This window comes from Lycium ferocissimum, chromosome 12 (assembly GCF_029784015.1).
Source record: "Lycium ferocissimum isolate CSIRO_LF1 chromosome 12, AGI_CSIRO_Lferr_CH_V1, whole genome shotgun sequence".
Classification (NCBI taxonomy): domain Eukaryota; kingdom Viridiplantae; phylum Streptophyta; class Magnoliopsida; order Solanales; family Solanaceae; genus Lycium; species Lycium ferocissimum.
Window position 1 is genome coordinate 33730569 of NC_081353.1, and position 72089 is coordinate 33802657.

The 72089-nt window shown below is 35.0% G+C and overlaps 2 protein-coding genes and 1 pseudogene across 2 annotated transcripts; all 3 read right to left on the reverse strand.

Annotated features, from left to right (window-relative positions):
- Positions 1-11900: 11900 nt before the first annotated feature.
- On the reverse strand, positions 11901-13359 carry LOC132040389 (probable carboxylesterase 120). The gene is made up of 2 exons (XM_059431022.1): positions 12788-13359; positions 11901-12494 (listed from the first exon to the last, which is right to left on the reverse strand). Exons 1-2 carry the CDS (start codon positions 13293-13295, stop codon positions 12037-12039), a joined length of 966 nt encoding a protein of 321 aa, XP_059287005.1. The 5' UTR covers positions 13296-13359; the 3' UTR covers positions 11901-12036.
- Positions 13360-20124: 6765 nt separating this feature from the next.
- Positions 20125-21744, reverse strand: LOC132039227 (short chain aldehyde dehydrogenase 1-like). Its single transcript, XM_059429761.1, has 2 exons — positions 21712-21744; positions 20125-21133 (listed from the first exon to the last, which is right to left on the reverse strand). Exons 1-2 carry the CDS (start codon positions 21742-21744, stop codon positions 20243-20245), a joined length of 924 nt encoding a protein of 307 aa, XP_059285744.1. The 3' UTR covers positions 20125-20242.
- Positions 21745-43162: 21418 nt separating this feature from the next.
- Positions 43163-51262, reverse strand: LOC132040808 (short chain aldehyde dehydrogenase 1-like; annotated as a pseudogene).
- Positions 51263-72089: the final 20827 nt, after the last annotated feature.

The following is a 72089-nucleotide window of genomic DNA, read 5'->3' on the forward strand; positions in this document are numbered from 1 at the left end:
CTTTGCTAATAAGTAGCCTCTCTAAAGTGGTGGCTAGCTTTGATATTAACCTGGTTCATCATCTGTAACATGTCTTCTCTGATCAAGTTTAGTTTAAAGTTGCTAGCCTTCGCTAATTCCTTTTTTCCAGGATGAAGTCCCTGTAGTTCCTCTGTATGCACCAGCTAGTACCAAAATTGGCAGCTTGCGCCTCTGCTTCTGCATTGGGGAGGAGAAAGCCATAACTAATTTCCCCTTGCCAGCTTTTCCAGTCCCAAAAATAAAGCTCCTATCTGTCTTGAGCTTAAAGGTTCATGGCTCCGAGCCTCCAATCCGGATATGTCCAATAGACAATGGTGTTTCTAGGAATAGGCTTCAAGAATTGCTGTACCGAACAAGTCTGCAAGGAATGAAAAATCGGTGAGGTACGGAAGTTTTTGAATGTTGCAGCGTCTCTTGACAGTAGATGACCAGTGAGAAGACTTGAGTTCACTGCCGATGTGATTGTTGACGCATTGAGAGAAAAGAGAGCAGCAACAAACAGATCCGGGAGTTGTGGGATGAGTAGACAAGAGGCACAAGATGCTGCTCGTCTCCACATTGGCGATACAGGGTTGGTTGATTATGTTCTGAAATCAATGAATATAGTGATTGTTGGAGGCTACGTAGTTCGTCGTCCAGTGAACCGAGCCACGAGGGTGTTAGAGTACACGATTCAGGATCAGCCTGAACAAGAAATGCTCCCTGAGCCAGTTCAGGACTATGATGTTAATCCAAAAATTATGCGTACACTGATGTTTTATGCTTGTATAATAATCTGCTTTTGAGCTTTGCGGAATCTGATGTGTTAAACCTGGCTGTGAGGACAATATTGGACAGCAAGCAATTTGTGAGGGAACTCATTAATTAGTTTACTAGAGATATATTTTGCTTCCCCTCCTATTTTACTTATCAAATAATTTGTTGAAAGTACAGGGGGGGGGGGGGGGGTGGAGTGAATTGTAAGCCTGTTAAAAAATCTAGTCGACTACTGTTTGGTGCCAGTCGACTGATAGCGAGACAACCTGCACAAAATTATTACACCTTCGATTTGCACAAGTATAAACCACAATAAATAGTAAGGGTGCAGAATATAATATGCGAGCAATAAAATAAATGACTCCGAATTTTCATACTGGTTCGGAACCAATGTGGTATCCTAATCCGGTCCCGCTTGGGTTGCGGAGGTTATCTCTTTAAGCTCTTTGTAGTTTGAGTTGAGTACAGCCTTTGTGGTTTTCCTCGTTCACCACCAACGTTTACAAGGTTGGTTTTCACTCGCTCACCAACAACGAAACAAGGGTTGGTTTTGACACGCTCACCAACAACGTACAAAGTTGGTTTTTCACTCGCTCACCAACAATGACTCTTTGGTTTTCACTCGCTCACCAAAGAAAAGAACAATGACACAACCTCTCAATACAAAGCCTCACCAACTATACTATATCTCTCCTCTTTTTTTTGTTTATACAGTAAGTCACTCAGAATTACAATGCTTATGAAAAGTAGAGCAAAATACTTGAGAAGGCTGAGACGAAAGTATAAGTGGTTGCGTACTTTTTCTCTACTTCACTTGCTCCTATTTTATACTCGCTCTTTTGTAGTTTCGACCGTTGCAGCAATATCTTTCTGTAGCAGTAAAACAACTCAGCGATTCTCTTTCCATAGTTTGATAGCTTCGAAATATTAATTCTCCAGATCTATATTGGATGGCATATCTTTGGTGATGCTTCTACCGTGCTTAAATGGACTTCTTTATCTCATTAGGAGAGAACCTTTATTAAGGAATGAGTCATCAATGATTATTCTCATTCCTTATATAACTCAATACCATTACTGCATCTCCCTTCATTAATTACCTATATGGACTTGTGGAATATTCTTCTTGGATGATGTGCTTCCTTTTTTGTCCACTTCTCCTTAATTGGTGCCGGCAAGATTTTCTTTTTATTTGCCTCTTCCTTGCACCACAAATCTTGCTACCTTCCTTCAATGCAAATACTTTCCAAAATATTTGATCCTTGCTCTTGGAAAGTATCTCGGTCAAGATTATTTGTAGTTCTTGATTTTGTAGTAATCTTGGAAACGACACCTTCCTTCCAAAGTGTATTCAAATTTCAGATTTAAAATTGAATATCTTTTTCTCCAAGATAATAATAATAATATTCTCCCCAATAATTTCTCTGCACTCTTTTTCTGGCTTGTACAAGTATGAGCTCTTATTTAAGCAACCCAAGAGAATTTCAAGATCCTCTTCATTCACCGTGGATCTTGATTAGAATGTAATCACATTCGTCTTCTTGAATTTGGACTTTAATCACTTTGAATATGGACTCTTTTGTGAACTTGAGACTTTTTGATACTCCATAGATTTTGGATCTTCCTTGAGCAACAAATTGTTCTTGATCTTTTCCTTTTGTAGAATATTTTCCTTCCATAGGATCGTAGTAAATATTCTTTCCATAATTCTTGCACCTTGGTTTGAGTAAGTATTTTTCTTCCACATCTTCTTCCTCAATTCCATCTCGTAATATCTTCTTTTTCATATTTGATTAGATCTTCGCCAAATCCCTCTTCATCAAATAAACCTATACCAAAAATAAATTTACCACAAGTAAATGCTCTTTTATTAATAATTATGTTGGTTTGTTATCATCAAAATTAATAGGTGAAACCTTGGACCTAACAATCTCCCCCTTTTTGATGATGGCAAACCATTGAGTACAAAACTTTCAATTTTAATAAAGGACAGAATCAAAGATGATAAGAAGGATGTGAACTTCCCCGAATTAGTGAGCTCCCCCTGAATGTATGTTCCTTGATTCTTGAAGCACAACTTGAAGGAGTGGCTCCCCCTCACTTTATGCTTTATCGCTCTTCTTGTGCATTTCTTGTCTGAAAATACTAACAAAGCAAACGTTTTGTATAGGAAAACTTCTCCCCCTTTTGGCATCATCAAGAGGGTGGAACATATAGCTGCACCTTAGCAAATATTTAGAGCAAAAAAAAACTCACGGGATACTTAATTTTCCCAAAGTACTTTTGAGCATATACTTACAAATAATTGCAAATTCTCATATCTAGTTTACAATATGAACTGCTAAGCATTAAGAGTCATACAAACATTTAAATCACAATTATCACATGTAGAATCTCAAGTAACCCAAAATTAATTTTGATCAAAATGTCTAAATCATTAATTCAATATCAAAGTCATTGCATAGTTATAATGGGTTGACCAAAGACCAATTCAGAACAAGTGAGATATTTTGGTCTTACAGAAATGTAGCACTATAGGAAATATTTTGAGTCCATTTTTAGAAAATTTGTGATTTACTCAATCTTCAAAAATATTTTCAATGTCTTGCAAACTCACAAATGATAAACATAGAGTAGTTAAGAGAATAATGAACCAATTTGTATCATGAAAGGATATAAATTTGTACTTCATTGCCATATCAATTTCTTTCCTCAAAGTGAGAAAATATCTGCATCTTAATATGCAATGTCTTCAATGCAAGCTTCCATATAATCTTTTATCAGCTAGATAAAGTTGTGAATCCTTGCTCTTGACTCTTCATGATATACATGATCAAAACATGATTTATGCTAGTCAACTTTGTCTCCTGCAAGGTTTGCATCTGAGGGTATCCCGTTTGATCAAAACTGTTAGTTCTTGGATACAAAAATCAAATTTTTGAGTGCCAACCAGAAATCTCAATAATCTTTTTATAAAAGAATAGGGTGGCTTAAACACGAAATCTAATAATTATTGAATTATAATAGAGAGTTAATCATACCTTGGCACTTTTGATTTGTGCACTTACCGTTTTTCTTCTTTGCGAGAGAGATATTGATGAGCTTACTATAGTATTCATGTACAATGAATTTTTCATACAAAATCTCTTGAGTACTCCCTTTCAATTCTTGGCTTCGCTGAAAAACTTCTCATCTAACTTTGCATTATTTGAACCTTGAAGAAGGATGTTAATTCTCCCTCGTAACCATCTCAAGTTCGAATACCTTGTAAAATCTTCTTGTTGTGAAACCTTGGGCTACAAGTTTGCCCTTAGTTCTTACAACCTCACCATTTTCATAAGGTTCATCTAAATATCCATAATAGTAGATCATTTTCCTTGGCTATAAGTTCCCATATGTTATTTCCTCCATTTGCATTCAACTATTCTTGCATTGCTGGAATCTTTCATTTATTTCAATGCTTCATCTCTGGTTAAAGCTTGTACATACATATTCATATCAATCGATTGCTTGTTGTCCAGAGTACGCTCTTCATCTTCATGCTCAATTTCACTTCAACAAACATTAGTCTAAAGAGAACGTGCATAAAGATCTTTATAACTAATTGTTTAAAAGCCATAAGAATTATAAGTAGTAAAGATTACAGAATATACCATGAATTTTACCACTTTGTCCTTACCATGACGATAGACATTTGCAACCAAAAGGATGAGAATAATCAAATGATTTTTCTTCCTTTTCATATCCATATGAAGAGTTCTTTAAGATAGATAAAAAATCATAACTCATGTAACTTGTGAATAATTATCAATCGTAGAAATACATACCTCTTGCTTTCAAGATTTTGAATAAGTCCATATGAAGAGGTTATGAAGGCCTCAAGTTATACAACGTTCTTGGGCTTTGAATGAGGCGTTAGTATTCTTACCAAGAGAGTAAATACATGTGATTCCTTCAAGAATGATCTCAGACCCACATATATATGAATCAAATTTATATTATATCAATAAAGATTGCATGCTTGCTTGTCCTAATAACTTATGACAAATTTAGATTTTAAAATAGTACAAGCCATGCATTCTAGTTATTCAAAATCTCTAGGTCAATGTTATAACCGTTATCAACAAAATAGTAGCATGATGCAATTAATCGACCCAAGTCATCTACAGTTGACTACTACCAGACTAAGCTTAAATCAATAGCTCGATATACATCGCCTAATGCAGTAGAAAAACTTGAATAAACTTCAGTAATACCAATCATTTCAGCTTTACCATCATATGTTCTAGCTCCTTCATTATTGTAGAATACATATGAACTTTGGAGCATATGTTGTCCTTGATCAGCCTCTATGCAAATATGAATTATTCTGTTTATGGCTAGACTCAAGGAATTCCTGCAAAACAAATTAGTTTGCTTTTGGTACCCAAGTGTTTTTGGGTCCTTCATGGTTAGTAAATTGTGTAGTTGGAGATGCATGTAAGTGTTTGGGTCTCCAAACATATTTAGATCTTACATGATTTCTAGCATAATTGCACGTGAATGCTTTATGTCCAGAATTACCACAGTAATGACATGTAATATGAGAATAAGAGTGTTCACCTGCAGTTGCCTTATTAGTCGACTTGAACCTTACCTGAGTTGACTTGGTTGAAGTAGGGCATCTACTAGTGGATCCCTTTTCAGTCAACTGGTAGTTCTTAAGGAGATGAGTCGACTTCCATTGATCAAAGTGGTGACTAGAAGATTTGTGCAAAGTCTTCATTTGCTTGTGTAACTCGAATTTTCTTCTTGAAGTAAGTCATATTTAGTCTGACATTCCTTAAGTCGAATATCCAAGTCTTTCTTTTCTCGTTGAACTTTCTTGAATGCACCAAGAATTCTTCGCAAATCTTTCAAAGCTAGATCTAGAGTTTCCTGCAAATCATCACAATTATTACAAGTCATGATAAGAGTATGGCATACCTCATCGGTTTCTTCCTCGTCACTCGAAGAAGAGGTTCTGTGATTTTTGTCTGTTTCTTTTCCTTCCAGGAAGCACATGAATGCCATTTCTCCGTGATTACTCTATTTATCAGATTCATCCTCGTCGCTCCAAGTTGAAGTTCTGGAATTCTTCTTGTTGTTGTTGTTAGGACACTTTAATTTAATATGTCCAAGTTTACCACATTCGTAGCAGTGTATGTTCTCTCTTTGTTGGACCTCTTGATTCTGGATGGATTGAGCTCTCTGCTTCTTTCTTCTTTTCCTTTTGACGTTGTTGGATGCCTTATCCAAGTTTTCTTGATATACCTTATCTTTTATGGTGCCCTCATGGATAGCTTCCAATTTGTCCCATATTTCTTTAGCAGTTTTACAAGCGGATATTTTCTCATATTCTTCTTCACCAAGAGCACAATGGAGCAGGTACATTGCTCTAGCATTTGTTTGCATAATATCCAAATGTTCTTTTGTGTAGTCAAATATGGATGTCTCTTTTTCGACCTTCTTTCCAGCACTATTATTCGGAATAGGCCTCGGCCCATTCTTAATAACTAGCCAGGCGCTATAATCTGTTGATTGAACATAGATCTTCATTCTATCCTTCCACTGCTTGTAGTATAAACTATTGAAGTAGGGTGGCACCTTGTTGAGAGTCCCTCTTGAAACATGGCTTTAGTAATTTGATGCCCTGCCATGGATCTTTCCTCACTTGCTGTTAAGCAAAAACAAAAATGCGAGACGAGGCTCTGATACCAATTGAAAGTACAAGAGGGGGGGGGGGGGGAGGGGTGAATTGTAAGCCTGTTAAAAAATCTAGTCGACTACTGTTTGGTGCCAGTCGACTGATAACGAGACAGCCTGCACAAAATTATTACACCTTCGATTTGCACAAGTATAAACCACAATAAATAGTAAGGGTGCAGAATATAATATGTGAGCAATAAAATAAATGACACCAGGAATTTTTATACTGGTTCGGAACCAATGTGGTATCCTAATCCAGTCCCCTTGGGTTGCAAGGAGGTTATCTCTTTAAGCTCTTTGTAGTTTGAGTTGAGTACAGCCTTTGTGGTTTTCCTCGTTCACCACCAACGTTTATAAGGTTGGTTTTCACTCGCTCACCAACAACGAAACAAGGGTTGGTTTTGACACGCTCACCAACAACGTACAAAGTTGGTTTTTCACTCGTTCACCAACGACTCTTTGGTTTTCACTCGCTCACCAAAGAAACGAACAATGACACAACCTCTCAATACAAAGCCTCACCAACTATACTATATCTCTCCTCTCTCTTTTGTTTATACAGTAAGTCACTCAGAATTACAATGCTTATAAAAAGTAGAGCAAAGAAGCTGAGAAGGTTGAGACGAAAGTATAAGTGATTGCGTACTTTTTCTCTACTTCACTTGCTCCTATTTTATACTTGCTCTTTTGTAGTTTCGACCGTTGCAGCAATATCTTTCTGTAGTAGTAAAACAACTCAGCGATTCTCTTTCCATAGTTTGATAGCTTCGAAATATTAATTCTCCAGATCTATATTGGATGGCATATCTTTGGTGATGCTTCTACTATGCTTAAATGGACTTCTTTATCTCATTAGGCGAGAAACTTTATTAAGGAATGAGTCATCAATGATTATTCTCATTCCTTATATAACTCAATACCATTACTGCATCTCCCTTCTTTAATTACCTATATGGACTTGTGGAATATTCTTCTTGGATGATGTGCTTCCTTTTTTGTCCACTTCTCCTTAATTGGTGCCAGCAAGATTTTCTTTTTATTTGCCTCTTCCTTGCACCACAAATCTTGCTACCTTCCTTCAATGCAAATACTTTCCAAAATATTTGATCCTTGCTCTTGGAAAGTATCTCGGTCAAGATTATTTGTAGTTCTTGATTTTGTAGTAACTGGAAACGACACCTTCCTTCCAAAGTGTATTCAAATTTCAGATTTAAAATTGAATATCTTTTTCTCCAAGATAATAATAATAATATTCTCCCCAATAATTTCTCTGCACTCTTTTTTACGGCTTGTACAAGTATGAGCTCTTATTTAAGCAACCCAAAAGAATTTCAAGATCCTCTTCATTCACCGTGGATCTTGATTAGAATGTAATCACATTCGTCTTCTTGAATTTGGACTTTAATCACTTTGAATATGGACTCTTTTGTGAACTTGAGACTTTTTGATACTCCATAGATTTTGGATCTTCCTTGAGCAACAAATTGATCTTGATCTTTTCCTTTTGTAGAATATTTTCCTTCCATAGGATCGTAGTAAATATTCTTTCCATAATTCTTGCACCTTGATTTGAGTAAGTATTTTTCTTCCACATCTTCTTCCTCAATTCCATCTCGTAATATCTTCTTTTTCATATTTGATTAGATCTTCGCCAATCCCTCTTCATCAAATAAACTTATACCAAAAATAAATTTACCACAAGTAAATGCTCTTTTATTAATAATTATGTTGGTTTGTTATCATCAAAATTAATAGGTGAAACCTTGGACCTAACATTTGTGAATCCATAACACTTTGTTTTTCAAATTTGCTGCGTTCCGTTAACTAATCTTAGGGTTAACATAAAATCACCATCACGCTGAACTGAACTTAAACCACGTCAATTAATTTTTCGAGCAGGTGATGCAAAATTTCCTAAAAGTATATGTTTAATCATTGCACATATAGTGAAACTGTCAATTTAACTCTAATTACGCTTCACTTTTAAAAATGATTATACAATGTTATCCGAATCAGGGTCCAAATTGAACAACTAGGTCGCACTCCATCAATTAAGCAGATAACCCGTGGTTCTTGTTCAAACAAGGCAGCTAAAGGACATAATTTTATCATTGAGACATCTAGGAAAAAAAGTACACAAATGTAGGCTCTTCAAACAAGCAGGCAGAAATTAACATCATCTTAATCCTAAACAAAGCTTAACACGTAGAAAAAATTGTCCGGAAATTCCGTCTTCGAGTTGATAGCCATTGCGTATAGCTGAAGAACAACAAAATAAAAAAATGAGTCAAAGTTTACTCTTAAGAATTATCACTACTAGAAAGAGAGATTTTTCAATTTGTATTAAAAAACATGATTTTGCCACCTCATTCCCACCGAACCAGCTCACTGGGAAAACACATGATAGGATTATATATGATGGTTGCTACTGTTATAGGTAAAAAATTGTTATAGAGAGGTAAAATATTTTAACATAAAAAAATCTGAGAAAAACTTGGTTGTTATAATGATGCGCTGTCATATAAGGATGTTGTTATAGAGAGGTCGGACTTTGAACCACGTTAGCCAAATGGATGGATAGAGCTGAATTTGGGGAGATAAAAATGGGCTGAGTTAACAAATGTATGGGTTATTAATCGGGAAAAGGACACAAATGGCCATCCGGGTGAAACTATCGACACCCCATGGCCCAAGAATCTTATAAGTCTTTTTTTAGCCTTTTCAAAATAATTCCATTTCCAAGCCATTTTTCAACTAATTCCAAAGACATGTATATAAACTATATCACTACTGTATATGTATAGAAAATGTATCATATGTATAGAAACTGTATAGAATATATATAGAAAAATGTTTCATCCGTATAGAAACTATATCATTATCGTATAGAATATGTATCCCTAAAGTATATGTATAGAAAATATATCATTGTTGTATAATTTGTGTATAATAAATGTGTAATCAACGTATAATTAGAAAATGTATCATTGGTGTATAATTTATGTTTAATAAATGTATACTTACTAATTATACACATATTATACATGTTTTGGGATATTTTTTGAAGGATCAATATGAATTTTTCGTCGATTTTTAGTGGCAACGTTTTGATCGTCGCCACAAATATTCCTTTTTTGGTGGTGAACCTTTTAGTGACGACTTTTTGATCTTTGTGGCGATTCCTTTTTTTTTTTTTTTGGTAGTGAATGGGCTGCTGGGCCAGCACTTAGCAATAGTTTTGGTCGAATGGGCAACTCGGTATTAAGCCCAAACGTGGGCCAAACAAATTTCTGATGGCCACTGTGTGTCCTTTTCGGGTCATTTGCATGATTGCCCTTCAAAGGCACTGGTCTTTAATTTTTGTCCTTCGCCTAATATCCCGAGGTTCTGGGTTCGAACCCTGGCTCAGTAAAAAAAAAAAAAAAAAAAAAAAAAGAATTTCGCAAGGCAGAGGTTTGTAGCAAAATTAGGCCTATTCGGGCAAAAGTTAGGCCTTAAGATAGAGGTTTGCCTTGCTAGCTTTTGCCTTAAGGCAGACTTTTGCCCAAACTTTGCCTTATAAGTTCAAACTGAATCCAAAACTCTTTCTTGAGATTTTTTTTAAAATTTTTGACTGAGCGAGGGTTTGAACTCGAAACCTATGGGTTTTTAGGCGAAGGGCAGACTAACAATTTGAGCGGCAAAAATTAAAGACCAGTGCCTTTGAAGGCATTCCGCGCAAAAAAATGGTTCTTTTCCCTTATTAATGGCCCAAATATTACTTGGGTTGAAATGGCTGGGGCAAAATTGACTATATAATGGGTCATAGCCCAATCTACCCGACTTTCACAAAGTTCTACACTACAATTCCTTTGTTTATTTTCTTATAAGTTGTTAAATTACTTCATAAAGTATTTTTTTTAATTATAACTATTTATAACATATCAATTAAAATAACTATTTAAAAATATTTTGATAAAATTTTTCATAGATTAATTTGGGCTAAATATCAATTCAACTCTTAGATGTGCTAAATTGGATAAACTAAAATAGGCTGAATTAATAAATTGAATCGGATAATAACCCGTCCAAACTTGAACGAATTGGACAGTTTGTACTTGCACGAGCTACTTTTATCGCCCTAAGCTAACGTCAACATTGCACACTACTGTAGGGAAGTCAATTAGGTGGGGACTCTAGCCATATTAGCCGCCACACTTGATAAAGGACGTTCTTTTACTCTTTCCAACAACTTCTAGAAAAAGGCTAAAGGACATGATGTTTCAATTGGATAAGTTGCAACTCCTTAATATAAAAAAAGTAGGTATGACATAGTAGACAGGAAAGGCAGTGCATAGAAGCTTTTCATAATTTTTTAGCTAAAATGGTCGTATATTCTGTGTTATAAATTGTAATGAAGAGGTAAGTTCCAGTTCCCCTGTTTCTGTGCGTTAGTGACGAATACAACACCTTTAAAAAAAAAAAAATTTGGTTAATTTTAGAGGAAAGGAGATGCAACGGAATTCTCATTTATTTTAGCAAAAATTGTGTTATCTTTTTAGCCTTCACAAGTTGTAAATCTATCTCTTAAGGGGATCCATGAGAAACTTTGTTTTAGGAAGGCCAAACTGTTCTTAAAGGGCACTCCTAATTTTAAAATAGTTAAAGACGTTTTTGTTTGTCCTCTTTTAATAGGAAAACCCACCATGACGTGGGCAAAGGTGCAAATATACCCCTCAACTTTGCGATTTAGAGCAGATATATCACTTGTTATAAAAGTGGTGTATATATACCCCTACCGTTACAAAATGGTGCAAATATACCCCTTAGGCTGATGGGATTTAAAAAAAATAAAAATCATTTAGGTTATTTTTTAATTAAAAAAAATGTCACGTGACTTTAAAAAAAAATCTACTCATTTTTTTTTATAGACATACTTTTCTAAAGTCACATAGTAATTTTTTTCTGGTGGATCGGGTCTGGTTAAAAAAATGGGTAGACTTATTTTTTTAAAGTCACAGAGATATTTTTTTAAACGAACCAGACCAGACACACGAGAAAACAAAATTACAATTTGGCTTTAGAAAAATATATCTACTAAAAAAAAAAAGGTAAACTTCTTTTTAAAGTCACGTCATATTTTTTTTTTAAATAATAACTTAAATGATTTTTAAAAAGAATCTTGTCAGCGAAAAGGGTATATCAGGGGTATATTTGCACCATTTTGTAACGGCAGGGGTATATATATACTACTTTTGTAACGAGGGGTATATCTGTTCTAAATCGCAAAGTTGGAGGTATATTTGCACCTTTGACCAAAAATAATTAAGAAGAAAAGACAAATGTTAACAAAGAACAACAAAAGAAAGGGAAGAGTAGCTAGATTGGAGATTGCGGATAAGGAATAGACGTTAGGCTTAACTCAACCCCAGAAACTTATATTTAAGAGAAAAATACAACAATTTAAAGTAATCTCAAACACGAAGGAGAGCATACGCTACTCTCTTATTTGCACTAAGAAGCTCACTCGATATATCAAAACGACACAATTTTCTAATTTTTAGTTGCATTTAGAAAATCCTTGGTGGCATCAAATAAGGTTGCCGCCATTGAGGGATCAAACAACTCAATAGCATGGTAACCGTCTCCAAAGAGCTTGAAAGTTTTTACACCTTTCTCTTCCATAAACTTGGCGAAGTTTCTTGCAGCATCAACTAGAGGATCTTCGGACACACCAGTTACAAGGACCCCCCAACCTCGTGCGACCATATCATCTAAAAGCCCTCCATTAACAAATGGATTGGAGTATTCATGATCGTGATCCAGTGCCTCTTTTGGTAAGGCCAAGTCGAACATCTTGTCAATTGCATGAAGTGGCAAAAGTTGATCATCCTTTAGTTTCTCTTCAGATTCTGTCCTGTTTTTTCCACTGAAATATGGTTGATGCAAAATTAGCCCTTTGATCTTCACTGGCTCTAGTTCTTTATATGCTGAAGCTGCTATGCGTAACCCTGCATGTAGGGGTGATAAAATTAGCTCATCAACGACTTGCTTATCTATTAACTCAGCCCATTTTGATCTGCCCAATTAAACTCATTTAAAATTGACTAATATGTCGTCCAGATTAATCCATGAGAAACTTTGTTTGAATATTTCTAAGAAGACATATAGTTAAGAAGTATAATTAACAGAAGACATGGACTTTAATGGAAGCTGGCTAATCTCCTTGTTAAATGATAATTGTAATGAACATATATAAATATATACTGAACATATCAAATTTAAATCTTGAATTCAAATATACCTAAATGGTAAGCCATGTTTCCACCAGAACTGGATCCGAAAAGATAGACGTTACTCAAATCAGAATAATTTTGGACCCATTCATCTTGAGTTGATTTAATCCAATATAACCCGTCCATAGCATCATCATAAGCTGCGGGAAGGCGGTTTTCAGGGGCCAGACGATATTCGAGGGCTATAACCATTGCACCAACTTTCTCAGCAAGTCCCTGACAAAAAAGATCCCAGCCAAAACCGTTGGCATGGAAGAAAACAAAACCTCCACCATGGTAGTAGAAAATGACAGGCAATTTCTCTCCAATTAATCGTCGTGGGACGTAAATTCGCAGCCAAGTCTTTTTGTTGATGTCAAGGGTCACGTCCTTAGATATAACTAAGGTCGTACCACTGGGATCAGAATTGGCTTGTGTGAGGGGTTCGGGTGTACGTTTAATTGTGTCACCTGGTAATTCTTCAATATTAAGAAAGGGATTGTCAAAAATTGGTCGAACAATTTTTTGGCTAGCCATAATTGATCACACAAATCAGTTGGAAACAAGTGTGTAGGAGGTTAGTTAACTTCTATCTAGCAAAGCTTAATTTGGAGGTTATATATAAGAAAGAAAAAGCTATACTGACAACTGAGAGTTGTTGGAGTGGGGGAGTATTAGTGATAAGTTTAGACATTTGGAAGCTTCTTTTTTCTATTGTTCACCAATGTGCACTGCATATGCCCCGATTATAATTTTTTTTTTTTTTTTTTTTTTTTTAATTTTAAACAATGAGTTAAGAAACTAGTCAGCCGAGTGTCGAGAGGCCTCGTACCATGAAAAGTATTCCTCACCTAAAATGTAGCTTCTTTTTCTTTTCAACGATTAATACCCGACTTTTATTTGCATACCCAACCAAAGTGTATGGAGATAATTCTTTTCCCTCTTCTCCACTTTGATTGCCTCTTCCTTAGCACCTATAGTTTTCGGTATAGACTCATGAGTAGTATGTGGCTAATTTATGTTTCAATAAGGGATAAGACACTATTACCCTTCCGGACTATACCCGAAGTTGCTATGACACACCATACTTTTTCCTGGATCCTATACCCCCCTAAACTTATTTAAAACGAAATAATTACCCCCTAAACGCTGACGTGGCAAAGAGAGTGTGTTTCACTCTCTTTGGGAGAGTGAGAAACATAAAAAACGGGATTTTTTTTCCTTAAAAATCTGTATTTTCTTAAAATATGAAAAACTAAATTGTTTTTTTAAGAAATATGAAAAATTTGTTTTTTTAGAAAATAAATCTGGAAAACTGATTATTTTTTTCTATATATGAAAATAAATCTAGTTTTCCAAATTTAGTTTTAAAAAACGGGTTTTCCACATTTTACAAAAATATATTAATTTTTCCAAAATTTTATAAAAATTCAATTTTTTCACATTTTGACAAGAAAAACCCTTTTCTGGAATTTATTTGAAAAATAAGAGTGTCCTAAGAAAATGAAATCATGAAAATCAAGATTTTTTAAGACATTTTAAAAAAAAAATCAAGTTTTCCAAATTTTTAAAAAATCCATTTTTCCATATTTTAATAAAATTCATGTTTTCAATTTTTTTTTTTTAAAAAAAAGAGTGGGGGCCGGGGGAGGGGGGGGGGGTTACAAAAATCAAATTTCAGATTTTTTTAAATATTTTTAAAAAAAGGGGTTTTAAAAATCATCTTTTTTAAACAAAATTCCGTTTTTTAATTTAAAAAAAATCCATGTTTTCAGTTTTGTTTTTTTTCTTTTAAAAAAAATCAAACGGGTTTTTAAAAAAACAGGTTTTAAAAAACTTTTTTTTTAAAAGAAAATTCAGTTTTTAAAATTTTTTTTTTTTAAAATGGGTTTTAAAAATAATTTTTTTTTAAAGAAAATTCAGTTTTTTATTTTTTTTCAAAAAATTGACACATAAGCTGAAAAAAATAAAAAATAAAAAGAAAACAAATAAATACATATGTAGCAAGGAGAGTGTATGTCACTCTCTCATATGAGGGTGGGCATCAATGTTTAGGGGGTAATTATTCCGTTTTAAATAAGTTTAGGGGGGTAATAGGACCCAGGGAAAGATAAGGTGTGTCGTAGCAACTTCGAATATAGTTCAGGGAGGTAATAGTGTCTTATCCCTTTCAATAAAATACTCTTGCTGTTTCAATTTATGTGGCTTGACAAGGGTCAAACTAACCAACCTTCAGTTTGAATTCGGATATAGAATTTTTAATTTTTTGATTTCTTTTACATATTTAGCAATAATAAAAATAAATATAAGTCATAATAATTAACAATTCAAAATATTTAGAAAGTATCTGAAAAAATTATGATAAAAAGAAATATTGTTTCACTCTCTAAATAATAACTAAGACACAAAAGTTGAAAAAAGGGAAGTAATGTCAAGAAAGGCGACTTGAATGGAACATTCCATGAGTAAACACCAAAAATGAAAATTCAAAGCGTGTTGTAGCTTGGGAAACAATCATATTTTTATTCACCATTCATTGTTGCCTTTCTTGACTTTAATATACTATACTATGGATTCTAAGCCTGAATTTCAGTTTTTTACTTTATAAATAAGATTTCTTGTTCTATAGTTAAGTCCATAATATATGTGTATACATTAAAAATTAATAATAATATTTAAAAAGTAAAAAAATGACAAAAATGATAATTTAGAGGGTAAAATATGTATTGGCCGGTTGAGTGACCTTTTGAGTGCTATAAGCATAGTTAAGTGATTTTCTGTTACAAATTAAAGAAACATGACTTTAAAAGGTAATTTCATATAGTTAAGTAACCATTTGAATATGAACTCATAACTAATATGATACTTGGCGAGTAGAATAAATAATAAGTTCACTTAACGACAAAATATCAAATGAAAAATTAAAGTAAAAGGAATTTGTGTGTGCATTTTACTTGAAATTTTCACGTCAAGATTCGTGCAAGCACTAGAGAAACAGTACCACTCCCATTCTTCAATCATAGTCGTCATTCTTGACTTTGATTTACTTTGCACTTTATTTTATCGATTTTTCCTTTTTAAGAGGTTGTTCATGTAGAGGATTAAGGCCGCACTTTGTTTTCGTAATAATTAAGACGTTTGGATTTGAATATACAACTGAACATTAAAATCTGAATTAAAATTTAAATATTTGAATCGTTGTTGTATTAAAATCTGAATAATAAATAACTTAGATTGCTTGTTTTTTCAAACATCTGAATACTTAAAATTGTTTTACATAAAGATTAATAAATATAAAATCTAATAAACTACTAAATTTATCTAATACATATCAACAAAATACTTTTAGAAGATTATATGGTAGTTGGTGGTAATGAAGCAGCAGTAGTTGTAGGTGTTGGCTAATTATAGTGTTGTGGATATACACTACAGGAAAAAAGTTTTTTCACAGCGGTTGGTTCCTTCATTTTGAGCGGTTTTAACTGCCGCAGTTTAAAAATAGCGACGGTTTAGAGCTGTCGCCTGATATGCTGTCGTAAAACCCTTTTCCGGCGGTTTAGACGAACCGCTGGAACAACCGCTGCAAAATATTATACAGCAGCGATTTATATTAATTTCTCAACGGTTTGTAACTAAACAAAATTCCTTAAGGCCCGGCAGTTTAATTCAATTTAGTGACGCTTTTACTCGCATCTACCAACAATCAGAGAGTTTTCACATACATTTCGGATTTGAAAATCTGCAGAACTTTTTGGTGGAGTGAAATATGGCGAAAAAGACTTTGGAGAAGTAATCTGGAGAGTGAAAATATATTTAGAGGGAAAGACGGAGTGAAATAAGGCGAAAGACCAGCAAAGAGAGAAAGAGGTGAAATATATTTGGAGTGAGATAAGGCGTAAAATAATGTTGCTGTGTAGAAAGTTCTAATCTTTGGTCATATAAAATAATGTTGCTGTGTAGAAAGTTCTAATCTTTGGTCATATATTTGTGGGCTCCACCTATATAATTGATTTAGATAAATTATAGTAGTAATCCGTTAATTAAAAAGGCCAAACCGCCCCAAAGTCCAAATAAACTGCTGTAAAAAATTATAATGTAAAAAATCGTCGGGACATGAAAAGTGAACTGCCGTAAAATTATGTAATTTATGGCTCTTACTAAACCGTCACGCCATCCGCTGGGACATCAATATGTAGCGGCAGTTTGGAGAAATTGCCCCAAATAAAACAGCAGCTAAGATCTTTTTTTTTTTTTTGGTAGGCCTTCCCTGTATATATCATGGTGTAAAAGAAAAGTACATGGAAGAGACATATACCCTTACTTCAAATTAGGATGACAAATGAGCCATTTGGATTGAAGTTGGATAGGTGAAGATGGGTGAATGTCCAATCCTGTCCGAAGCTTGTTTGGACTAAAATGAGCTGGGTCAAGATCGGTTAAATGATGGATCATTCACCCAACTTAACTCACTTTTTGAATATTTTGAGAAACCAAAAATATAAATATTTTTTTCTTGGATTGCAAATATTCTCTCGCTCATGCTTTTCCAAATAAACAGTTTTTTGAAAATCAATCTAAATATTTTGGATATAAAAAAATTTCCTAGTTATGGTTGTCTGACACACAACTAGGAGTGGCAAATGGGTGGGTCGGATCCGATATGCATGGGCGGGTCGAAAAATGGATTAAACAAAAATGGATAAAATATCTGATCCGCTCATATTTAACACAAATTAAAAAATGAATTAATTGTCGTATAATATGGATATGCATATTATCCATGGCTTCAAGGATAGTAGGTGAGAGCACGAGCCAAAAGTCAAAATAAGCTTGGAATAAATAAAATAAAATTTTATAAAGGACAGCCTAGTGCACAAAGCATAATGTGTTAGTAGGGTCCAGGGAAGGGTCACACCCCTAAGGATGTGATGTAAAAAAAAAAAAGTTTAAAAAGAGTTAATCGCGTTTTGTGGTTGTTACACTTCTGAAGGAAAGGCAGTCTATGGTCAGTTTATGCTCATTTGATGGGTCAGATTTGTGCTAATGATTTATCATTTTTTTTTTTTTTGCGGATTCCCCTCAAATTGTTGGTTTTTAATTTTTGTGCTTCATCTAAAAACCCATGGGTTCTGGGTTCAAACCCCAGCTCAGTCAAAAATAAAAATAAAAATTCATAAGGTAGAGTTTTGGATTCAAACTCTACCTTAAAGTAGAATTTGTCTTATGCATGCCTGAAGGCAAACTCTGCCTTAAGGTAGAGTTTTGTAGGCAAATTCTTTCTTGTGAATCCAAACTCTACCTTGCGATTTTTTTTTTTAATTTTTGACTGAGCGGGTATTCGAATCCGGAACCCATGAAATTTTAGGCGATGAGCAAAAATTAGAGACGAGCAATTTGAGGGTCAAAACTTAAAGACCACCCCCAAATAAGGGTACGAAAATTTACTTGGCATAGCTTACATTATTACCTATTTATGGAACATAACTAAACTTTACAATAATTATATTTAGTAGCTAAAATATAACATATTTACTTCATATAGCTATCACTTTTTTTCCACTCATCTGATAACTTCCCACACCCCTAAATTTAAGCAAAAAAAAAAAAAAACCGTCCCTCTCTCCTATCCCCTAAATACACGCCATTATGCCCAATATCCCTTAATTTCCTCCAATTTCAAATCAGTTTTACAATAGTTCATCTTCCTTGTTTATCTCTAATTAACTACTCATTAATTTCACTCATAATTCAAATTTAATTCCCAAAAAAGGTAAGATTCTATTATGATTTTTACATTTCACCGTGTATTTAACTTATATATTTATGTTGTATTTTCAGTATATTTAGTTCGTTTGTATTTTTTAGTTCAGTTTATTACAGATCTGTGACTTAACCAGATCTATATTTTATGTGCATTTTAAGTATATTTTGTATTGTTTATTTTTTTCACATGTTTCTTCAGTTAATTCGTGTTTATTGTTCTTCACCATAACTGTAATTTTTTGTAGTATATTTACCATTTAAATACAGTCGAAATATACAACAAATATAACTTAGATATATTCCATAAGTCCACTTTTAATGTACAATGTGTTACAGAAGTTAAAATTTCATCTAAATACACTCCCAATATATGTAAAATATATATGAAATATAGTTAACAGTAAACAGAATAAGTGGTATCTAACAGATTAGTCAAAATGCAACTAAAATATAGTCAAAATATATGCGAAATACAACTATTACAACATAAATCCAAAACAAAAGGTCAAATCAGTTTATATAGAATAGACTTTTCAAATCTTATTAAACCACCAATATAATATAACATCTTGTTAGCTGTTTGAATAAGATATGAGATCAGATATGGAATGGGAGGATATTTACGTGAATCAGGGAACATGAAAAACTGATTTTAATTTAAATTGGAATAGATTTTGTTTCCATAAATATAGCACTTTCAGTTTTCTCAATGTATGTATTTCCGTTATATTTATCCTCTATTTAAGTCGACGCGTCTACTAGCTAAATATAGGGTCCTCGAGCTACGAATTATAAATGTAGAACATATAGTTATAGGTTGTTAGAAAGAGCTAAAAGGTAGTTGTTTGTGAAAATTTTACATAAGGGTAATAGTGCAAATTGCCCATGATTTATGATGGCTTAACTTGGGCTAAGCTCAAATCACCTCATCTTCAAAATTACTCGAGCTAATTTTATCACCTCTACTTCCAATACTAAGACATAGGGTTACCAAGCTGAATGATATTGAGGACTCCTTTGCAGTTTGTGCTTTCTAATCTTGTCAAAAAAATATAACGAAAAGCTATTATATGTACAACAATTATGTTATATCTAGGAAAAAGGGTCAATTTTCATTTTTACTATCTGAAAAAATTTGATTTTAACCTCCGATAAACTATACTCTTTCAAAAATACCCCTTGTTGTACCTAAATGGTTTAAATATACCTTCCACCTTTAAGACTGTCCACGGTGAACATCCAATCCCACATTTAGGTAGACACCACGTAGCATATGCCATCTCAGTGCCCTAACCCGTTTTACCCTCCGCTCTACTTGTTCTTCCACCACTAGCATTTTCTTTCCCTCCACCACCACTACAACCATTAGCACCTCCACTTGATGAGATAAATAGTGTCAATTAGAAGGTTTGGCATTACCAAGTTTGTCATTAATTCATAACATATCTATGTAAGACACATCTAGCATACATAAGTTTAAGGTACAACATAAGCTAAACTAGTGCACAAAATACTCTTATCAGTTGGGAAAATGAACAAATAAGAGAACAAAAAAAAAAAAAATCAAGCATTCAACTTTATTTCGAACTAGGAGTATAATCAATTGATCAAAGCAGACTAGCTTTTTATTCATTGTTTTTATTGAAATAGATTCATAGTTCGCATATTGGATAGTATTCACTCAAATGATCTAATCAATCATTTGAATGCAATTTAAACAATTACACTGTTTTGTTGGTAGTTGATAAAAATAATTTCCTGTAGGCCTCTGTGAAAGCCACATTTGTGGTACTATAACCACCATCAAGAACTAGATTCAGTCCACTCGCATATTTAGAATCATCACTTGCCAAGTACAATACTGCATTTGCCACATCTTGTACACCTAGTAAATGTCCTTTCAGATTTGCTGCTTCTGCAAACCATTTGTCCGCCATTTGTTTGTTTACTCGAAATCCGTTTAGCATTAAAGGTGTGCTAATTGCAAAAGGAGAAACGCAATTAACTCTTATTCCATACTTTGCTAATTCAACTCCAACATTATTAGAAAGTCCCAAAAGTGCATTCTTTGAAGCCGTATAGACGTGCGTCACAGCACTATAAACCTCTGTCACCACACTTGCAGTGAAGATAATGGAGCCTTTCTTGTTCGGAATCATTACTCTGGCAGCGTGTTTCGCGCAAAAGACACCCCCAACAAAATTTACATCGAATACGTTCTTGATTACGTCGTAATCTATGTATTGGATGCTGGGAAATGGATTACCCAATACACCAGCATTACTGAACATTATGCCGAGCTTACCAAATTTGGCAATTGTTGCATCAACAACATTTTTGACGTCCGATTCGATCGCGACATTGCAATGGACATAGATAATTGTGTCTTTGTTGCCAATTTCTTGTACCAAGGAGGTTCCAAGGTTGTCTTGTATGTCAGCAATTACAACTTTTGCACCATGTTGAACAAAAAGCCTAGCTGTGGCTGCTCCTAGGCCACTAGCACCACCAGTTATAATTGCTACCTTACGTTCTGGCCTACAAAAATAAGTTAAAATAGAGAAATTAGTATTATATTTAAAAAATAAAAGAGAGAGAGAGAGAGATTCAAACTAAATCTTTAGCTGGCCATTTTTCAAACTAAGCTAGAGAGCTCTGTGTTGTTCACATATAGATAGTCTCTATTTACAAGAAAACTAGGTAATTTACCCGCGCTTCGCGCGGTCATGAATAACATCATTAAGCTTAAGGTAATTTTTGGTAAAACTAAAGATATTAAGAACATCTCAACAAAACTTAGATGATTTGGCATTGTTAGATATCTTAAGAACAGTAAATAATGATTAAAAAAGTCTTGATGTTCGATCAATTTTGTCTTTTACATATTTTTCGATGCGTAATATTTGTTTATTGATATAATCGTCTTCTTAATATTGATTGATCTTTCCTGAAATTATTAATCGTCACTTTTTCTACCTTTTTGTACATGAAAAGTACAGAATTGTTAATATTATAGGTACAGTACTCATTTTCAAGAATTTCATGATGTAAAAATTTTCTAAAAACTTATCACCGATTAAGATTAAAGTAAATTTAAATCAGTCAGCCCCGTTAATAAACGATACATACAAAAGAATTTTGACTAAAATTAAGTTAATGATTTTGTTGATCGGAAATTGCTAGGCACAACCTTCTTTCGACAATCTTCACCCTTTAAAGTCATTATTTGATCCGTGACATTAGTTCGATTATTTGGCTAATAACAAAATGCAAAAAGGGAAAAAGATAAGAAAATAAAGTAAAAAACAGAGGCAGGGTACTTAGGAAAAAAAGGCAAACAGATTGCATTATAGTAAACAACCGTGATTTACTCTCCAAAACAAAACTCTATCATTAATTTAGAAAATACAAGTTTCAACATTATTATTATTGCTCTGTTAGAAAAAAGATAGGAGAACTGCGTGGACATGAGTAAAAACTATCATCTTAAGGATTTAGCGTTTAGGAATGGAGTTTATTATTTTGCAAGGGCTAAAATTTAAATACATAAATTTAGAAAAGAACTATTATCTGAGGAATGAATGACATTACTAAAGCTCGCATCTCTAATATAAAGTCTTTCTGAGACATGTATATAGTTAACAAAAAGAACATATGAGTTTGAAATAGAAAATTCCTCGAACTGTTTGAATATTGGAATAATATCAAGGGAAAAGTGAACTTCTAGGCTCAAATTTATCTATAATTATATGGGGACCAACCAATTTTGTCAAATCTTTTCTGTAATCAAAAAACTCCTCAGCAATAAGACAAACAAAGTAAGCATTTGCTCATTTGATTGGATAACTTCATATTTTCTTGGAGTAATTCATATTATTTGCATGCTTTTGATAATGTATATTTTATTATATATTACCAATAAGTATATTTAAGTTTTATTTATTAAGAAATTTCAAGAACTATTAACAATTAAAAAAAAAAATCAAAATTGTTGCTTATTATATAGGAAAACTGTAAAGTATTACCAGTTGTAATCTTATTTAAAGCATGTTTGTATGAAAGCATGTGATTATTACGTTAGATATAATAATAGAAGTTAAGGAAGAAAAAATTAGTAAGTATCCACATAACATTTGAAAATTATAAAATGCAGTTAATAATAAACTTAGATTAAGCACATCAACAAAAAGTAATATCATTAAAATTCTAAAAGTACAAAAAAAATTATTATTGTCTGACAGTTGATCATCATGCTCTTCATTAGTTGTGCAGATAGTAGAACTTTTCAAAATTATAAAAGCATTAGTTAACAAACTAATCTTGCAAGAGAAGGAACAAAAACTAATTAATTTCGTTTAATACCTAAAAGTAAAAATTAATTACCATCTAATCTAACAATTTTATTTTCTTTTTCTCTCAAACTAAGATGAGATTTGTACTCTTCTAAGTTCTGACATTGAATACCTTCTAAAATAATAAATATGAGTTTTCTTCTAAATTCTTTTTTCTTCTAAATTCTTACATTGAATCCATTCTAAAATAATGGATATGAGTTTATAGAGCCCGTTTGGCTTAGCTTATAAGTTCTTTAAAAATAGGCTCGGTTTTTTTGAGTGTTTGGTAAATAGAACATAAAGCCATTTTGTGCTTAAAATAAGCCCATAAAAATAAGTTGGGGTAGGCCAACTTATTTTTTTTAGCTTATAAGCTGAAAACAGCTTATAAGCTACTTTTTTTTAGCTAAGCCAAATGGGCCCATAATCATCTATAAGCACAAATAAAAAATTTAACTACCTAAATTATCAAATAAACTACAACATAGTTGGTGGTTGAGAATGATCTTTATTAACTTACACCTTCTCAAGTTTTTACAGCTTCACACTCATTTTACCTATATGATAGTAAGTTTTTTTTGGTACCCAGACTAAATAATCATCACCAAATTTACCATTTAAAAAGAATTAATAATTAAAATAATTTCTAGTAAATGATTTCCTCATTCTAAACCAGAATAAACCAGAATATTATTAAAGTTAGTGATGTTTTCTGCTTTTTTTAGATCAAATTTAAGTGATATGATTATATAGTGTAAACAAAATTTTCCCTATACATATCATAGGCTATTTTAACATGTTATTTTCTTAGATTATCACATTACATGTCAACTTAGAAACATCTACAAATTGTCACTGCATATATAGATTAATGTCTCGTTAATTACCCTTTAAATGGCTAATTGAATGCTTGTATTTCTTGGCACAACTTTTAAGGTGCATGACTCTAGGCTGTAAAAGCCTCCAGCCACTCCGGTGTCTACAACCTTCACGAAGTACTTTTCTGTTTGCAAGAATAAGTTACTCATTGATAAATTAAATTCTAGATAACATTTTCGATAAAGCCTACAATATGAAAATGAACGTCAAACCATTGAACTAAGACTAAAAGTAGAAAGGATCTTTGTGCATTTACCTTGGGTACCAAAAATCTGAAGTTGAATGCTCTAAATTATTTCAAACTATTCAAAGACAAAAGTACTCAACTCTGTGAAAAAAGAAAAAAAAATCAGTATCTCATGAATAGTTTCAGAGTGAAGTAATATAGAAAAACAAAGAATAAAAATTATACAACTAAAACTATAACTTTAGAGAGAATTTACCTTTTCTATTTGCAAGAGAAAGTTATTCGTGATAAACAAAATTCTAGATAATATTTTTGACAAATCCTACAACATAAAAATGAGGTCAAGCCATTGAACTAAGACTAAAAGTAGAAAGGATCTTTGTACATTTATCTTGGGTACCCAAAATCTGAAGTTGGACACTTTAAATTGTTTCAAAATACTCAAAGATAAAAATAATTAAATGTGTGGGAAAAAAAATTCAGTATCTTGTGAATAATTTCAGAATAAAGTAATATACAAAAAGAAAGAATGAAAATTGTACAACTATAAAACTTTGAATTTGGAGAGAATTTTGCGACGCACATCAGATATAGCAAGTTAACAACCTTGGCAGGGAGAATTTTATGTGGTAAATAAGCTCCAAACGAAGAGTAGTATAAAATGTACCGTTTGGGATAATAAACAAAAGTCATCGTGACGGTGACTGGAGGTTTTAAACTTTAAACATCACCATTATTTAAAAAGTTGTCACCCTTTAAGGCATGCAACGTTTCATTCTTTACAAAAGGATGGAAATTTAATAATTATTTTTTTTAAATAGAGGGAAAAAGGCAAAAAAATGACAAAAAAGATAAATGACTTTCTAAGCTTTTGAGGCATGCCACGTTACCGGGCCTATGTCCTGCAATTATATATAGAGAGAGATACCATAGACCAAGAATGTTTTCTGGCCTATTTTCCAGCTTTCACACACTACAAAAAGAGTGAAGTCACTTTCTATGTCACTTGGTAGTACAGCAGGGGAGTTTTAGATAAGAAATGTTACATTCATAACAGCAACATCACATAATTTAAGTATTAAACTGAAAATGTAGATAGTTTAGAGAGTTTTTTAGGTATTAGCTCTTTAATTAAATTTAGTTATTTAAGTTATGGCTAGTTTGAGAAGTTATGGTGTAGCTCATCTCAAAAACTTGATTACTAAGAAGCCACGGGCACCTGGCTAAGCATTTAGAAAGGCCTATACCTATAAACGCAAGATTCGAAATCTTCATGCCAAGAAAGTTTGTTATGATTAACGAGAAAAAAGAGTTTGCTATGCTGTGTTTAGAAAAGATTTTTATAAAATCGAAAGCTATATGTAATCGATTTTTTTTTGCAAAAAAAAGTTGTCAAATTAAGGGTGTGTTTGGTATGAAGGAAAATGTTTCTCATGAAAAATATATATTTTCCTAGAAAATATTTTCTTAAAGAATAAGTGGATTTCTTATTTATTTTTTGGTATTTGATAAGTAAGCAAAAAAAATATATTGTTCCAAGCGCATTTATATGTAATCTAGAAAAATACTATGCAAGTTGTATGCGGGCGGGAGTGGGAGTTTGGGGGTGGCGGGGGTGCATGGGATGGTCAAGGGGTGGTGGTGAGCGTTGGCGTGTGTAAGAGACAATGAGCTTAAAATGCCACTTATGAAATTTGTTTTCCGTACTTTCATTACGGATGTCATTTTCTCATTTTAAGATACTTATTTTCCTAAAAAAAAAAATTTTGACCAACCAAACATGAAAATAGTCATACCAAACACACCCTTAGTCCCTTTCGTAACTTTTGATTAACAGGCATTAGCTTATTTTTGCCAAGTTTAACTAGAAACCGTGTCAAATTACATACAAATATGTAAGCAATTGTAGGTGCGGACCATACTTCTCGCTAGCTCATTCAATACGTCTTGACTTGTTTACTTTGTGATGGATATTAGAAACTGTTCACACTAGGGCTGCTTATCAGGCGGATTGGACGGATAATTACGTTTAACGGTTTGACTTATTGGTTATCGGCTATTAAATGTACTAATCCGCTAGCCAACCGATAAGATATCGGTTGGTTCGGTATCGGGTTAGCAATTATCGAACGGTTATCGAATGGTGTATCGGCTAAATCTAAGAGACAATAAAAATTTAAATCACAACATCTACACTAATTTCTATCGACGAAATCTTTGTAATTATCAATCTTTTATGGCAGCAGACATTGGGACAATACTCCATATTGTCTCCTATAGCCTTTCCGACAGTAGCCTCTACTCCATGTAGGATTTAATTAAAAAGTTTAATTACATTTCACATAACCCAGTAAAGTACTCTGATTCCTTCGTTCACTTTTACTTGTCAAATATACTAAATATAAATCATCACTTTTACTTGTCCACTTTAACATATTAAGAGAAAAAAATTCATTTTTCCTATTTACTCATGACCATTAATTACTTATTCAAAATTATTTTCTAAGTCCAATAAAATTATACACCAATTAATATTTGTATCATGGTAAAATACATACTTCATTTATTATTTTTTTAAGAATATATAAATTCTATTGTCCACCAATAAAAATGAACGGAGGAGTAACATTTGTCTTATAATGTGATTAGACATTTAATTAGATCAATCAAGGATCTACTGCTCCACTAAGGGGGAGGGACGTAGCGCTTGGGATAATCTTTTTTTCATCTTATAGATAAAATACATTGACAATCTTTTAACTTATCAGTAAATTTTATTTAGACACTCAAATTATATAATTTGTTTTGATTGAGTATCTGAACACATATAAAGTGTTTCTAGATACTTCGGACTCACATTTTGAAAAGGCTTTTACGCGTATTCTCAAGCATATTTTACATATGCATAGATAAATTAATCATATAAAATATGACACCTCCTCTAAGTATACACATCATCCTCAATAGAGACAAGCCTAGGTTTAACGTTTTATTGAGGGTGATTATTTGTATAATTAAGCAAAGTGACATATTTTAAGTGGTTATAATATATCTACATAATGTGCACTTGAAAACATAAGCAAGAACTTTTGCAAATTTTGAGGGGGAAATATTTAATAGAAACACTTTATCATGTGTGCTTAATAAGAACAGGTTGTAATTCTAGTGTCTAAATAAAATTTATTGTCAAGTTTAAGGGACTGTCACTGTATTCCAACTTACATAAAATACAACTACTCACATCAAATGCGGATCCAGAGATTTAAATTTATGGATTCCTACGCGACCTCAAAGTAATTTACAATAATAATTGAGAGAATTACACCTTATGTCACGATTTTAGAATTAAGCACATAAATATTATAACTTTTCAAATTCTTCAAAAGAGCATTGTTTATAACATTTATAAAATATTTTAAAGAAAAAGTATTTACGAAAAGAAATATCCCTTAAATTAGGGATTTAATGATATCTTTTATTTTTTATATTCATTTATCTCTCATTTAAGGGATAAACTCATCATTTATCTCTCTTCTTTAACTATAAACAGCTATGTTTTTTTACTTATCTCTCTTCTTCAACCTATATATATATATATATATATATATATATATATATATATATATATATATATATATATATATATATATATATATATATTTCAAGTCTATTAATCATGCTTCCTGGCTCGCATTCCCTTTTTTTTTTTTTTTTAATTACATAGGGGTAGGAGAATGGGAAATGGGAAATGGGAAATAGGAAAGGGGATTATAAGATCCGAACCCTCACCAACAAGGTGAAGTTCAAATAGCCAACCAACTGAGCTACTAGATCCCTGCAGCCTACATTTGTCCTTGATCAATTATCCAATCAGATTTGATGTAGCATCTCTTTTTGAAAATAATCTTGCTTCATTCCCGCATAAATAAGATGAAAGTTCAGGTAGCCAACCATCTAAGTTACTAGATCCCTACCTTGACTAATTGCTTGACCTTATTTCGGACTGCAAAAGTGTTCTCTCAGATCTTGATGAAACCGTAAAATAACAGTTATAGACATCTCCTATTAACCAAAAAAAATAGGGATTGAAGTTATCACGTCTGATTGGTTTCCTTATACATAGCAATTTGGTTTAAAAAAAAAAAAAACTCTTAACCTGTCACGTAATGTTAATTGCATTTGACTGCTAAGAGTATGTAAATATTACTCCATTAAATATTAAGATTTTTACACAATTCAAGTAAAAAATTAACAAATAAAATTTTAGTTGATTAATATTATTTAATATCACGATTTAGGATTTCCTTTTGTTGAAACTATTTTTGTGGGGTCTTACAGATAAAAATCAGAAGGGTTGAAAAAGATGGTTAACAACAACAACAACAACATACCCAGTGAAATCCCACAGTGTGGGGTATGGGGAGGGTAAAATGTACGCAGACCTTATCCCATCTCGGAAGATAGGGAGGTTGTTTCCGGAAGACCCTCGGCTCAAGAGAAAACATGATGAGAAAAGGTCATATAAGCATAAACAGTTCAAAGCAATATGAAAATGAAAGGGAAAAGGGTTCAAAACACACTCTAACTTTGGCCGAAATTGCTCTAACACACTCCAACTTTGCGGGGGTCCTATGACCCCCCTGGACTATTTTTTTGTGTATTATTGAGGGTATTATCGGGTGACGTGGACAAGCAAGTGAGCACATGTTGGTTGAGCGCGCAAGGGTGGACTTAAAACTCAATGCAGGTAGTCTCTATTTGCCATGTTGAATTCCAAATAATCCTCCTTTATGTGCTCACTTTTTTATCCATATCACCCGATAATACCCTCAATAATACACAAAAAAATAGTCCAGGGGGGTCATAGGACCCCCGCAAAGTTGAAGTGTGTTATAGCAATTTCGCCCAAAGTTGGAGTGTGTTTTGTAACCTTTTCCCAAAATGAAACTAACGAAAGCGAAAAAGTCATGATAAAGCAGTTTGAGAAAAGATGGTCGAATTGAAATAATATTTAACTTTTCTATCTTAAAATAAATTATGCTCCAAGGATGTGGAGTTCATAGAACTCTCAGTAAACAGGTACTCTTTTTTCTTTTTTCTTTTTCTATTCTATTATGGAAAACTGTGTCGCACCAACCCAATAAGTGAGAGGACTAAATTTTATAAGTAGAATACACGAAATTAATAACCAAAACATATAAATCTTATCCAACACTGATCAATTCATAACACGATGTCCATGCTAATCTTCCAAATTAAAGAAACTATAATTAAAGAGGAAAGCAAATCAAAATCAATTCCACGATAGAAAAGCAAAATAAAGAAAAAATCTATCCGTGAGAACAAAGAAGAATGTCATTAATGAAGAGTAATTGAGAAGTTTGTGTAGAGGTGCTTAGGTACGTACGCGAAGAAGTCAATTTAGAGATATGTTTTTCCAACATAAGTATAATTCTTAATGCGTTTTTGCATGATTAGTAATAGACGAACTCAAATTTAGTTTTATAGGACATTATGACTCCATATAACTAATCGTGGAAATTTCATATATTTTTGTTTAAACCAAGCTATAACTATTACTCCCTCCGTCCCAATTTAAGTGTTGGCACTTGAGTTTAAGAAAAAAAAAATAGAGACTTTTGAATCATGTGGTCTTAAATAAAAGATATGTATAGTCTTTTAAATCTTATGATTTTAAATTTTCCTTGGGATTGGAAAACTTACTAAATATAGGAAAAAACACACTTTTTGGGACAGACAAAAAAAAAGTAAGACACTTAAATTGGGACGGAGGGAGTAGAAATTTTACATAATTCAAATAAAGAAAAAGTAATTATAAAATTTTAGTTGATTTCAAAGTCTTAGATATTAGGACAATAATTAAATGACTATTTTATCAAATGTGAGATCTATTTCTTTAGGATAAAAAAGGTGAACGACATTTTGTTAAGGGTTTTCGTGCTTTTGATAATAAAATATAGATTCATACCAATACCTTAGTTGTTTAAAGTGCAAAAAGAATTACTGTTTTTAAAAAATTATTATTGAGAAGTCCTTTAAAAAGAAACAAGGAATTTTTTCAAAAATATCCGACCAGCACAATATATTATACCCATATAGCCATATTTTCAATTTACACCCATATAGCCAACTTTTTTTTTCGCAACAGTTTTTATACACCCAGTATTCAACATTATATAATATTATGCATTTTTTATATATAAAAAAAAATGTATCAACATTGTATAAAAATGTATAATAGCAAACTTATTTGGAATGCCTTCAAAAATCAATTTGGTATCCATGGAGCTGGTGGTGACTTTAGACCGACCATCTTAAATTGGTGTTTCGCAGACTTTAAGAATCTTATTCACAAACTTCTTTTGCAGGCTACCCCTCTCCTGATTTGCTGGCACATTTAAAAATGGGCAACTTAAATAATTAACTATTTTCTAATGCATGCTTTCAGTTCGTAGCTATCTTTTTGCTATTTACAATTTGTAGCTACATTTAGGCATTTTCGTTGTATTTGACTGTATTTCAGTGTATCTGAATACACTGTTCAGTTGTATCCAACCTTATCTGATGTCACATGTGTTGACACCCAATTTTGTCCCTCCTTTATTCCAATTTATTTCCTTGGGTTTTTAAATTAATTAAATCTAAATATTTTATTTTCACTATTATTTCTACTACCAATATTAATAGTATTACTTTATCACAAATTTCAAAAGGGTTCGTCGTCACTTTATTTTCGTTAAATTAATTATCCTTTATCAAGTCCTTTATTTTCTACATATTAATCATAATTTATCATAGTATATATTGGACTAGTTATTGAATTAGAAGCCCAAGATAATTAATATGGAAGAGGGATTTCAGCCAAATAAATGGCCCAAACGGACCAGCCCACATTTTCGGACCGACAGACCAGCCCAATTCGTGACAACCCATACCCGGTCCACTATCTAATTACCCGACCCGGCCCAATCCTAAAACTTAAACCTAATCCCTTTCTCTTTCTCCTCTTCGAACGCAGCCTCCTTCTTTCTCGTCGCTCTCTCTCCTCTCGCCTCTCTCTCTCCTCCATTTCTAGATAACACCACAAATCACTTTCAACCATGGCAGATTTTGCCACTCCGTTTTCATGCAATGCTCGGCGCCTCTCTTTCTCCTCTCTCTTTCCCTTCATCTTTCTCTCTCAACCAACGATTTTGGTAAATTCGCAGAGATCTTTCGCGAAAATCAGATCCTACATGGCCATTTGAGGAAAAGGAATTAAGGGTCGGTCCTTCTCCCTCAGACTTTCAACGATTGCAAAGGGTTTGGGTCTTGTTTTCTTTTGCTGTTTTCTGTTTGCTTTCTAAAATGATTTTAATGGTTTTGTCCACTTATGAAGAGAAATCTTTTCTTTATCAACTTTTTTGATTCTCCGAGTACAAGTTTTAAACGATTTTTGTCCCATCTTCGTGGTTTCTGATTAAGGTCAGAATACCCCTTAACGTTCTGATTTTTGAAAACAAATTTGATTTCAAAATCCCGCTCAAAAATCGCAAACCCTAGTCTTTTCCACCTATATATATGTGACATATATCTTCAGGAAAAAGGGGAGAACATTTTTAATTAGGGGGTTGGCTTGAAAAGTTCTTTTTAAGTTATTTTCTTTTAGATCTGGTCTTGAACATTTTAAATCAGAAATACTTTGTCAGATTATGAGATTTGGGATGAAAGGTTAAGTTCTTGATGATTCGATTAACTTTCGTCGCTGCTTGGCAAAAATTTTCAACTACGACATAGACATTTTGATTTTCGACTCGAGTTTCGAATCTGTCAATACGAGAGTAGATTCGAGACCTCCATACCTCTTGTTCACTTTCCCGAACAAGGTGATCCTCCTTCTTCTAGTTCATTTTAGTACTTTACTTACTTGATAGTTATGTGTGCCGAATTGCTAGTGTGTGCATGTTTCTGCTAATTGCCCTTCCTATTCGGCCAGATTATGTGTTCAGTTATTAGTTTAGACACATTTAGGCATGTTGGTTTGATTCTCGTTTGATTTATGTTTAGTATGCTGCTGTTGTCTAATGGACAATCTGGTCCTCATTGTGTTGTTTGAGTAATATTAGTATGAATATAAATATTTTGTTTGAATCTAAAACTTGGTTATTGTATAAGGTATTCAAATAGAGCGTATATCATAATCAAATCTAGTCGTGTTTTCTTGATCGGTCATTAGTTTATGTCTTTATTATGTCTTGGCTTAGTCCAGCGGTCTTTGAATCTTTATTCTTGTGTTTGGTTTAGTTCGTACTCCTGAATGCCTGCCTAGTCGAGTTTATGCTAGTTTCAAATCTGCAACAGTGATATCAATATATGCCTTCTCAAAGTGCTATTTTGGTTGAGTTTCTTATCCTTACTTCAGCTAGTCTTAAGATTTCATACTACCAAAAATAGCTTCGAGTCAAAAAGTTCAACCCATGAATTTCAGCATGATATTAGCTTTTAGAATCAGAATATGATCTAGTTGATTCCGGGTGACCAGGTATTGTTGTAGGTTTCAGTAGTCTAAAATGTCCTATAAGATATATATGGATATCTGGCAGTCTTAATATGTCCATATATGACTCAAATCTGTGAAGTGTCCCTCTGTGTTCGACTCTATTTCATCGTCGGAGGAATATGTTTGTTGCTGATTATTTGATAAATAAGACCTATGTTATATGTGTGTAAAGCATGAGGACCGAACTGAAATGTTTTCAGTTTCTATGCGCAAAGATAAAATTGGTTTTGGAAAAGGACGAAAAGAATGGGTATAAATCCCATGCTGTTTAAGAGAGAATGAAAGGGTGTCTCAACTTGAACCTTGCATAATCCCCTCATTTCGTAACACTCTGTCCTTATTATTTACCGTCCCTTTTTATAGTTTTGTTTCTGTACTGTTTGGCTTTCTCATTATTTTGCTATAGTGTACGATTTCCTCTCCTTATTTAACTGGTCTTACCCTGTTTGGCTGTGGCATGTGGTGTTTGTTTAGTTTAGTGTCACCATGTTGGTCATGGTATTTAAGTTATTATCCCTGTCTAAACTTAGCCACTAATATGTTTTGTTTCCCTTTCTAACCTAGTTCAGTTCTATGCTACTTTCAAATTCTCGTAGATTAACTATGTTTTAGTTAGTTTCTGCTTTAGTATGTAAATCTGATCCTACCTTCCTTCTTTCGTTTGTTTCATTTAAAATTCTGTTTATGCGCTGAATAGTCATGTTTTGAAGTCCTGAGGCGTTCGGATCTGTTTTGAATTAAATCATTGGTCATCTACTTTTTTTAAAAAAAACAAACTCTGAATTAGATGGTGTTGGATATAAAAGCAGTCATGCCCTCAACTGGATATTTAAAGCATAACTTGATTCCTTGTTGGTTAGGATTGTCCCATTTAGTAAAGATGCCTCTGTCCTGCCCCCCTTTAGTGGTTTTCTTTTGTTTAAGATTCTGTGGACAGATTGGTGGCTATTTGAATTCCCTTACTTCATAATAGGCTAACCATGCAGTTTGTAAGGCCATTTGTGCATTTTCCTTCTCCTGAACTGCAAGCTTAAGTTAAAATGCTGAACCAAAATTCAAGTGTACAAACTAATGACATAAGAGGTGTTTGTTTGATTTCGTGGTCCTCCTTTCCCCTTTTCCCTTTGAATTTGATTGTGTTACCTACTTGATACTGTGTTGTTGTTCGATTATGTGTGTGTATGCCTGAATATATGTAATGTGTATACAAGGGGCATTATCTAGAAAATTGAAATTGTCCCACTTGTTTGGGTCTACTTTCTTCACTTCTTTTGTGGCTTAGATACGCCATTGAGCTTGCATCTGTTTTCCTTTAACTGCTTCGCTTGGTATTGGGCCTTGCTGCCCATTTTATCTATTTTTATATGTTATTAGTTTGGCTGCGAGTTCTCGTTTTCGGCTGGATGTTTCGTTTGCCTATGGATATTAATCTTTGAATTTTCCATGTCTAATGATCATGCTCTAATTCTTTTCTTTTCCTTTTCTTTTGTATGACATCCGGGATTGCGAGGAGTCTCGAACGGGACTCGACTTTGCCGCAAGATCAAATAATTGCATCGCTTCTCTCTACATTCACCCATCTACAATAGTCCATATAAAATCAACTTTAAAGTCCAATAATGAAAAAACAGCAGCAGCAGTCCTTAAAGTGGGCCGAGCCCATGTTAACATCATTTGCTCCTTTATTTCATTTTTCATGCATTTTGATTTGTGTTTGTGCAACTAACGTTTCATTTGTTTGTTTCCTTAGCTAAATGAACCACAGTAGATTAGTAGGGAATTTAGTTTAGTAGCTAATTCAAGAAAGACTAATTAATCCCATAAGATTCATTTTCTTCTTTTATATTTAAGTTATTTATAGTATCCATAATATGTACTTCTAGAATAATTGATAGTATAAATTCATATTTTAGGGTTAAAGGAGTCATACTTTCTTCTTATTATCTTGAAAATTTTAAAGTGTCACTAACACGCAAATAGGAACTAAAGAATATTTTGTAAAACATTCCTAAGGTTTATTCAAATTATGCATATTTTTAGCCAAACATAGTTAAATAAAAAGAAAGAAATTCACATCTTTATAAAAGCAAAGCTAGATTTAGTTTGCATCTATCTTATTAATACTATTTTAGTCAAAGTTCAAATTTGTTAAAATCTATTACTTATATGCGAATCATTACGTTTTTCTAATTTACTTTCAATGGTATTTAAAGTTTCCTTTTTATGCAAATTGCTATATCTACTACAAATCTTATTTCAAATAACATCATTGTATTTCCATTTGAGCATTAAACAATATTTACAAGTATTTCTTACATAGCATTATTATATTCTTTCTTCAAAACTTTAACAACCTGTATAAGTCATATTTTAAAATAGCCGTTAAAGTTCTTCTCTTATACAAACTATTATATTTTCTACAAGTCTTATTTTAAATAACATTATTATATTTACAACTTTAACAACACTTATAAAGTTATTTTCTTTCTACAACGCTACACTTACACTTAGCCTAATTAAATTTGAGTCCGGTCGGATTAACCATTGTTAATGGGTCTTAAAGGATGCCTAATACCTTCCCTTTAGACTAATTGAACCCTTACCTAGAATCTTAAGTTTCGTAGACTTTAAAATAAAATCAACTTTAGATAATTACTTTAATAAACCTTAGGTGTCCTAATTCACCATAAATAATTAGGTGGCGACTCTTTAACTTTAAATAACCCCGGAATTACCCGGATGTTATAAACTATTTTGACCCCGGTTAAAATAGGGTATGACAACATGTATTTGGATACATGCAACCTTAATTTCTCTTCATACATGTGGAACGACCCGTTTGGTCGTTATTGCATTTCAGGCCCTTTTGACCCTTTCCCGAGCTTGGTTAGCTCACTTTTGACCCAAGGGGACTGTTGACACGCTTCCCGAGGTGTTTGGATATGATTTAGATGACATTTGGGAAATTTGGGCTTAAAGCGAAAAAAGGTTGACTCAAAGTTGACTTTTGGATAAACGGGCCTTTTTCGGAAATCCATCGATTCCGAGAGGTTTGGATGGTCTTTTAGAACTTGTGTGTATATCTGGTTCGGTTCCCAATGCACTCGGGTGCATTTTGGGACTTGGGTTGGGAAGTTAGAATTGAGGTATCGGGGGTTGACTCGGTCAACGAGACCTCCGTTGGGAATTCCGAGGCCACGAGTGCGTTCGTAGCGTGTTTTTATGTGTGTCTGTGTATGTGGTTTGTGAGAAGATTGCCTCGAGAGTTAGTCGGGATTTCGGTTGAGACTTGGAAATTTTTTGGGAATTTCTGGTACCAGCGGCACCGCCATGGCGGTGGGATGGCCGCTGGGGTAGCCAAGCTATTTGGTGGACTGATCGTCCCGATGGTCTAAGTGGAAGTCGGGGCGGTGTCGTCTTAGCAGTCCCGACGCCGCCGTATCGGTATCGGGCCTGTTATATTCATTAAGTGTGTATTAAAAGCCCTTAGTCTATCATTTATTACCATTCCGAAAATTGAGCTCTTGGGAACTATTCTAGAGGATTCTTGGAGAAGATTCTTGGTGGTAAGTCCTTCTAATCTCCTTGCTAATTCATTATTTCTAATCATCCTAGAATCTATTTTTCCTTGTTAGTTCATTAGTAATGGAAGATTAAAAGTGGGTTTAATGGACATTCTATCTAGGCGTCTAAATGATGAAATTGATTGGGTTTATACTAGATTATATTGTATCTAAGGTTGTTAATCATATATTTCCCATTATTATTGTTGAATTCTTGAATCTAAAAGTTAGGGTTTATACCCAAAATTAGGGATTTTGCTTGGATTTCGAAATTGAATGAATCCTTGAGTTAATTTAGCAATTAGTTGATGGGTTTTGATCACCTAGTGTTTAATTGGATAATTTGCCCCCGAATTTCCCGTTTTGACCTTGTAGGCCCCGTTTCCCCAAATTCTAGGGTTGGTTTTGACCTAATTTGAATGATAGCAATATAGGTATCGATCCTCATGATTTCTAATCTAGATTTCGGATATGCCTAGACTTTCTTGATCTTGAGGCTCGGCGGAAGGGGAAGGCTAAGCAGTGATTGTGGTGTTATTATTGTTCGGCCATCTAGGTAGGCTATGACTTACCTTTGGTGAGACTTCGTTTAGCGAAGTATATATTTAGATGATATTGTCGGAGAAAGCATATAAACCTTCGGGTATGAAGTTGAGTTGAATATTGTCTTAGGTTAGGCCCTGTTGTGTGATTGGGCCTAGCCACCCCGTTCTGTTGTGACCTTATTGCTCTATTGTTATTGGCTTGATGCCGCGTGGTAATAGTAGATATTGAAGACTATTGACATATCTTGTTCATGATATTGTAGTATCTAACTTGTTGATGTTGATACGAGGATAGTGTTCTATATGGCTTGTGTAGCCTTTACATGATATTACTTATGTGCCCTGTGTGGTACTGTTGGGATTGAATTGGTTGTTGATATTGCATTGCATCGCACTCATACTCATTTCCATGATACATTGATATTACATAGTTATGGTACTGATGATGATAAATGAGAGAGTGTAGCCTCCGAGGTCTATGCCGGAGAGCGTGAAAGAGAGATGAGAGTCTGTGATCCGAGATCATGTACCAGAGTGGAATGAGCGTTGATAAGAGATCTTGTTGTTGTCATCGCATACTTGAATCATACATTGAACACTCAAATATATATATATATATATATATATATATATATATATATATATATATATATATATATATATATATATATAAAGCACATTTGACCGGGGGTGACGATGTGGCCTATGTTGTTTTTGAAATACTTGGGAGGTTTTATACTAATTGCGCGACCATTCTATGTTGTGTGATACGGGATGGTCGGCAGGCATGAAGGGTGGAAAGGTCGTCTCTAGGCTGTGTGTTACGGAGCGACATGGTACATGGACTTCGCGGGTCCCCCATGGGTTGTGCTACCGAGTTGTAGTTATTTCCGTCTGGAGTACATGTGTACACAGCATTGCATTGCATATACATTTCATACATCATTGCATTGCATTGCACTTTGCCTTCTGTTGTGATATTCTTGTGATGTACTTGTGATATACGGATTCGGACCGAGTAATTGGAGACTTGGCACAATTGGGTTTAGATGCTAAACATAGGTGATCACGTGTACTTGGTTCTGACTTGTGTTTGACTTATACTTGTTGATTTATCTGCTTATCTTGCTTTATTGTCTGAATTATGTTAGCTAAAAGTCGGCCTATGATACCTACAAGTACTGTGGTTTTGTACTGACCTGCACTTGTTGAGAATGCAGAACTCCAGGTTGGATCTACTTCTGTTTCTCGTGGCTGATAGTCGCTCCGAGATTTGCTTAAGAGTCCACGGAGTGAGCATGAGACGTCTGCCGCCTTGAAGACTCTTCTTTATTTATGTCTTATTTTCTATTCCGAGACATACTCAGACTTGATGTATTATTGATATTCCAGACTTTTAGATTCTAGTTAGATGCTCTTGTATGGATTAGACCAGACCCTGGGTGTATTTCCTTATTTTCACACTTGTTCTATATTATTATCGTCAGACTTATAAGATTTATTCTCTCCTGCTTATTTAGTTGTTTATTTTTGTTTTTACTATAGTTGGGTTGAGGGTTCGCTTACCGAGATGAAAAAGGTAAGTGCCCACACGACTTAGCTAAATTGGGTCGTGACAACATGTGTATTCAAAATGATGTATTTAAGTGCATTTAAATACACGATGGGGCTGTGTGTTTTAGTGTGTTTATATATTGATGTATTCTTTTGTTTTGGGTGTAGTTAAATGTATTTTACTGTATTTGAATGTATTTCAACAAAATTTCAGATGCAAATTTTCAAATACACTCGAAAAATTATATACAAACATATATATAGATTGTTGTAAAATTGAAATACATTGAATGTGCAAGTTTCTGTTGTATATAAATACAGTCACATACACCTGTATCTGACTGATAAACTGTAGTCTGCAAGATTCTGCAGCACTTGAATGCGTCCAAACACATATGTATTCAGCCATGATTCAAATACATATGTATTCATCCATGATTCATATAACTCAGCATCCATGATTCATTCAAATACATATGATTCAAATGCGTTTAATTTCAAATACACCTGTATTTAATTAATTCAAATCAAAATACAATCATATACATAGATAAATACAATGTATTCAGCCGTTATTGCAGTATACTTGTATTTTAATCCACAAAAACAACTGATTCATATACACCTATATTTAAATTCATTCAAAGCAAAATGCAATCATATATACATATTTTTGATGTATTAGACTGTATTCAGAAATTCCAGTAGCAGTGGTGGAGGAAGAAGCCATGGATTTGAATGAAACAGTAGTGGAGGAAGAAGCCATGGATTTCCGGCATCTCCGTCAGATCCAGATCCGGTGACTCCTCCGATCTTCCTCCTCCATTATTTTCGTCGCCGGTAATGGATTGATCGCAACTTCGTGATTTCAGATCTGGATTTAACGGTGGGTGGCGACGGTGTTTAAGGGTGAAAAGTAGTGGTGGAGGAAGAAGTTTCCGGCCAAATTTGATGTGTGGAGATGAGAGAAGGGTAGAGAGAGAGAGAGAGAGAGAGAGAGAGAGAGAGTTGTTTGGTTGGGCTCCGATAGAGCTCCGTCGTAAAAGATGATCGGCGACGACAGAACCAGATCTGGCCGAGGGAGAGACGGGGAATGCCATGTGCAAGATTAAACAGAGGTTGATCATAATATTTTAGGGACGATAGGACAAGGGAACACAGCTTTCTGGTATGATAATTGGTCTACATTTGGTCCACTTTACAAAGGTGTGAAGCCAACCAATAGTAAGTTGTCAGATTTCATGGTGAATGATCAGTGGTGCTGGAGAGGGTGGGATAGTCTACTACCTCAACAAGTTGTCAACTCTATTCAAATGATGAATATCAAACTCAATCCTAATGTGGCAGATAAACCTGTATGGATTTTGAACAGTAAAGGGATGTTCTCAGTCGCTTCAGCATGGAATCTATTCAGGAAGAAAAATTGGAAAATGGTAGACTCTATGACTTGGCATAAAAAGTTTCCATTTAAAATGTGTTTCTAAGTATGGAGATCATTCAGGGATAAAATCCCAACTGACATCAGAGTTTCAAGAATGGGCATTTCTATATCATCTAATTATGTTTGCTATAGAATTCTTAAAATTGAAACTGTGGAGAATCTTTTTTGTAGTGGTGAATTGGCACAACAAACTTAGAAGACTCTAGTGGACACTTTGGCATTCCTTTCATCAACAATTCCTACAGGCAAACAATGATCAGTTGGTGGAAGTATATAGTCCACAACCCTTTCATTACTTTCATTTGTAAATGTTTAGCTATTATCACTTCTTGGGAAGTACGGAAATCAAGATGTGGTACTAAGTTAGTAGTGAGAGTGAAAGTACAGGAGAGGGGGGGGGGGGTGAATTGTAAGCCAGTTAAAAAATCTAGTCGACTACTGTTAGGTGCCAGTCGACTGATGGCGAGACAGCCTGCACAAATTTATTAGTCTTTCGATTTACACAAGTATAAATCACAATAAATAGTAAGGGTGCAGAATATAATATGAGAGCAATATAATAAATGACACCAGGATTTTTATACTGGTTCGGAACCAATGTGGTATTCTAATCCAGTCCCCTTGGGTTGCAAGGAGGTTATCTCTTTAAGCTCTTTGTAAGTTGTTCTTCGTACAATGGTTGTAAGGTGCAGTTCCTACGTCTAACACTCAAACTCTTGTATAAGGTTGATTTTTCACTCGCTCACCAACAACGACTCTTTGGTTTTTACTCGGTCACCAAAGAAACGAACAATGACACAACCTCTCAATACAAAGCCTCACCAACAATATTTTTTCTCTCCTCTCCTTTTTGAGTACATAGTAAATTACTAAGAAATACAATGCTTATGAAAGGTAGAGCAAAGAACTTGAGAAGGTTGAGACGAAAGTATAAGTGGCTGCGTACTTTTCTTCTTTTAAGAGCTCGTATTTATAGCCTTTCAACTTGCTCTGGCTATTGCATAACCCAAGGGAATTTTGCAGATTGTTCCTCAATCTTTTTTTGTGATTACTTGTTGATTGCTTCCTTAAATCTTGGAGTGATATCTTCTCCTTGATTCGTTGACCGAGTAGAGCTTTCCAATATTCCTTCTATACTTTCATTGGTAGTCTTTCCTTGTTGTTGCAGATTTTTGGTACTGGAGATATTAAAGATCCTTCCTTCCAATTCTTTAATGAACCGAGCAGAAGTAATTTTCCTGTAGGGCATTGTAATTAAAATCAATTCCTTAATTACCTTGATCCCTTCCTTCATGCTAAATCTTGATTTATTCTCTTCCCTTGAATATGGCTTGATATATTTAATTACTGCTGCATCATTGTGTGCTTTCCTTCCTTCACATTTAGCCATAAAATATATTACTCAGCACCCCATATTTTGATAACTCTTGCTACGTTCCTCAAATCAAATGCTTCCCAAAATAGGTTGTAGTGGAAATATTCTTTCTTCCATAATAAGCAATTCATCTTATTTTGTAGTAAATATTTCCTTCCCCAATTCTTCTTGAACTTGGATCTTGATCACTCAGAATGTAGACTCTTTTATGAATTTGAGACTTCTTGCATATCTTGATGTTCCATATATTTTGAGCCTTCTTTAAGTAACAAATTGGTCTTGATCTTTTCCTTAAGTATCGCGAACCAATTAATTGCTTTATTTATTGGCATTGCATTTGAGACCCTCTAATATTCTGAATCCCTTAGGACATGGTCTTTCTTTGTAAATGTCCTCGTAGGATATTTTCCAGCAAATAATCTCAACCCCTTTTTTTCTTGATTTCATATACTTTCCAACCTCTAGATTGTAGTGTAGCCATAGCATATTTTCTTTCCATAAAATTAATATTGTAGTAAATCTTCACTGTAGTAAATATCCTTTCCATGATTCTTTTAACTTGATTTATTTGGAAAATCTTTTTCTTCCATATCTTCTCCCGTAATTCCATCTCGTAATATCTTCTTCTTCATATTTGTTTAGATCTTCACCAAATCTTTAATCATCAAATAAACCTGTACCAAAAATAAATTTACCACAAGTAAATGTTCTTTTATTAAATAATTGTGTTGGTTTGTTATCATCAAAATTAGTAGGTGAAACCTTGGACCTAAAGAACAAACCTCTGAAAAGAACTATATCCCTCATCTCTTCTACTATCTTTCGTTTTGGTCAGAAATGAATTCAAGAACATCAAAGTGGGTACTAACTGGAAGAGCATCATTTAGCTCCTGGACAGTCCCATTCTTTTCAAAAGAGCTATTTTTGTGAACCGGATAAAGTCACCATTGAATATGGTGAAGCTTAATTCAGATGGTAGCTGTAAACAGGATCTTTGCGGTGGTGAAGGTGCGACCAGAGACAATGCATGAGGCTTCCTTTTTTCTTATAGCCTAGTCTCAGGAAAGTGGACTAGCAATTGGACTGAATCAGCAACCCTATTTTTTGGCATTCAATTGTGTTTAAGTGATAGTTTGCATAATACAGAAGATGAAAGTGATTCACAACTTCTAGTTTACTGTGTAAATGGCAACAACTCTACTCCTTAGAGGCTTTGTGTTGAAGTTGAAGAGCTCAGGAAGATAAAGGAGCAGTCAAGGTTCACTATCAAACATTGCTACAGGGAACGCAACACAGTTTCAGGCAGTCTGGATTCTGTGAGTTATTCACTGCCTGAGACAAACTATTTTTTGAATTTTTGAATTTACCATTTCCTATCAAAGATCTAGTGATTGTGGACAAATGGAGCCTTTCAGTTACTAGCATAGTCAAGACGAAAAAGTCAAAACTATTTTTTGAGCCTCCATGATCAATGCAGATCAAGCTTCAGATTTATAGTTGTAGATTTGGTAGGACTTTTTGGAGGTATCCCGCCTCTAGTATAGGAATCTCTTCTTTTAGACTTTGGTTTAGACCATTATATTGTACCGATAGCATTTACTTCATCATCTTGTATCATGATAACTCAGCTATCTGTCAAAGCAGATCAGGGAGGCCTATATTTTTACAGTTCCCTCGAATCTCATGTATTATCCTTTTGCAAGATGAATGAGCGGTTGGTATTAAAAAAAAAAAAAAAGGCAAAAGGGATAAATTTGCCTGTCTACTATGAGAAAAAGATCGATTTTACCCTCCGTTATACTATTTGTTCAAAAATACCCCTATCGTTATCTAATGGTTCAAATATACCCCTCCTCCGTTAGGGATGTCCAATGTGGACACTCAGTCCCGCGTGGAATTGACATTTTGATGAGGTGAATACCATGTGGCATGCCACGTTAGCAACCCAACCCATTTTACCCTCCTCTCAACTTGTTCTTCCACCACTAGCATTTCCTTTCCCTCCACCGCCACTACCACCATGAGCACCTCCACTTCATGATGAGATAAATAGTGTCAATTAGCAGGTTTGGCATTACCAAGTTTGGCAGTAATGCATAACATATCTATGTAAAACACATCTAGCATATAAGTTTAACATACGACATAAGTTAAACAAATGCACAAAATACTCTAAATCAGTTGGGAGAACGGACAAATAAGAGGAAAAAAAATCAATCATTCAACTTTATTTCGAACTATAATCAATTGATCAAAGCAGGCTAGCTTTTTATTCCTTGTTTTTATTGATATAGATTCATAATTCGCATATTTGGATAGTTTTCAGTCAAATGATCTGATAAATCATTTGAATGCATTTAGATGATTACACTCTGTTGGTGGTATTTGATAGAAATAATTTCCTGTAGACCTCTGCTAAAGCCACATTTGTGGTGGTATAACCACCATCAAGAATTAGGTTCAAACCACTTGCATATTTAGAATCATCACTTGCCAAATACAACACTGCATTTGCCACATCTTGAACACCTAGTAAAGGTCCTTTCAGATTTGCTGATTCTGCAAACCATTTATCTGCCATTTGTTTGTTTATTCTAAATCCGTTTAGCATCAATGGTGTGCTAATTGCATAAGGAGAAACACAATTAACTCTTATTCCATACTTTGCTAATTCGATTCCAACATTCTTGGAAAGTCCCAAAAGTGCATTCTTTGAAGCCGTATAGGCATGCGTCGTAGCACTATAATCCGTTGCCACTATACTTGCAGTGAAGATAATGGAACCTTTCTTGTTCGGAATCATTACTCTAGCAGCGTGTTTTGCGCAGAAGAACCCCCCAAGAACGTTTACATCGAACACATTCTTGATTATGTTGTAATCTATGTCTAGGATGCTGGTATATGGATTACCCAATACACCGGCGTTACTGAACATTATGTCGAGCTTACCAAATTTGGCAATTGTTGTATCAACAACATTTTTGACGTCTGATTCGATCGTGACATTGCAGTGGACATAGATAATTGTTTGCTTTGTGCCAATTTCCTCTACTAAGGAAGTTCCAAGCTTATCTTGTATGTCAGCAATTACAACTTTTGCACCATGTTGAACAAAAAGCCTAGCTGTGGCTGCTCCTATGCCACTAGCACCACCAGTTATAATTGCTACCTTACCTTCTAGCCTACAAAATAAGTTTAAATAGAGATTAGTACTATAGATAATTAAAAAAAAAAAAAGAACCAGTATTACCATTTTCTGTGTACAGAGGGAAAGAATAGGATTATGAATAAGAAAAACAAAGAAAATATTCCCTCCGTCCCAACTTAGGTGGCACCATTTGACTAGGCACGGAGCTTAAGAAAGAAAAGAAGACTTTTAAAACTTGTGGTCCAAAATAACTCTTACATATTTATGTGGTTGTAAATCATCTCATAAAATTAAATTGTTTCTAAATATAAAAATGTGACATTCTTTTTTGAACAATCTAAAAAGGAAATGGTGCCACATAAATTGGGACAGAGGGAGTAACTTTTTTGCTATTGGGGATTGAAGAGTAATGCTGGCCATTTTTTAAACTAGAGAGCTCAGTGTTGTTCACATATTTAGAGCCTCTATTTATAAGAAAACACCATAGGCTAAATTGCCACATGAATGCTCTTTTTGGCCTCCAGAAATTTTGATTTCCCAGATTCATTCCATAGACATTAATGATCATACTAGGCATTTAATGGTTAATTTTCCACTTCTTCCAGCTGCAAAGCAATCTTAGTACGCAAGCAAGAGATAACATGCCTATTTTCAAGCATATTTAGCACAAACGTCTCCTTTTCAAAATGTCGTTTATTATGTGGAGATTATTGAAGAACAGTTGTCTTTAGATGAGATTATTGTCAAATTTGATTAACATTTTGCATCTAAATGTTGCTGCTGCAATGAACCTCTTCAAAAAACTATGCATCACACTTTCACGACAGATGAACTGGCAGAGAGAACTTGGAAATTATTTTGCTATCCCCTAAATATCAATTGGGAGGATATTTCGACGAAATTAATGTTACTAAGGTGGTGGTGAGTGAAGCCTAAAATTTTCTTACATCAAGGGATCCTGAAAATCACCCCTATTATCCTCTGTTGGGATATTTGAAAAGCTAGATGTCACTACTAAATAATCACTATTTTTCCGCTGAAAAATGTTCAGTGGCTATTCCCACTGAATGCCGGTGAGAAATACCTAAATAGTAGTGTTATCACTCGAAAAATTATGAAGTTTCTCAGCGTTTCAATGAGAACTTGTTTCCCACCATGCGTTTTCCCGGTGAGCTGGCTCGGTGGGAATGAGGTGGGAAAATCATGTTTTAAATTACAAATTTTTCACTGAATGTTGATGGAAAAAACCTCTATTTCTAGTAGTGTGTACAGTCAGATATGGATCGAGTAAAATTTCCATGGACAGAACTCATTACCAAATCTTATCTCATCTCAAATGGATTATCTCGAGAACTTGGAAACAGGAATGGGGCTATAAACAAGACGAGATATGTCAACATATTAGTGTTATAACCCCTACAATAGAAACTATTGTGGTGAGACGGATTAGACCTCCGGCCTTGTGCGTTAACTGAATACTGATGGAATTAGAGAAAATGGAGGCATCTCAGGTTCTGGAGGAATTATTAGAAATCCGAACGGTATCATGATTTTGGCATTTCGCAATATTTGTGAAGGGGTAGCATCATTCTCGCTGAAGCCAAAGCTGTATTGATTGGTAATGGTATAAAATGGTGCATTAATCAGGGTTCCACAACATTATGGTAGAATGCAACTCTGTGATATTAGTCAATATTTAAAAAGTAAGTGTAAATTTGCCTGGAAATGCATGACACCATAAAGAAAGTTCTTCAATTGCTTCAAGCATGTCTACACTCTATCCGATATTGCTATAGCGGATGCATTAGCTAAATGGAGTATCAAGCGAGAGGAGTTGACTCTTTACAATCCCAAAGATCTTCTTAAACAAGCGGCTAGCTAGTCCTTATATGTTGGACAAAATCCAAAAACTTACTATCAGACACAAGATGAGGACAAATTGCATTTTTTGGAATTCCCATCTCTTATTTGTTTCTTATCTCTGTTACAGAAGTTGCTTCCTTGTTCACTTTTGGGACAAGGAAGTTTTCAGCAATATGCTTTTGTATATTTCATTGTGAAGCTGCTGAATTTTTTTGTTGGACGAGGGAAAGGTGGAATGTCCCCCTGTGGTGTATATATATTTGGTCATGATATATAAGAAAGACGCACCTAAAGGCGCAATTGATTTTTGAAAAAATGCTCTTAGTCATTGGCTTACTTTCTAGCTCCTGCACACTATGAAGATAGTGAAGCCAATTTTCATGCTATTTGGCACAACAGGGGGTTTTAGATAGGAAATGTTATAGGTCGGGGGTAACAACAACACCACATAGTTTAAGTACTAAAATGACAACAAGTGAATAGTTTAGAATTCTTTTTAGATATTATCTCTTTATAAATTTTTAATCTTAAATATGTCATCTCATCATATTCATAAGCAGTAGATTAGTGATTTAAGTTATAGCTAGGTTTGAGAAGTTATGGGGTAGCTAATCTCAAAAACTTGCTAATTAAGAAGCCACGAAGAAATTGTACAGGTTTTCTTTCAAATGGCACGGGTTCTCGGTTCTCGGTCGGGGACGGGGGCTAGGGGCGGGGGAGTTAAGGGAGCTTCTAGGTTGAGAGTAGGGTCTTGGAACATTGGGACTTTAACGGGAAAGTCCATAGAGCTAGTTAAGATTCTTAAGAAAAGGATGATTAATATTGCTTGCGTCCAAGAGACAAAATGGGTAGGACCTAAAGCTAAGGAGGTGGACAGGTATAAGCTTTGGTTCTCGGGTAAGTCGGGAGACAGGAATGGGGTAGGCATCTTGGTTGATAGTGAGCTAAGGGATCAGGTGGTCGAGGTTAGAAGGGTTAATGACAGGATGATGACGATTAAGTTGGTCGTTGGAGGGTTCACCACACGAACATTATTAGTGCTTACGCACCGCAAGTGGGCTTGGATGAGGAGGTTAAGAGGCGTTTTTGGGAGGATTTGGATGAAGTGGTGGGAGGTATACCGCTTACTGAGAAGTTATTCGTAAGAGGAGATTTCAATGGACACATTGGGTCTGTTTCGAGAGGTTATGATGATGTGCATAGGGGTTTTGGCTTCGGAGACAGGAACGGAGGAGGAGTCTCACTCCTGGATTTCGCTAGGCTTTTGGCTTGGTGGTAGCTAACTCGAGTTTTCCTAAGAAGGAGGAGCACTTGGTAACCTTTCGTAGCTCAGTGGTGACGGCAACGATAGACTTTTGCTCCTTAGAAAGGATCATAAAAGTCTTTGTAAAGACTGCAAGGTCATTCCGAGTGAGAATCTTACGACCCAACATAAGCTATTGGTGATGGATTTGGAGATCAAGAGGAAGAAGAAGAAGAGGGTCGCCGATGACCGGCCGAGGATCAGGTGGGGGAGTTTGACTTTGTCTAGTGCCCAAGAATTAGAGGAGAAGTTGATGGCTTTGGGGGCGTGGGAGAGCAGGGGAGATGCGAGCAATATGTGGGATAGGACGTCCAGTTACATTAAAGAAGCAGCTAGAGAGGTTCTAGGAGTCTCAAGAGGTCGTCGTGGTGGGCACCGAGGGGATTGGTGGTGGAATGGGGAAGTCCAAGGTAAAGTGGAAGCAAAGAAGCGGCATATGCGAGCGGTAGACAAAGAAGGATGACGAAGAGAAGCAGACGAATAGGGAAAAGTATAAGATAGCGAGAAAGTAGGCGAAGTTGGCAGTATCGGCAGCGAAAACGACGGCGTTTGAACGCCTTTATGCAGAATTAGAGGACAGAGGCGGGGATAAGAAGTTATTCAGGCTTGCCAAGGCCAGAGAGAGGAAGGCACGCGACCTGGATCAAGTGAAGTGCATCAAGGACGAGGATGGCAAAGTGTTGGTGGAGGAAGCTCTTATTAGACGGAGATGGCAATCATACTTTCATAAACTCTTGAACGAAGAAGGGGACAGAGACTTTGTGTTGGGAGATTTGGAGTACTCTGAGAGGCATCGCGATTGTGGTTATTGTAGGAGTATAAGGGTCGACGAGGTTAAGGGTCTTGTCCGTAGGATGTGCGAAGAGCGACCGGACTCGACGAGATTCTGTGGAATTTTGGAAGAGTGCGGGGAAGAGCAGAAGGCTTGGAGTGGTCGATCGGGTTGTTTAATGTCATTTTCAAGACGGCGAAGATGCCCGAAGTATGGAGGTGGAGTACAATGATCCCTTTGTACAAGAACAAGGGCGACATTCAAAGCTGTAACAACTATAGAGGTATTAAGTTGCTAAGCCACACTATGAAAGTGTGGGAAAGGGTGGTAGAGATGAGGGGGAGGAGAGACGTGTCTATTTCAGAGAACTAGTTCGGATTCATGTAACGGCGTTCTACTACTGAAGCCATTCATATTGTTAGGAGATTGGTGGAGCAGTATAGGGAGCGGAAAAGGGACTTGCACATGGTTTTCATCGACATAGAGAAAGCTTACGATAAAGTGCCAAGAGAGGTTCTGTGGAGATGCGTGGAGGCTAAAGGTGTACATGGCGTACATTAGAGCGATCAAGGACATGTATCATGGAGCCAAGACCAAAGTGAGGACTATAGGAGGAGACTCGGAGCACTTCCCAGTTCTGATGAGTTTGCATCAGGGATCAGCCCTTAGCCCATTTCTATTTGCCTTGGTGATGGATGGATTGACGCGACAAATTCAAGGTGAGGTGCCATGGTGTATGTTGTTCACGGATGACATAGTCTTAATAGACGAGACTTGCAGCGGAGTCAACTCTAAGCTAGAGGATTGGAGACAAACGTTAGAGTCTAAAGGATTCAAGTTGAGTAGGACCAAAACAGAGTACTTGGAGTGCAGATTCAGTGGTGTACCTCAGGAGACTGACGTCGAAGTTAAGCTTGGTACCCAGGTCATTCAAAAGAAAGGAAGTTTCAAGTATCTTGGGTCTATTTTACAAGAAAATGGGGATATTGACGATGATGTCACACATCGTATTGGTGCAGGATGGTTGAAATGGAGGCTCGCTTCGAGTCTTTGTGTGATAAGAAAGTGCCACCAAAACTTAAGGGCAAGCTCTACAAAGTGGTGGTTAGACCGACTTGTACGGGGCGAGTGTTGGCCGAAGAACTTCTCGCGTGCGAGAAGATGAAAGTCGTGGAAATGAAAATACTGCGGTGGATGTGTGGGCACACTAGGAGAGATAGGATCAGGAATGAGGACATCAGGGACAAGGTGGGAGTGGCATCGGTGGAGGACAAGATGCGGGAAGCAAGGTTGAGATGGTTTGGGCATGTGAAGAGGAGAGGCATAGATGCCCCAGTGCGGAGGTGTGAGAGGTTGACTTTGGACGGTTTTAGGAGAGGTAGAGGAAGGCCAAAAAAATATTGGGGAGAGGTGATTAGGCAGGACTTGGCGCTGTTTCAGATTACCGAGGACATGACCTTAGATAGGAGGTTGTGGAAGGCTCGGATTAGGGTAGAAGGCTAGTAGGTAGTCTTGCTTTTAAGCACTAGTAGGCGTAGCTTTGCTCTACCTTTTATTGCCCTATGTTTCCTGCTTTTATGTGTTGGGTCTTGTCTCTCCATGTTGTTTTATCATGACTTCTTTGCTCTTGTTTTTTCTCATTTTCGCATTGCTTTGATTTGCCTCTCGGTATCTAACTTTTCTCCCCTTGTTTTCTTGTTTTCTTTTGAGCGGGGTCTTTCGGGCGACCTCCCTACCAAGGTGGGGGTAAGGATGCTGCGTACATTTAACCCTCCCCGGACCCCACCTTTGTAGGATTTAACTGGGTATGTTGTTGTTGTTGTTGTTATTTTCTTTCAAATGGGCTGGTCTTTAATTTTGGTCCTTCAAATGGGCTGATCTTTAATTTTCATCCTTCAAATTCAATTTATGCCTAGCGGGGCATAAGTTCTTTAAGGTTATAATGCATAACTTGTGGGATATTATGATACAAAAATATAAATTTATGCCTCCGCAAAAAAATTATTCAGTCGAGAGGGCCAAAATTTAAAGCCAAGCACAAAATGGGAACAAAAGTGCAAATGACCCGGAAGCCACGTGCACATGGCTAAGCATTTAGAAAGGCCTATAGGTAGAGACGCAAGGTTCGAAATCTTCATGCTAAGAAAGTATTTTATGATTAACGAGATTACTAAAAAAAAAAGTTTGTTATTCTGTGTTTTAGTAATAGCGTAGATTTTTATAAACTCGGAAGCTATCTAATCAAAAAAAAAAATTCTTTCAAGAAATTTTAAAAATAAGTGGAGTTCTTACTTATTTTTCTAGTGTTTGCTAAGTAAGAAAAAAGATATTATTCTAAGTGCGTTTATATTTAATCTAGGAAAATACTACGCAAGTGGTATGCGGTGCGGTGGGGGTGGGATGGAGGTTGGTGGTTGAGAGCTTAAAATGTCACTTATGAAATTTATTTTCTCTATTGGAGATGTCATTTTCCTTATTTTTAAAGAATTTAATTTCCTAAAAAGATATTTTTTAAAATATTTTGACCAATCAAACATAAAAAAATTAGAAAACATTTTTCAAAAAATATTTTTCTCGGTACCAAACAAACCCTTTAGTTACTTTCGTCACTTTTTTTGATTAACAAGAATTAGCTTCTTTTTGTTAAGTTAAAGTTGAAACGTGTCTAATTACATACAAATATGTACGTAACTGTAGGTGCGGACCATACTTCCCGCTAGCTCATTAAATACCTTCTTGACTTGTGATGGATATAGCACATCAATACCTTAGCTGTTTAAACTCCAAAAATATTTTTCTTTTCAAAGATTATTATTGGAATCCTTTTAAAAAATAATTGTTTGTTTTTGTGTCGAGGGTTTAACGAAACAACCTCTCTACCTATCAAGGTAGAAGTAAGGTCTGCATACACTCTACCCTCCTTAGATCTTACTTTATAGGATTTCACTGCGTATGCTGTTGTTTTAAAAAAAATAAACAGTTGTATGACATTTATAGAGCAAAATTGTAGCGGAATAAAGATAGACATACCTCCCGCCATTGTGTTGGATCGTTGCAGTGGAAATGAAGAAGATTATGAATAAGAAAAAATAAAGAAAGAAACTTTTTGGCCATTTGGGATTGAGGAGAAAATTTGGCCATTTTCTCAAACTAGAGAGCTCTGTGTTGTTCACATAGTTAAGGTCTCAATTTATAAGAAAATACCATAGGCCAAATTAGGAAATCAAGTCTGAGTTTTGACTTGCAGAAATAACAAAGAGAATCAATACCTACTTTATTTCCAATTCTTATATTTGAAAGTAAAAGACAAAAAGAAGTGTCACCAGAATTATTTTCTTACCCATTGTAAATTACTTTACATTAGAACTTAAATTAATTTGGATGCAGTTAATTTAATATAATAGAAAACTGAACTTGTAAAGACAAAACAGTAAGCAATAAACACCAAACAAAAAAATTACAGTGAGTTGAAATTTATTGAGGGTGACATTCTATATCTATGTTGCTCCGACTCTTTCAACATGTCGTCGGATGTGTATCGAATTCTTTCAAAGTAAAGCATTTTTTTTAGGATCCGACACAGATACGGCATCATTTTTTGGAAATTCCAAACAACATTGTTACATCGCAGGTGGGTGCACATGGGAGCCTAACAACCTACATTTAGTTAGTGGAGGAGGTGATTAACCGTCACTTAGCTGGTAATTATTAATCGGTTATAAGTTATTAAGGCTAATGTATGTAGATTAGATGAGGCATAAAAGTAGCATTGTACAACATCTTATTCATTATTGGAATACAGAAAAAATCCCACAAACACTCTCTCAAAGCTTCTTCCACGAACTCCCAATTTCACTGTTTCACTGAGTTTATATGTAGGAATTCAACAATATTCATTGATAATTTGAAGGATTTAATTCAAAAAGTTTAATTGCAATTCATGTCACCCCGTAAAGTAGTATTTGTTGTATAATGTGATTATACATTTAATTTGATTAACAGGAAATTAGCTTCTTTTTGTTAAGTGAAACTTTAAAACGTGTGTAATTACATACAAATATGTACGCAACTGTAGGTGCGGGACCGTACTTCTCTCTAGCTCGTTCAATACGTCTTGACTTGTTACTTGTGAATTGTGATGGATATTAGAAACTATTCATACCAATACCTTAGTTGTTTAAAGTCCAAAACTAATTATTGTAATTTGGTATGGTATTTGGTATGCATTTAAAAAGAATTTTTCTATCGGAAATAACCTCTCTACCTCACAAAGGTAGGAGAAAGGTCTGCGTACATCCTACCCTTCCCAGACTCCACTTGTGAGATTACACTAGTATATTGTTGTTGGTATTCAGTATTTAGAAAAGAAAAAGAATTGAATACTGTACCGAGTACCGAAGTATATAGTTACATATATAATTCATAATATATTAGTAATACGAACAAATATATAAAGTAGTATTAGTGCAAAACTAATACTTTAGACATTGAAACTTTGACTATTCTATCTTTGATTGAACTGCCTTTTTGTGTGATTAACAACAGAAATTGCTTGTACTTTTTTTGAATATTTCTACATGTTTAAGGTGTTAGAATAATATAATTGAGACGCTTCTTCAGAAGTCCAAGTCATAATTCTATATTATATGAGTATATGTAAGTTGAAGTCGAACAAAATATAGTTACTAATTTATCGTATATACCGTAAAATATCGAAACAGAACTTAAAATACCGAATCATACCAAATCAATTTGTTATGATAATAATATAATATTTTTAAAATCGAAAAGAAAAATGTTCAAACCGAAATTTTCAATATCGTACCATTCCCACCTCTACTAGCACGACGCTGTGGACGCAAGTTTCGCATTCTGCCCAAGCATTTAGAAGGGCCTAAAGCTATGGACCTGGACTGTTGATCGCAAGGTTCGAAAATTTCATGCTTAGAAAGCTTGGTATGCTCTGCTTTAGAAATAAATCGATTGTTTTAAAAAAAAAAAAAAAAATTATCATGTAACTTTTTCTTTCAAGAAAGTTTTCACAAAACGTCATCAAATTTAGCTCTCATTTATTTTCATTAAGATTAATATGGCTGATCTGAATGATTAAGATGTTGTCTCTAAAAACACTGAATGATTAAAACCGTTTGTTTTTCAACTTCTGAATGTGCAATTTATTTATTTATAAACATAATAAATATACAATTCAAATAAAAAATTAATTAAATATTTAAAAAATATAAATTTAATAAAATAAAATTATTACTTACTAAAAAAAACATTTATGTTCGCAAGTTACGATGGAGATAGTTCGTACTGCTGGTGGTGGTGATGGTTGGTGTTAGTGATAATTAATGCTGGTGATGATAGTTGTGATGGTAGAGGTTGTTGTTCACTGCAGTGATGGTGGTGCTCGTGATGGTCGAGTTACTTGATGTTAGTAGTTGGCGGTATTAGTGGTGGTGTCTACAAAATGTGTGGTGGTTCACGATGTGTCGGTGGTAATTGGCGGCAGCGCTAGATGTAATGGTGGAGGGGTGGTAGTTGGGATTGGTCGTAGTGGTGGTAGTTGATTATGGTGGCGGAGGTGGTGGTGGTAGCAGATATAATCATAATGATGAAAGTGTTAGGTGTGGTAGCGACTAACAGCAGTGGTTGGCAGCGATGATGATGGTAGCTAGAAGTGGATGTGATGAAAAAGGTGGTTGGTGGTTGGCGACAATAATGGTTGGTTGACAATAATGGTGGTGATTGTGATGGCAGAGGTTGTTAGTGGCGGCTGGTGATTGTGGATAGAGTGGTGATGGAATTGTCCACATAAAAATATCTCTAAATGATATTAAGACTTTATTTAAGATCTTAATGATTTAGACTTATTCAGATTAAATAAGAGCTTAACTCTTAATTTAAACAAATACACTTAATGATCTAAAGTCTAAACCCTCACTTTGACTAACAGGAATTAGCTCGTTTTGTTTAGTTAAGAGTGTTAAACTAGAAATTTGTCTAGTTACAACTTACAAAAGTAAGCAATTCTAGGTGCGGGACCATACTTCTCGTCAACTCAATCATTAATCACTGCGTCTTCACTTAGTTACTTGCGATGGAAAGAAAATATTCATACCGACCCTTAGTTGTTTTTTAAGTTTCGAGCATCGTGTTTGATATTTGTTTTGAGGCTTAGGTAATTTAGATTAGTGCTAAAAAGTCCAATTAAAGAGTAAAACGCTCCTTTCAAAGGTGGTTCCATTTTAAGACTTCGACTCTTACATCTTTGATTAAGGATGAAAGAGTACTTATTATCCCACCATATTTGTTGTAATACCTTGAATATTTAAAAAAAAATTGGTCTAGAAAAATCCCTTAGACTAATTTTATGTGGTCATGTTTGACCAGGCACGTAATTTTTTTTTTTTTTAAAAAAGACTTTTTTAGACTAGTGTTTTAAAATAAATCATAAATATTTGTGTAGATATAAATTATCTCATTAATGATAAAATAGAAAAATTATGTTAAAATTATTTCTAAATATAAAAATATATTATTTTTTTCGAGATATATATTTTCCCAATAAATTGAAACAGAGTAGTATATGTTACAAATTTAAATAAAATATCTATGAGGGATGGGATTTGTTACACATAAGAAACTTGTGAACTATGTAGAATGGTAATTGGTAACTGGTTCCACCTGAGGGCAATTTGATCATTTAATACTTGGTTGTCTGTTTGCAGACCAAAGGATATTTCGGGAAATCGATAATTTCGACGCTTCTGATGTGGCCTAATCTTCACTGTGGACCCCATTTACTACGCAATCTTTACTCTTTGTTTAACTGGAGTGTGCATTTCTTTCCTGTTCGATAACGTATTGAGCGTATATATCAAAACGGTTCTTCATTGGGGGGGGAGGGGGAGGGGGAGCTACAACATTTTTTTAAATGCCAAGTTAGGGCTTCCGAGACCTTCTGTTTAAAGGAGGAAGCACCTCATCCGACAGACCACATTTTCGTACACTAGTTACCACCCTTCATTATTTAAAATCAAGTAGCTTTTCAATGCAGAATTTTAAAATAATTTTAACTATCAAAATTATTTCTTTGATAATTCAAATGTTCATTTTTATTAAAAGAATAAAGTATAACCACATATTTTTATGTAACAATTCTTTATCTCTTTAAGAAAAACAAACAATTCGTAAAATTTATATAGATTTAAATTTAGATGCTTGGTTACATTATTACCTATTGATCATTTTATACAAGTTCTCATGGAAAGCAATTTCAATTGCGGCACGGAGTTACAGTTTGTATTATGCGATTTTTACCTTAGGAATTCAAAATTTAAAATTTTTGAATTCCACGAAATCGTAATTGTACATGTCACAAAAAACTTATTTTTTCTTCTTTCTCTAAAGACATGTGTTAATTAGAAATAAATCAAGAAATGTTAAAAAGAAGAGAATATAAAGGGAAACAATTGGGCCCGTGTTTATTTTAGGGGAAACATCACGCATGCCCCCTCAAACCAAAATAATTACCCGCTCATATCTCAATTACTTTCGTACTCTCAGAAAAAATAAAAAGTATTTACTCGAGATGCCCCCAATTATGATACCAACATGGTATATAAATATACTGAGATGGTATCATGGAAGATGCTTCAGTCCTTCTCTTAGTCCTACATGATACCATTATGGTATATAAATACACTGAGATGATATCATGAAAGATGCTTGATCCTTGCTTAGTCCTCCACGATGACCATCATGGTATATAAATATCTTTGATACGGTATTATGAATGATCATGTTCATTTATTAAAAATGACAATCTTTTCTCGAAAAACCTTCTGATACCATCGTCTTATATACATATCTTTGTGATGGTATCGTCATGGGCTTTAACTTGATCTTTAATGAGACACTCTGTCAAGACCATGGTACGATCGTGGTATATAAATATCCGAGACGACGCATCATGGAGGATTACTTTAATGCTACTCTTAGTCTTTCATGATACCGTCATGATATATAAATATACTGCAATGATATCATGGGAGGAAGGGGTTTGGGCGAGTGAGTACGTCGGGTAATTAGTTTGGACTGGGCTGGGCAGACTTGAAAATAGTTTGGGAGGGGGCATAAGCGGATAATTAGTTTAGGTTGGGCAGGCAATTGGTGATGTTTTCCCTTTATTTTATAAGTAGTTGTATTAGTTAAACCCAAAAGTACTTTTTAAGGCCGAATACATACAGAGGCCCCTAAACTTGTTCGAATATTTTATTTTGGCACTTTAACTATACCTTGTTCCTATTGAACACCTATAGTACTTAATTTTGTATCTATTAACTACACCTTGTTCCTATTGAACACCTATAGTACTTAATTTTGTATCTATTAGACACTTTTTTATGACAAGACAAAGTGAGTACAATGCACCAACTCTAGGAACGTGAAATCCATAATGTTTTGATTTTTTTTTATCTTTTTATATTTAGCTCCTTTTTTGTTCTCTCCCTCCCACCACCTTCCTGCCACCGCCACCGCCATCTTCTCTCACCACCAGCACTAAAATTTTCATCCTATGGCTATGGTTGCCAGTGTCCTTTCTGTTTAACAAATACAATTTGGTCTTTTTTCGATAGACCACCAGATTTCTTAAATATTCTCTTCCATATATTAGCTCGTTTATGCAGCAAACTTCATCGAAGAACAAATTAAACAGAGCAACCAAATTGACCATGAAAAATTCTTCCACCAACTTAAGCAAACAACTTGAACGATCAAATAGAAAACATTCTATGAACAGAGCAGCAAATTCCACAAGAAATTTCCAAACTTGCTCTGTTTCTTCAACCACCTTCATCCATTAGTCACTTCTTCTTCATTATATATAGGCAACACCCACCCCCTCGTATTAATCTGACCAACATCTTAAAATTTGATTCATTCCCCATCAATCCCAATTATAACTAAATACCAAAAGAACAATAACATTCATTTCAAAATGGGTCTGCAAGGATGTTTTTGGAAACAGAAAGAAACGATAAAGTGGGCGAACCCTTCGTATAACTACCTTAATTTGATACAACATGCGGAATAAATACTTTTATTATAAGAAATTCCCAAAATCTGGTCTAGACTCATACAAGAGCTTCTAAGAAGTTTACAATTTGAATAGATAACGTACTCAAACGGATACGACTTCGTTTAAGGATAGAGAACAACGTAAATCTAAGGAGAGACTCGGGTTGCAATAGCTCACCCAAACGTCTTTGACGAATGCCTCGAAACGGTCGTGAGACTCCGAACATCACCTCGAAAATAACTCTACACTCCAGAAGGAGTGTAGCAAGAGTAGTATGAGCACAACACTAGGCTCGTAGGTATCATAGGCCGACAATGGTTAGTTCACGCATATAAACAAGAAGCAACTAACAAGTAAGCAGATAAGTAATCAAACACAAGTACACACATCTAGCACATGAGAAAGTCTTGCATTAACGATAGTCACAAGGGATCTCAATATCTCGCATTATAAGCCTAGGGAGAATTCTATAAACCTCGATTCCATCCAAGTCTTTAAAATAAATACTCACAAACAACAACTCAAGAATTCACAAATCAAGAATCAATCGAGAATGTGCCATGCAATGACATGAATGACCATTCAAATGGAGTGCTATGCAATGCAATGTCGTGCTATGTAAATGTTATGCAATGCAAGAGTCACCTCTCACACTCCACTCCCGTACACACATGCTATGGCAATGCCTCATAGTCATGACCCATGGGGGACCCGCGAAGTCCATGTACCACTCGCTCCGAATATAACCTCGGATCACGAGCACACTCTCACGATCCCGCAAAGACCTCGGCATCGGACACTCCATCGTTCCCGCAAGAAACCTCGGGCAACAAACACTCACATCTCTCTCTCTTACTCTCAATCTCCGCAAAGAGTCTCTCTCGAGTCTCTCTCCCAAAACCCTCACTCTCTCAATCACTCTCCTCACCATTATAACAACATAAGAGTAATATGAAAGCATGTCATGCATGATATCAATGTATATCACCAATATGCAATAAACAAGTACAAGTCATATTATTGCCCACGGCTCAATCATCAATATTACCCTTCCCTTTCATAAGGTGAGGGAGCTAGTATGTGATAAAGATACAACTAGGTGATAATTACATCACATAGCACATAGAATATGGGATGCATGCCTCGCATGGAATCAACCTCAATAATCACCGCAATCATAGGTTCCATAGATTCATACTAGGAATTGCAATTCAATATTCAATTCTCGCAAATAACCTTCCTCTTCCATATGACCAAAGGGATAACAAGAGAGAGAGAATTATATCAAATACATGAAATCACAATACAATGACAGCTCACATAACAATATCGTAATAATGGCGACGAGCCCACATAACATTACAATAATGGCGACAAGCCCACATAACAATAATGATACAATAATGGCGACAAGCCCACATAACAAACTAGGTAATACCAACCTAGATGGAATTTACCTCCACACCATGCCCGAAGGCCTATCATGCTTTCCCCGTCAATCACTACTATTTACATACGTTTCGCTAACCGGAGTCTAGACATAAAGTAAACCGTAACCTACCTCAATGCCGAACAGTTGTCACGAACTTTCACGCCAAAGCTTTTTCCTTCGAAGTGCTTCCGATCGGACAAGGTCTTTAGTGCTTATTCGTCACACAATATGTGTACGCTACCCAATAATACTTCAACCTATATTAAGACGCCAACAACTATGGTTAAGCTACGGGAGATTCAAACGTATTCTAACGTTAGTAACTCCTTTCTAGATGTTTAGGCGATGTTTTCTCTTGTATCTAAACCAACCACATACTACCAATACAACATCAATAATTATGTGTTCAATACCAATCCGGACAGCCCACACAATATTCTAAACAGCCCACATTCATAACATGCAATAACGATTCACATACGGCTTCGACATTCTCAAGTTACTTTTATTAGTTTGTAGCCTTAACGTTTGCATGTAACAACTTATAACAGCCCATCCAACATACAATATGATGTATACTCTTAACTTATAATTATTCTTTCCAACTTAATGAAAACACAAGTCCAAAACAGTCCACTACCACAACATGTCCAAAACAAGCCTCTAACCGACAACATAACGATGTTCGGAATTCTTGCAAACGTTTACGAACATACTAAGCCAACCACATGCGATTTTTATACATCATTTCATGTCTTCTTTTCATATAATTTCAGTAAGTTATGACCAGCTATCCACACGACAAGTACAACATCAATTCATACGCAACTACGCTATATCGTCATTTTTATAATCCTTATAACAACTCACAAATGACTTTAGTTTCAACTCCAACCATTAAACACCTTCATTTCCATCATAAAATTCATGATAATAACAATCAAAATATCAAGTAAAAACAGTTCACTAACTTCTTCACAAAACAGTCCACACACGGCTACACCATGCTTCAACATCTCTCACATAAAATCATAGATTCAACCATTTTCATACTAACATAACTTCACCTTTAACCTTCCAATTCTTTTCATTCTTTTTACCATGAGATCTATGATAGTAACAACCATATTTATTAAAGAAAATCAGTCCATTAATTCCACCAAAACAGTCCCTACGGCCAACTAACATTCCAACACCAACTTTCATGATTTTATGCATGCGATTCATGTTCGTCAAGTTACAACCATACTTCAACATCAACACATATAACCCCATAACTACCATCATGTTCCAACATCAACACACCTTATTTCATGCATACAACTTATATTCACACATCTACATCACCCTTAATACATGAAAAGAAAGTTAGATCTTACCTTGACAACTTGACTTCTCTACTTGGCTAGAGTTGGTGACTTGAGATGGAAATGGTTCTTGTTGCTCCAAAGACTATCTTCACGTTTTAGGGACCTTCTAAAGGGTTGAAACACCTTGGAAAATAATTTTTGGATCAAGACTCAAAGGGCTCAAAAATCAGCCCCTTGGCCGAATGCTCTCTCTCCTCTCTAGGTTTTCTTTCTTTGTGTTGTGTGAAGTTGAAATGAATGTAATGGCTGATTCCTTAGTCATTATTTGGTTCAACTTTGATGCCTACAAGTTGGTCACATGCTCCACTTATGGCATGAGTCACTCCATTAACTTTACACTTAAAATTCCATTTTTTTCTACAACTTTAGGCCAAGTGTGGCCAAGCCTCACCTTCTTGTTTCTCCTTTCTTCTTTCTTTTCAATTGTTTACAAGACAATTGTATGTGTGGTGAATGATTCATACACCATCCTTTGTCCATTGTAATTATGCCAAGATGAATGAGCAATATTTAATGTGAAATGATCCCTCCACCATGTTAGGTCTTCCTAAAATAATGTATACTTTCATAAAGTAGTAGATGCTTAAATATTCAAATGCATGCTTCACATGGATGCCTTATTTTCAGTCACTTGGCTGAATTCCACACTCCTTTCTTTCAATTTGGTTGTCCACAATATAATGTAAGTGTAGTGGATGAATCACATTTAAATGTATATTTGTATGTCTCCCATAGTAGTCTTATTTAAGATGACTTTGAGTCATCTTTTGGACATGGCATGTTAATGTTCATATTGGCTCATTGTTGCCACTAATTTTAACTTAACACCACGATTAAGTAGTTCCTAATTTCCATTAATGCTTCTATACCAAACAAAATTTGTAGATAAATTGTGACTTCAAACGAAATCGGAAGTTAAAGTCTCTACTTTGTATCTTGAGATAGTCTTAATACTCAGCCCGACTTGAATCATCCATATCTCCTTACCCCGATATCATTTTGACGAGCTGTTTGTTGCGTTGCAAACTAGACTCGATGAACTTAATTTTAGGCTTTTGAAACACCTTAAAACTCCTCATATACTAGGAGATATGCCTCCTACAATATAGGCTAAAATCGGGTCCGAGATTTTACTGAAATTGTTCCGATTCATTTCGTTTAACTTCTAATCCTCTTCCAACCTCATGTAACCTCTTATACATACATATACACAGTCATTTACATCCATAACAATTCATATACATGTCTCGAAGGGTCCGTAGAATCACAATAACCATAAGTAGAACTCACAAAGCTTCGACGAAACTCCAATCGAAAAAGTATATTCCTATCTTTTGTCCATCTTCTATATCATTACTAATAATCTCAAATACTTTAAAAGGTCACTCACATTACCTCATATACATACTCATAACGCGATTTCAAATCCTTTAGGTTACCAGGTCACCTCGAGATACTTAAGACAACCATATTTATAACGATATTCTTACTAACTCGATTAACTTTCCTTGAACCTTCTTAACTCATTCTTTCTTGTTTTAATACAAGTAGCAAGGATTATTATGGAGTGTGACATTCTCCCCTCCTTTAGAACATTCGTCCTCGCATGTCAAATGAGGACTAAAACTCGTCAATTAAATAACCGAATCACCCGTTATCGCGTACTATAGACAAGAAGATTTGACCACGAAAAGGGTGTTTTAGGAATATTATGCCTAAAAGTGCTAAACGACCAAATGGGTCGTTACATCGATACCAATTAAACAATCGCTCGTCCTCGAGCGACATGAGAGAATGAACGCCGACGGTAACTAAAGAATCTTTAATAGGACAATGCGGGAAACCTCTACGGAATGCATCATAAACATTTCTCTCTCGCCTTACTAGCCGGAACTCCCTCTAACTTAGATAAAAGACCTAATTTTCATATTTCCAAATTCAAATTTTCCCCCATCCTCGGTTTTCGAATATAAGCACTGCTTTTGTCGAAATGTTCTAATCCTATATAACCAAACCTATGAATGTTATCGATAGGCCCCACAATTTTCCTTAGAACCACACCAACCTTAGAATAAGACGCAAACCTTGCCCACTCGAACCGGTAAAGTATTCGATTTCACTAACCCTTCTTTCACCATTCTTAAATTTTCTTCGTACCACGACTCCTTAGGAATACATGAAGACCAACCCGAAACCACAACATACTCTTGTCATGAAAGACTCCTTGCTTTAGCGGAGCAACCTTAAGCGATCCCAACAAACTGATCCACTCATAACTGACCTTGCTAATTCTAAGTCTTACTTACACCTCCAAATCACAATGCAGAAGCATACCACCGAATACTCCGCAGCCAAGTTCGTAGGACACCATCCGATCACCCTATAACCTCTTGCGACCATAGTACCTTAAATCACTACCAAGTACTAACGTAACCCATTAATTTAATCATACTTTAACTCAACGGAATCCACAAACCCACTTTTCATGGATAAACCCCAATTTCTACTTTAGAAATTCCGGATTAAAGTTTAAACTAAGGAATTGAATCAAGGGGAAATACCTATATTATGGTTTAGACCTTACTCCATTGAAGGAACTTGGAGAACGCCTTTGAATTCTCCTAAGTCCAAGCTTTCAATATTATGAGAAACCCCAAAGCAACATTAATAACAAAAATGCCCAGCTGTTCTGCCTCGTTTCTCGTGCCAAATGATCCCAAAACTCGCTTTTGATGCTTCCAACGGATTCCTTGTGAAATTTCACTCAAGTTAGGCTTTTGAATCACTCAATTTGACCTTATAATGAATGAGATATGGTGGTTTAAAGTTTTTGGAAAGACTGCAGATTTTTAATACGAATTTCAGTAGCAATTTCGCAACTTTTAAGCAAAATTACACCAGAAAAACTAGCAGTGAATTCCTTTAGTAAAATTGTCATATCTCCTCATACGATGGCGAAACGCGAGGAGACTTGTTGCTACAGCTCCGAAATTATGATACGGATCTAACGATTCAATCGAAACACAAAACAAAGGTTGTTTGCTCATTATGGTACCCTTTTGCTCAAAACGACGTCGAACAAAAAAAAAAACATCATACAACCCGAATACGTCCGAAACTCATCGGAATCAAATCAAAGTTTGTGGACAAGTCCAAAATCATCATACGAACCCGCTCGAACTCTCAAAACATCCAAACGGGATCATTTTGATCCGTTTTTATCAAGGTGAACTCAAATTTGTTGACTTAACCAAACCAATGACTCAAATCACACCCGAACCTCTCTGGAACCAAACCAACGACTCGACTAAGTCATAAATCACATTCTAGACTTAAAAGAACTATCAGAATTCAATTTCGTCCACGTTTACTCAAAAGTCAACTTTCGCTCAACTTAGAACTTCAAAATTTCAAAACTTATATTTTCTTCTCTAATTCTCATCCGATCTCCTCGGGAATGACACCACCAATCCCCATAATCCATAAACATCAATATTAACAGAAACAATAAATTTTGAATCCGAGTCTTATTTCGTTCCGTGACCATCTTTTCACCATAAAGAGGCATATTTAATGCTAAAACCATTTTAATTATCAAAAGCTAACCAAACGAACTCTAAACTTAGCTCCATCAATTTCTACAGGTCATAAATAATATTTCAAATCTAACAATCTTCAAATCGCCAATCAGAACACGTTTCCCCAAAATAAATAATTTATTCAAATAATTGAATTCCAAAATTTTCATAATGAAACCTTCTCTCAAAGTGGATCAAATGATATCCGTTGACTTCAATTTTTGCAAGCAGGTCAAAATAAATACTACGGAGCTTCTAGAATGGACGATACGTCAAAAAGATAATCGATTTTCAAACGACCGCTCGCTGCTCAAACCTGTTAATATTCTCATATTCTTTCGTCGAAGTACCCTTGCCAAAAATCCTTAATGGAAATAATTCCCTTTCTCCTTAGTTCATAAGTTCACTAACGTGATCACTGATATCTAAAAGTATTTCACCATTAGTACTAGTCACACCATCATCATTCTGTTACCGTAAATAATTCCATTGACCCATGCCTTATTCAATAGTCCTCAAAAGGGTGCTCACATATGAATAACCAACCCCTTACTTAACTATACCGATATATATACATCTAACTAACCGTGTATATATATATATATATATATATTTATATATATATTTGACTTAGATGCATGCATATAATATATCAATATACCTCCATCCTTGTCCAACGCAAGATTGTTTCTAATTGTCGATCACTGCTCCCATTAGCCTACGACAAGTTCATAACCAAATACTACCCCTATACCACTATGAAAATGCCCACGAATCAACACTCTTGGTTTCAACAATTCCCTCTAATCACTAACCTCAAAGATGCCAAGTGAACCCACAACACACTCTATTTCAATCATATAATACGAACCGTATATATATATATATATATATATACCAATTTTCCGTTACGCCTTTGTCACATCATCACAATAACACTCTTACCAAAATACCATAAGAACTCTTACTTTGCTATACGCTTCCCAAAACCGATCATATCATCGAACAAATCGCTCTTATTAAGCCATAAATGCATTTTTTTTTTCTCTTTCGAGAAAACCCAATACTATAAATATGGAGGTCCTATGACCCTATGAATCACCTCTCCCATCTCTTCAACCAACCTCACAATAACGAGCCTAATCACGACTCCACACAGCTGAAACCTCAAGTCATAGCTAGAAACCGAACTTAGTCACGCATCTAAATTAGGACAACACAACTCGTACTGTACCACATGTCGGAAACAACCGTTCGCGCAAGAATTTAAGGATGAGTTCCCATCATCCGGAAGAAGGTAAAACAGAGAAGTTCAGATACCAATTGGGATCAACTAGATACCAATTTGAATGAAGTAGCACGAAATAATGAAAGAATCAAGTTTCCTAGATGTCCCATAGCCTCCCAATTATAAGTGTGGCGCGCAACACACCCATAAGTAGGACTCTACTAGACATTGCTCTTGTACTTATAGACCGGGTAACCTAAGCTCTGATACCAACTTGTCACGACCCAAATCATGGATCATGCGGGCACCCACACTAACCCTCCCCGGTGGGCGAACCCTTCGTATAACTACCTTAATTTGATACAACATGCGGAATAAATACTTTTATTATAAGAAATTCCCAAAATCTGGTCTAGACTCATACAAGAGCTTCTAAGAAGTTTACAATTTGAATAGATAACGTACTCAAACCGGATACGACTTCGTTTAAGGATAGAGAACAACAGAAATCTAAGGAGAGACTCGGGTTGCAATAGCTCACCCAAACGTCTTTGACGAATGCCTCGAAACGGTCGTGAGACTCCGAACATCACCTCGAAAATAACTCTACACTCCGGAAGGAGTGTAGCAAGAGTAGTATGAGCACAACACTAGGCTCGTAGGTATCATAGGCCGACAATGGTTAGTTCACGCATATAAACAAGAAGCAACTAACAAGTAAAAAGTAATCAAACACAACACACATCTAGCACATGAAAGTCTTGCATTAACGATAGTCACAAGGATCTCAATATCTCGCATTATAAGCCTAGGGAGAATTCTATAAACCTCGATTCCATCCAACCTTTAAAATAAATACTCACAAACAACAACTCGAATTCACAAATCAAGAATCAATCGTAGAATGTGCCATGCAATGACATGAATGACCATTCAAATGGAGTGCTATGCAATGCAATGTCGTGCTATGTAAATGTTATGCAATGCATATGAGTCACCTCTCACACTCCACTCCCGTACACACATGCTATGGCAATGCCTCATAGTCATGACCCATGGGGGACCCGCGAAGTCCATGTACCACTCGCTCCGAATATAACCTCGGATCACGAGCACACTCTCACGATCCCGGCAAAGACCTCGGGCATCGGACACTCCATCGTTCCCGCAAGAAACCTCGGGCAACAAACACTCATCTCTCTTTTACCCTCGGAGTCTCTCTCGTCACTCTCTCTCCGGCAAAAAACCCTCGAGTCTCTCTCAACTCTCAATCTCCCAAGTCCTCGAGTCTCTCAATCACTCTCCTCACCATTATAACAACATAAGAGTAATATGAAAGCATGTCATGCATGATATCGGTCTCAATTATATCACCAATATGCAATAAACAAGTACAAGTCATATTATTGCCCACGTCAATCATCAATATTACCCTTCCCTTTCATAAGGTGAGGGAGCTAGTATGTGATAAAGATACAACTAGGTGATAATTACATCACATAGCACATAGAATATGGGATGCATGCCTCGCATGGAATCAACCTCAATAATCACCGCAATCATAGGTTCCATAGATTCATACTAGGAATTGCAATTCAATATTCAATTCTCGCAATAACCTTCCTCTTCCATATGACCAAGTGGGATAACAAGAGAGAGAGAATTATATCAAATACATGAAATCACAATACAATGACAAGATAACATAACAATATCGTAATAATGGCGACGAGCCCACATAACATACAATAATGGCGACAAGCCCACATCCAGCCCACATAAGAAATAATACAACCTAGATGGAATTTACCTCCACACCATGCCCGAAGGCCTATCATGCTTTCCCCGTCAATCACTACTATTTACATACGTTTCGCTAACCGAGTCTAGACATAAAGTAAACCGTAACCTACCTCAATGCCGAACAAAGTGTCACGAACTTTCACGCCAAAGCTTTTTCCTTCGAAGTGCTTCCGATCGGACAAGGTCTTTAGTGCTTATTCGTCACACAATATGTGTACGCTACCCAATAATACTTCAACCTATATTAAGACGCCAACAACTATGGTTAAGCTACGGGAGATTCAAACGTATTCTAACGTTAGTAACTCCTTTCTAGATGTTTAGGCGATGTTTTCTCTTGTATCTAAACCAACCACATACTACCAATACAACATCAATAATTATGTGTTCAATACCAATCCGGACAGCCCACACAATATTCTAAACAACCCACATTCATAACATGCAATAACGATTCACATACGGCTTCGACATTCTCAAGTTACTTTTATTAGTTTGTAGCCTTAACGTTTGCATGTAACAACTTATAACAGCCCATCCAACATACAATATGATGTATACTCTTAACTTATAATTATTCTTTCCAACTTAATGAAAACACAAGTCCAAAACAGTCCACTACCACAACATGTCCAAAACAGTCTCTAACCGACAACATAACGATGTTCGGAATTCTTGCAAACGTTTACGAACATACTAAGCCAACCACATGCGATTTTTATACATCATTTCATGTCTTCTTTTCATATAATTTCAGTAAGTTATGACCAGCTATCCACACGACAAGTACAACATCAATTCATACGCAACTACGCTATATCGTCATTTTTATAATCCTTATAACAACTCACAAATGACTTTAGTTTCAACTCCAACCATTAAACACCTTCATTTCCATCATAAAATTCATGATAATAACAATCAAAATATCAAGTAAAAACAGTTCACTAACTTCTTCACAAAACAGTCCACACACGGCTACACCATGCTTCAACATCGCTCACATAAAATCATAGATTCAACCATTTTCATACTAACATAACTTCACCTTTAACCTTCCAATTCTTTTCATTCTTTTTACCATGAGATCTATGATAGTAACAACCATATTTATTAAAGAAAATCAGTCCATTAATTCCACCAAAACAGTCCCTACGGCCAACTAACATTCCAACACCAACTTTCATGATTTTATGCATGCGATTCATGTTCGTCAAGTTACAACCATACTTCAACATCAACACATATAACCCCATAACTACCATCATGTTCCAACATCAACACACCTTATTTCATGCATACAACTTATATTCACACATCTACATCACCCTTAATACATGAAAAGAAAGTTAGATCTTACCTTGACAACTTGACTTCTCTACTTGGCTAGAGTTGGTGACTTGAGATGGAAATGGTTCTTGTTGCTCCAAAGACTATCTTCACGTTTTAGGGACCTTCTAAAGGGTTGAAACACCTTGGAAAATAATTTTTGGATCAAGACTCAAAGGGCTCAAAAATCAGCCCCTTGGCCGAAAGCTCTCTCTCTTCCTCTCTAGGTTTTCTTTCTTTGTTTGTGAAGTTGAAATGAATGTAATGGCTGATTCCTTAGTCATTATTTGGTTCAACTTTGATGCCTACAAGTTGGTCACATGCTCCACTTATGGCATGAGTCACTCCATTAACTTTACACTTAAAATTCCATTTTTTTCTACAACTTTAGGCCAAGTGTGGCCAAGCCTCACCTTCTTGTTTCTCCTTTCTTCTTTCTTTTCAATTGTTTACAAGACAATTGTATGTGTGGTGAATGATTCATACACCATCCTTTGTCCATTGTAATTATGCCAAGATGAATGAGCAATATTTAATGTGAAATGATCCCTCCACCATGTTGGGTCTTCCTAAAATAATGTATACTTTCATAAAGTAGTAGATGCTTAAATATTCAAATGCATGCTTCACATGGATGCCTTATTTTCAGTCACTTGGCTGAATTCCACACTCCTTTCTTTCAATTTGGTTGTCCACAATATAATGTAAGTGTAGTGGATGAATCACATTTAAATGTATATTTGTATGTCTCCCATAGTAGTCTTATTTAAGATGACTTTGAGTCATCTTTTGGACATGGCATGTTAATGTTCATATTGGCTCATTGTTGCCACTAATTTTAACTTAACACCACGATTAAGTAGTTCCTAATTTCCATTAATGCTTCTATACCAAACAAAATTTGTAGATAAATTGTGACTTCAAACGAAATCGGAAGTTAAAGTCTCTACTTTGTATCTTGAGATAGTCTTAATACTCAGCCCGACTTGAATCATCCATATCTCCTTACCCCGATATCATTTTGACGAGCTGTTTGTTGCGTTGCAAACTAGACTCGATGAACTTAATTTTAGGCTTTTGAAACACCTTAAAACTCCTCATATACTAGGAGATATGCCTCCTACAATATAGGCTAAAATCGGGTCCGAGATTTTACCGAAATTGTTCCGATTCATTTCGTTTAACTTCTAATCCTCTTCCAACCTCATGTAACCTCTTATACATACATATACACAGTCATTTACATCCATAACAATTCATATACATGTCTCGAAGGGTCCGTAGAATCACAATAACCATAAGTAGAACTCACAAAGCTTCGACGAAACTCCAATCGAAAAAGTATATTCCTATCTTTTGTCCATCTTCTATATCATTACTAATAATCTCAAATACTTTAAAAGGTCACTCACATTACCTCATATACATACTCATAACGCGATTTCAAATCCTTTAGGTTACCAGTCACCTCGAGATACTTAAGACAACCATATTTATAACGATATTCTTACTAACTCGATTAACTTTCCTTGAACCTTCTTAACTCATTCTTTCTTGTTTTAATACAAGTAGCAAGGATTATTATGGAGTGTGACATTCTCCCCTCCTTTAGAACATTCGTCCTCGCATGTCAAATGAGGACTAAAACTCGTCAATTAAATAACCGAATCACCCGTTATCGCGTACTATAGACAAGAAGATTTGACCACGAAAAGGGTGTTTTAGGAATATTATGCCTAAACGCCACCCGTCCCGAATCTTTGCCCAATAGACAGACGGGACCCCGGATCTTTACCCACGGGGGGTTCTCACCAGCACCACTCAAGGGGACCGCGGAGTCCATGCACTAACAACCATTCCGAAAATAATATCGGATATCGGCCATGCAATCCATGAGTTCGGGATGAACATCGGACATCAAACTCTCACGTCACTCAAGTAAAAGATTTCTCTCAAATATCAATTTGACTCAATCAACGATTCCGGGATGAACATCGGACATCGAATTCTCACGTCACTCAAGTAAAACTGAGCCCAGCTCATCAAGTGTTTCATCAATATCTCAACAATGTATCATGAAAATGAGAGTGCGTGCAATGCATGAATCACATCAATAATCATGCTCAATATCACAAGTACCAATAATGGGTATGCTAACAATATATCTGAATCACAAATACCGACAGTGGGTATGCCCATAATATAACCGAATCACAAGTACCAACAGTGAGTACGCCGACAATATAATAATTGTTATACCCCATTTAGACGGGCTAAATTAGGTACGACATATTGGAGATTCCTATTTTTGTTTTATTTTAAGGAGTCGCCACCTAATTGATTTTAAGGTGAATTAGGGCACCTAATTATTAACTAAGGTAAAAATGACTAACCTCTGTTAATAGTCTGCTTAATCAGTGTGATTCTAGGTAAGGGTTCTAATTATCCTAAAGGGAAGGGGTTAGGCATCCTCTAGGATCCGTAACTACGGTTATCCGGCCAAACTTAGGTTAATTAATTAAGATTAAATATAATGCTTAAATTTTAAGAAAATAGTTTTAAATGTTACTGGGGTTTTTTAAAGGAAAGTATAAATATGCCATTTAAACTAACTCGTAGAAAATAAAGTAATCTGCATGAAGGAAAACTTTAAATGCTTTTGAAATAATACTCATAAATGTTAAAATTTTAAATGAAAGTATAACAATGCTATTAAAATAATACTTGTAGAAAATATAATAATTTGCATAAAAGAAAAATTTAAAGGCTAAATAGAACTTAAAGACATTGCTAAGGCTTTAAATAAAAAATATAGTAATGCTATTCAGAAATAAAATTTTGTGAAAAATAAAATAATTTGCCTATGAATAATAGTTTTAAGAAGAGATCTAGCAATTTTGAACCTTGGCTAAATTATGTTATATGGATACATCGATGTAGAAAAACTCTAGGCCTATTATAAGTAAGATTCAAAAGGAAGTTATTTTTTTTTTATTAACTTGGCTAAAAATATGCGTGATTGATTCAAAATTTGGAGAGTGACTCATAAAATATACTTGAATTCATAGTTGCGTATTAATGATGTTTTGCAATTAAGATAATAAGTATAAAATATAGTTTCTTTAATTCAAAAATATGAATTTATATTATCAATTATTCTAGAGTTGAATACTATAGACACTATAAATAACTTTAATACAAAGAAGAAAATGAAGTTTATGGGATTAATTATTAACTTTCCTTAACAACCCATTACCTAAAAAAAAAAAAAACTAAATCCCACTAATTTGCTAAGAATTCATCTAAATTGAGAAAATAAAAACAAGGTAAAGGGTTAGTGGCATAATACAAATTTAATGCACAAAATAAAATAAAATAAAAGGGGCAAATAATCAACGGGCCAGCCCGTTTTGGACTGCTGGGTCTATTCATTGTTGGGCTTCGGCCCATTTTTAGAAGACCGCAATGGATCTGCTTGCTATTGGGCTTCGGCCCAATAAATCCTTTTTTTTTTTTTTCTGCTGCGGAGAGGATTGATAAGGGAGTGACTCGGAAAGATTTCGTTGGGCTTTTAACCCAACATCGAACGCGGGAGGAGACGAGTCCCACTTGGAACTCCTCGTAATTCCGGATATCATGCAAAAGAAGACAGAAAAGAGAGAAAAAGATTAGTATATGACGGGAAATGATTATCGTTAATAGTATTAATGAAATTAAATATCAACTATATTAATCAAAAACAATCCACTGATGAATGAACCATCTGGCGACATTTAAACCCCATAACAAATATCCTTAGATGTTTCAAGCAACTTAAAACTTCGTTCTTTTGCCTATTTGAAATAAGAAGGACGATGAACACGTATCCGAATCTTTCACTTAAATATATAATGAGCCCATAACATCTTTAATTTAAGCATGTAGTCAGCTTAGGACAGAAGCAAACAATGACAGCAAACCAGCGAGGGCAGTGAATTGCCCAAGCAATTCATTTGTCAAACTCTTCACTCTCGGGTAAAAAAAATGGTCAGTCCCCTTCTTTTCTTTTTCCCTTTTTTAAAATCTGAGGGGAGGGGTACGTATATGCAGCAGAACCGGACAGGGCATAAATCAGCATGGACATTGAGAAATAACCTAACTCGGATTCTCTACGCAATCATTTGGCATTTAAGACTGCAGCAGTGCATATTTAAATTTCAGATTAGCCAGAACTAGA

Bases quoted from the DNA above. Each gene is read 5' to 3' on its own strand.
- LOC132040389 (XM_059431022.1), bottom strand. From the start codon at position 13,295: ATGGCTAGCCAAAAAATTGTTCGACCAATTTTTGACAATCCCTTTCTT. The intron at 12,495-12,787 runs GTATATTTGAAT...CCCTACATGCAG, and splicing joins AAACATGGCTTACCATTTAG to GGTTACGCATAGCAGCTTCA.
- LOC132039227 (XM_059429761.1), bottom strand. From the start codon at position 21,744: ATGACTTTAAAGGGTGAAGATTGTCGAAAGAAG. The intron at 21,134-21,711 runs GTTGTGCCTAGC...CTAAAGATTTAG, and splicing joins GTGAAGATTGTCGAAAGAAG to TTTGAATCTCTCTCTCTCTC.